This window comes from Anolis sagrei, chromosome Y (genome assembly GCF_037176765.1).
Source record: "Anolis sagrei isolate rAnoSag1 chromosome Y, rAnoSag1.mat, whole genome shotgun sequence".
NCBI lineage: Eukaryota > Metazoa > Chordata > Lepidosauria > Squamata > Dactyloidae > Anolis > Anolis sagrei.
Genome location: NC_090035.1, coordinates 21,755,328 through 21,816,275, shown reverse-complemented (window position 1 = coordinate 21,816,275; position 60,948 = coordinate 21,755,328). Strand labels below are relative to the sequence as shown.

The 60,948-nt window shown below is 47.1% G+C and overlaps 1 protein-coding gene across 1 annotated transcript; it reads right to left on the bottom strand.

Annotated features, from left to right (window-relative positions):
- Positions 1-1,450: 1,450 nt before the first annotated feature.
- Positions 1,451-21,505, bottom strand: LOC137095307 (chitobiosyldiphosphodolichol beta-mannosyltransferase-like). The gene is made up of 7 exons (XM_067461778.1): positions 21,301-21,505; positions 17,921-17,998; positions 16,290-16,393; positions 14,316-14,464; positions 13,781-13,870; positions 2,611-2,649; positions 1,451-1,999 (listed from the first exon to the last, which is right to left on the bottom strand). Exons 1-6 carry the CDS (start codon positions 21,503-21,505, stop codon positions 2,643-2,645), a joined length of 633 nt encoding a protein of 210 aa, XP_067317879.1. The 3' UTR covers positions 1,451-1,999; positions 2,611-2,642.
- Between the last annotated feature and the right edge of the window lie 39,443 nt (positions 21,506-60,948).

The window sequence follows — 60,948 nt, the reverse complement described above, 5'->3', positions numbered from 1 at the left end:
TGGAGTGTGGTGGAGGCTCCTTCTTTGGAGGCTTTTGAGCAGAGGCTGGATGGCCATCAGTCGGGGGTGCTTTGTGATTTTCCTGCTTCTTGGCAGGGGCATGATTGGATGGCCCACGAGGTCTCTTCCAACTCTATGATTCTATGCAAAGTGGAATATATTGCCTTGGTGGACTCTCCATCTTTGGATATCTTTAGATAGAGGTTGGATGGACATATTGAAGAAGTGCTGTAATTATGCATTTAATTCTAAGACATGCTCTTAAGGCGTTACCTTCAGTTGCTCTGCAAGTTCACTCGAGTCCTTGAACACCAAACCATTCACTTCATGCTTCACAAGCTCATGTAAACTACAGTGAAACAAAGAAACACGGAGCAGGCAGATATTCAGTGTCAAGAATCGGACCAGGGAAGGTGTTCTCTCCTTACTTTTGCCCATTCTCAGATAAAATGTGTGTGGTGTAAGCCAGCTATCCCCCTATCATGTAAGTCACATCTCTGCACATTGCACAGCCTGAAAGAGATCCAACACTTGCTGGAAAACTAACCATTTCACCTGCTTTCTCACTGTTTTTTATGACTCCCCAATTATATTTGCATGCCCCCTTTCTCCATGGCGTACAGTGACTAAAGGCCACACGCTGTCTCCTTTAAAGTAGAGGAGTTTAAGAAGTTATTGATCTCTTTGTTCTTACTCAGTGTGTGTTAGAATGTCAAGCTGTTGGTGTCTTTTGTGTTAGTTTGCACGAGGCTCCAGCTAACCGCAGGGGATCCCTCTTCCTTTGTTTCACCGACCAAATTTTTAACAACACTTACCACTGGAAGTGGACTGCACAGACCGGCAGGCAGCAGCCAAACATGTCCACCACCTTCATTGGCAGATCCAACCCACTGGAAGACTTATGGAGGCAAATGCCCAAGTCTGCTGAACCTGCAAGAGTGAATCACACTCAGCATTCATTCTACAAAGACATCTCCTTACAACAGGATGCCAGCTCTCTAAAAGTAACTGCTTCCAGGCTTCTCCCAGAATGAATCAAGGAGGGGTGGGACTTTCACAATGAGGCCTACCCAAGAGGAGTTTGCATTGCATAAAGCTGGTGTATGCACAGGGATTGTAGAACAAGCTCTAACAAAACATCCACTTTTATGGCCAAGAGCTCAAGCCATTGCACAGAAGGATTGGGAGTTGTACTTTTTTGTGACCATTGCCTTCAAGGAAAGGGAAAGGGGGGGGGGGGGAATGAAAGTAATACAGGGACAAAGTTTCCCTTCTACCTTAAGAGAGACCACCAGGCAGAAGTTTAAACAAAGGCAGATCTATAAGGGACTGGATTTAATGATGTGATCTACTTGTGAGAAAATGAGGTGCTACAGGCATAGGGAAGGGATGGCATTGGCCACATTGAAGTATGGAGAATTTTGAAGGAACTCCTCACCAAGCAGGACAGGGTAGTCCTCCGCTTCCAACCAGGGAGTGCAGATCTGGATATGCTTGAACTTCAGTTTTTCAATCAGCTTGTTATAATATTCCTTCAGGGGTCCTTTGCCTTTTCAGACACATAAAAATGGGACAGCGTAAGCCATAAAAGGTGACACTATATGAGTAAGGATCATTTTGTACACTCAGGGCACAGCTTAGAAAAATGACTTTTTTTCAGAATACAACTTCCAGAATCAGTGGCAAGACCTGGGAATTGTAGGGCAGGAAAAGAACTTTGAAGAGAGAGTACACATGTCAGTTTGTCACAGCAAAAGAATCACAGTCTTATGGGTCTTTGAAGATCAGCACAGTCTACATTTTTCTGGATGGCAGCTCAGTTTGTCAAATTCAAGGAATAATATATTAATGAGCAGAAAGGTTCTTAGTAACACCCTCCACGTTTACAGATAATGTAGAAGTTTAAAGGAACATAATATTAACAATTAAAACATCTCACATGTTATCACACAGACGAAAGGAAGCAGTTTTGCTCCACCATTGAGAGCATTTTCATAGTCTGTGGAATTAAGAGAGAAAAATGTGTCTTACCATAGTCACCATGCAACAATTCTTTAGGACAGTGGTCTGTAAAAACGAAAATATGGTCTGTGGCTGCACCATTACTACACTGTTGCCTCAAAACCACGCAGCAACGAGAGCAACTGGTCTTGTGAAACCCTCTTATAGTGCCAAGGCAATGGGTATGTCGGGAGGGGAGAGGCTGATGACCTAAAAAACCACATCACCTCTAAATTATTAAATCTGGTTTTCTGTGGAAGAATTCAGTGGAAACAATTACATCCAAAGTTGATTACAATTTGATTCCAAAGTGAAACTAGAATAGAAAAGTACAGAAGGGAAAGAGTGAGCATTGGTTGTTAACTATTCTTTTTTCCAATTTTATTTGGGGAAGTGATATGAGCCTCCCTAGAGCCAATGAAAACTTGAGGATTCCCACATTAGGAAGAAGAGCCTTTGGGTGCCCTACATTATCCCCCTTATGGAGAAAGAAGCTGTAAGTTCCAGGTAAAGCAATGAAGAGAAATCACAGTAGGCCCCACAGTAGATGCAGGGATGATCAAACAATTCATTTTTGAAATAATACAGAACACATTGTTGGAAACCTACCTTCTAAGGCTTCTAAGAGGATGGAAAAATCTTTATCCTCTAGAAAGAAAAACAGGAGAGAAATGACAAAGTTGAGTCTAAATGCATTTCAATTAAACACTATAGAAAGAATTCCTACAAGTGTGGTTTCAGATTCTAAAAGCTTTGAGTGCAATGATGGAAACATTCTGATTTACAAGCCAACAAATAAGCAACCCAACTGACACCCCTAGGAGGTATCCTGGAGGACTCTACAATTTGTCTTTTTAAAAATAGCTAACGCCTTAATATTAATACAGATTCAGTATTATTCCAAATCTCTAGAAGTCTTTTGGATTTTGGAAATACCTATACTTCCACATAGGTATATGATGAGATATTTTGGGAATGGAACCCAAATCTGAACACATAATTGATTCGTATTTCATATTTTCCTTCTACACATAACCTGAAATTTATTTAGTTATTTACCACTATATATATCCTACCCTTCTCAACCCCCAAGGGGACTCAGAGTGGCTTTACAAAGGCAGCAATACAATGCTGCACATATAGTACATCGGTAAATAAACAGATTCAATTAAAACCAAACCAATTAAAACAAAACATTAAACATCAATTAAAATCACATATCCAGAATATATTTCAGGCCAGTCCGAGTCATCATTATGTTGATTATAGTCCCTTATTGCACTGCTTTCATTATTGACAAAAAGTCTAATCCCAGAACCATGTTTTTAGTTTTTTCCCCAAAAGTCAGGACAGAGGGATCCAATCTAATTTCACTGGGGAGGGAGTTCCATAGATGAGGTGCCACCACTGAGAAGGTCCTTTCTCTCATCCCTACCAGTTGTGCTTGTGAGGGGTCTCCCTGGACGATCTTAGCCTCTGAGGTGGTTCATAGAAGGAGATATGTTCAGGCAGGTATGCTGGGCTGGAGCCAGCACTTTGAATTGTGCTTGGTAGCAGATTGGCAGCCAGTGTTGCTGATGTTTTGTTTTAATTGGTTTGGTTTTAATTGAATCTGTTTATTTACCGATGTACTATATGAAGGGAGCATGCCAAGATGGCTCCTTCACGGCCGATTAACCCTCTCAAAAGGGCGGGAAATCCGCTGGCCTTCCTTTCTCCTCCAACTTGCCTATCTACCAGCCAGCAGCAGGGAGAGGAGGCGCTCCCTCTAGTGGCCCCAGAGCTCCAGTTGCAGCCTCCTGCGGCCTCTGCCCAGCCCCTCACACTTGCTAGCTTGCCTGTGTTGGCACGGAGTGAGGAGGTGGCGCCCACATCCCCGGCGCATACGCACCCTTCGGCCGTTGCTGCCCATGCCTAACCTTACGCTGCCAATGTCTATAGAGCCCAGAGCGCGGGCAGAAGAGGCGTCCCTTCAGGACATCGGAGGCGCCTTTCTTGATCAGCTGGTGCTGCCGGTATTGGGCCTCTCTGGAGTGGGCGTGGCCTCAACTCCTCCACAAATGGCTGCACCCGCCCCCTCTCTTCTGGAAGAAAATCCTCCCCAACAGGCTGACTCTCCTGACTTAAGGGTACCGAGGCAGCCAAATCGCGGAGAAGGAGGACTAGCTCAATCTGCAGAGCCGCAGCCGCGCGCTCACAGAAGGTCTTGGCGCGCACGCTCCCCATCTCGCTCCTTTCGAAGCTCCAGGCGTCGGCGGTACCGCTCGGCTTCGAGGAGCAAGGGCCGCTCCTCTTCTTCCTCGTCATCGTCCTCCTCCTCCTCAGGAGACAATGCAAGGAGGAGGCGCTGTTCCAGGTAGTCCAGATCCTCCTCCCGCTGGGCTCCCCGCATGCCTGGCCTGGTTCCAGGGTCGATGCCTTTCCAGGAGTTTTGGCAGCTTTCTCCTGCAGGCTGCAGGCCAATACGTATTTGTGCCTGCGCCTATGCCTTCGCAGCCTCCTTTCCCGGGGTCGTCAACCCCAAATATACTTCAGCCTGTACAGGGGAGCTTACTTACTTACTTACTTAGGCGATCCCTCGTTGGACGAGTAAGATGGTCTTCCATCATGGGTTTCCCTGTGGGTCCGCATGTGGCTGTGGAGTCCTATTCTTGCTCTGCATCTTCTTCCGCAGTGAGGGCATTGGTTTCCAGGTGGAAGGCGGTCCTGGTCGGGGTTGGCTTGACGCGCCTTCCTCCTGGCACGTTTCTCTCTTTCACCCTCCACTCGTGCCTCCTCGAATTCTGCAGCACTGCTGGTCACAGCTGACCTCCAGCTGGAGCGCTCAAGGGCCAGGGCCTCCCAGTTCTCAGTGTCTATGCCAGAGTTTTTAAGGTTGGCTTTGAGCCCATCTTTAAATCTCTTTTCCTGTCCACCAACATTCCGTTTTCCGTTCTTGAGTTCGGAGTAGAGCAACTGCTTTGGGAGACGGTGGTCAGGCATCCGGACAACGTGGCCTGTCCAGCGGAGTTGATGTTGGAGGACCATTGCTTCAATGCTGGTGGTCTTTGCTTCCTCCAGCACGCTGACGTTTGTCCGCTTGTCTTCCCAGGAGATTTGCAGGATTTTCCGGAGGCAGCGCTGATGGAATCGTTCCAGGAGCTGCATGTGACGTCTGTAGACAGTCCACGTCTCACAGGCATATAGCAGGGTTGGGAGGACAATAGCTTTATAGACAAGCACCTTAGTATCCCTACGGATGTCCCGGTCCTCAAACACTCTCTGCTTCATATGGGAAAATGCTGCACTTGCAGAGCTCAAGCGGTGTTGTATTTCGGCGTCGATGTTGACTTTGGTGGAGAGGTGGCTGCCAAGGTAGCGGAAATGGTCGACATTTTCTAATGTTACACCATTAAGCTGTATCTCTGGCATTGGAGAGGGATTGGCTGGTGACTGCTGGAACAGCACTTTGGATTTCTCGATGTTCAGTGACAGGCCAAGCTTTGTCTATGCTTCTGCAAAGGTGTTGAGAGTGGCTTGTAGATCTTCTTCTGTATGCGCACAGACGACATTGTCATCAGCATACTGGAGTTCTATAACAGATGTTGTTGTGACCTTGGTTTTGGCTTTCAGTCTGCTGAGGTTAAATAGCTTGCCGTCTGTCCGATAGATGATTTCCACTCCGGTGGGAAGTTTCCCATCAACAAGGTGTAGTATCATGGCGATGAAGATGGAGAATAAAGTTGGGGCAATAACACATCCCTGTTTGACACCCGATTCCACCTTAAATGGGTCACTTTGGGAGCCATTGCTATCCAAGACTGTTGCCATCATGTCATCGTGGAGGAGCCGCAGGATGTTCACAAATTTGCTTGGGCACCCGATTTTTTGGAGGATGGTCCAGAGAGCGCTGCGATTCACTGTGTCGAATGCCTTTGCAAGGTCGATGAATGCCATGTACAGAGGTTGATTTTGTTCTCTGCATTTTTCTTGGAGCTGTCGTGCGGTGAAGATCATGTCCACAGTTCCTCTGGTGGGGCGGTAGCCATTCTGGGATTCTGGGAGGGTGTCTTCTGAGAGGGGCAGAAGGCGGTTTGCAAGGATTCTTGCGAGGATTTTTCCAGCAGAGGTTAGAAGGGAAATACCTCGATAGTTTCCGCAGTCTGTTCTTTCCCCTTTTTTGAAGAGGGTGATGATGGTGGCATCCTTGAAGTCTGCTGGGATTTTCTCGGTCACCCACACTTTTTCTATGAGCTGGTGGAGTTGGTGTGTCAGCGCAGGTCCTCCCTCTTTAAAGATTTCAGCAGGGATCCCATCCGATCCGCTGGCTTTGTTGTTCTTTTGTTGGCTGATGGCATTGCTGACTTCTTCCAAACTAGGCAGTGCTGCAAGCTCATCCCTGGTTTGTTGTTGCGGGATTTGTGAGAGGACCTCTTCGGCCACACTGGAGCTGCAGTTTAGGAGGCTTTGGTAGTGTTCTTTCCAACGTAGTGTAATTGACTTTTGGTCCTTCAGGAGTTTGGTTCCGTCTGATGAGCGTAGAGGCTGTATGCCATGGTTTCTTGGCCCATAGATGACCTTTGTGGCTTTGAAAAATCCTTGAGCATTATGGGTATCTGCCAGGTGTTGGATTTCTTCAGCCTTCTTTGTCCACCAGATGTTCTTGAGTTCTCTTGTCCTTCTTTGGACCTCAGCTTTTGCACTGGCGTAGATCTTTTTCTTAGCAGCACAGTTGATGTCTCTCTGCCATGTTTGGAAGGCTTTCCTTTTCTTGTCGATTAGCTGTTGGATCTCGATGTCATTTTCGTCAAACCAGTCTTGATGTTTCTTGGCTTGGTATCCAATAGTTTCTTCGCAGGCTTGGATGATGGAGGTCTTCAGTTTGTTCCAATGTTCCTCAACATTTTCGGGGTGTACTGTGGGTAGATGGTTCTTGAGTGCTGTTTGGAGATGGGCTCGCCTGGAGTGCTCTTGAAGGGCTTGGGTGTTCATTTTGCGCCTGGTCTTTCTTCCTTGGAGTCTGCGCTTGGGGGCGATCTTGATAGCCATCGTGGATCGGATTAGCCTGTGGTCGGTCCAGCAGTCGTCAGCACCTGTCATGGCTCTTGTGAGGAGTATGTCACGGCGGTCTCTGGCACGTGTGATTACATAGTCTAAGAGGTGCCAATGCTTTGACCGGGGGTGCTTCCATCAGATCATTTCCCCCTCGATGGACTGTCACCTTGTCGTGGTGAGGGGGCTTGCGTGTTCCGATGAACCTGTAGGCACAACAACTGGAGTCGTGCACTCCCAGGAGTGGCCGCGGGGGAGGTCCCAGACCAAGCACAGTCCGAAGACCCAAAGACCTCAACGGCGGAGCAGGCGGAGGATAACATGGCACATGTTACAACGGCTGCGAAGGCGGAAGAAGGCTGCAACAGACTGAGAAGCCATTGTCATTGTGTTAAACTACATCACCAGTGGAACCTCATCTGTGAAGACTGTGTGTTGTTCAGTTGTGCACTGACCTCCACACATTAAAAAAACCCACGCACAGGCGTCTTCCAAAGAAAATAAAAACCAAGCAACCAAAGTCCCATGGCGATCAGCGAGTGGCGACGGGGGCAGGACTGTGAAATCTGGAAGCCCCTAGTCACAGACTGGCACATGGGCGGTGGGTACGGACACAGTCGTTCTACCTCAAGGTCCGAGGCAGTTGAGTAGTTCGGCAGCTGTATCCGCGACTGAGCAGCCCTTTTTAGGACCCACTCTGCTCACCCCACATGGGGAGGGGGCTAGAAAAGGTGCCCTAAACATAGTCTGCCTCACTTATCCCTGACTGGACTGCCGCGTCCAGTGGGGTCACCATCCTGCGGCCAAAAAAGAAAAATGAACTTCGGTACGTGGAACGTACGGACACTGATGGACAACAGTGACAGTGAACGCCCCGAACGCAGAACTGCCATCATCGCAAGGGAGCTGGGACGCTTCAACATCGACATAGCAGCCCTTCAGGAGACCCGGAGAGCAGGAGAGGGACAGCTGAAGGAAGAAAAAGGAGGCTATACCTTCTTCTGGAAGGGACTGCCCGAAGAAGACCAAAGAATGCACGGAGTTGGCTTCGCTATAAGAAATGATCTGATGAAACATCTGTCCGAAGCACCCACTGGCATCAATGAACGACTCTTCACCCTCCGAATTGATCTTGCCAAAAACCAACGGGCAACCATCATAAGTGCCTATGCACCAACACTAGACGCTGATGAAGACATCAAGGAGAAATTCTACTATCAGCTGGACACTGTCCTATCAGGGATACCTAAGGAGGACAAAATCATTCTCCTGGGGGACTTCAATGCAAGAGTCGGGCGAGACTTCGACCTGTGGCTTGGTTTTTATTTTCTTTGGAAGACGCCTGTGCGTGGGTTTTTTTAATGTGTGGAGGTCAGTGCACAACTGAACAACACACAGTCTTCACAGATGAGGTTCCACTGGTGATGTAGTTTAACACAATGACCATGGCTTCTCAGTCTGTTGCAGCCTTCTTCCGCCTTCGCAGCCGTTGTAACATGTGCCATGTTATCCTCCGCCTGCGCCGCCGTTGAGGTCTTTGGGTCTTCGGACTGTGCTTGGTCTGGGACCTCCCCCGCGGCCACTCCTGGGAGTGCACGACTCCAGTTGTTGTGCCCACAGGTTCATCGGAACACGCAAGCCCCCTCACCACGACAAGGTGACAGTCCATCGAGGACAGTCCACCGGTTACCCCCCACCCTCCTCGGGGGCCCTTGAACATCTACCCGGTGAATCCTTCCCCTCATCAACTGGTGCCTGCTTCTACTTCCCTATCAGGTATGGGGGGAAGTTCTTTGCCTCTTCCTTCATCTCAAAGTGCTCCATTAACCCCTCCTATACCTAATGGGGTGTTACAACTCACCGACAGCCACCCCAGTAGCTTGGATGGACAAGATGTGACTGAGCATAGAGACCCTGACATTGAGGACCCTGGTTCAGTTTCTGACTCTCCTGATTCCGTTCAGGCAGTTGAAGCTGCTGCTGATGCTATGGACAGATCGCCTGACTTTAATAAATTTGCCTCCCTTGTGAGCAGGATGGTTAAAGCTTTGGATTTGCCGGCTCCTAAGCCGTCTGAGCATGTGGAGGACCCTATGTTTCCGTCAGACGAACAAAACGTAGTGTCCTCCACTGCTTTACCTCCATTACCTTATTTGCTAAAGTTGGCTAGGGTGTCTGATGCGGGGGCCCCGTCGGTGCCAGCGATACCCAGAAAGGTTGATGCTCTGTATAAAATTGATCTATCTTTTGCAAAATGGGTTTCCAACCCCCCTAGGCCAAACACGGTAGTGGCCGAGGTGGCCAAAACCAAGTATCAGAAGGGTTCATCATCTTTAACTACAACACCTGACAGGGAGGGAAGGAAGATAGACTCCCTAGGTAGAAAAGCTCATCTTTCCGCAGGGCTATTCACACGAATGGCCCATTTTGCGACCTATATGAGCGTCCACCAAAATTTCCTGTGGTCAAAGATCTGCCCCTATCTTGATTTACTACCGACTGATGAAGAACGTTTACCCAGGGCTTTGCAGGCAGATGCCATTGCCTTATCGAGACTTCAGAAAGATTTTGCCAAGCATTTGGCCGAGATGACAGGGAATCTTTGTGCCACCGCTACGTCCATCAGGAGGCAGGCGTGGCTTAGGGCTGCTAATCTTTCAGATGAAGGAAAGGCCTTGGCGGAAGACCTTCCACTACATGTGGAAGGGCTTTTCAACCCTGACACAGATGAAAAATTGAAAAGTAAACAGGAAGTTCGCCAAGCGGCGAGCAAATTCGGATATACATGGCAATCTAATTACCAACCAAGGTCAAGGTGGCAGCAGCCCTCCTCTGGCTTCCGCAGAAATTATTCTAGCTCATTTGCGGGGCCTTACAGAAACCGTAATTCGAATTTTTCCAGATTCCAAACTGGTCATAAAGCCCCATATGCACCCAAGGCCAAGTTCCAATCATTCCAAAACAAGCCTAGGTCTCAACCCGCCTCCAAAAAGCGTGTTTGACGGGGGCATGCTCCCTTCTAGTGGTTGGCCTGATGAGAGTGACCTTTCGGCATCACCTTCCCTTTCTTTGTCGGCCGAACCGCTCAGTTGTGGTTATCCCATTTCCCCCCTGTTTTATGAAAGGCTGCCTCCATTCTATGGTACTTGGGCCATTATTACCCGTGATGTGTGGGTTCTGTCCATAGTGCGAAATGGTTACAGAATTGAGTTTGATGATGTTCCTCCTACGGGTCGGGTTACGTCCACCCCTGTTTCACTTCTGTTATTGCAGGAGGTTCAAACCCTGTTAAATAAAGGGGCCATTTCCCCGGTTAACCCTTCCATGTTTCAATACTGTTTTTTCTCACGTTATTTTCTTGTTGACAAGCAAGGTGGAGGCTTTTGAGCCATTATGGATTTAAGATCCCTCAATAAACACATTTCTCCAAAGAGATTTCGAATGATTACTTTGACTACCATTATGCCCTTGCTGTTTCAGGGGGCGTGGTTTGCTACAGTGGATTTAAAAGATGCTTACTTCCACATCTCCATAGTCCCCCATCACCATAGATTCTTGACCTTCATGGTGGGGTGCACGGCTTATTGTTATAATGTCATACCTTTTGGCCTTTCAATGGCCCCCAGAGTGTTCACAAAATGCATGTCAGTGGTCGCAGCCCACCTCCGCACCAGGGGCATAACTGTTTACCCCTATATTGACGATTGGCTGATTGTTGCAGACTCGCCTGATCAGCTAAAAAGACATATTTCTATTATTTTGTCTTTACTCCAGTCCCTTGGCCTGGTCATCAATCTGGAGAAGTCATCCCTCACACCTACCCGTCGAATTCAGTTCATCGGGGCACAACTGGACTCTGTTTTCCAGAGAGCCTATCTCCCGCAGGACCGATTTACCAAGTTGTCAGAGCTGGCCAAGCAAGCTATAGCTGCCCCCAGACTTACGGTGAAGCAAATACAGGTGTTGTTGGGGTACATGGCTTCTACCACGGAAGTCACCCTTATTCCAGGTTGAGAATGCGGCCCCTTCAATTTTGGTTCCTCTCAGTATTCAACCCTCTCTGCGACAGACCTTCCACCAGGTTAATTATCCCACAGGACATCCGTCAATCCCTCTTGGGGTGGATGGACAAGCAGTGGGTGTGTGCGGGACTCCCATTTCAACCCCCGTGCCCGGTCATGTCTATAACTACAGACTCGTCCCTTTCAGGGTGGGGGGCCCACTCCCAGGGCCTTATCACCCAGGGAGTGTGGTCAGCAGACGAGGCCACAATGCACATAAACGTGCTCAAGCTCCTGGCCGTAGACAGGGCTCTAAAGTCTTTCGAAAGAGTGGTGTCAGGAAAAGTCATCCAAGTACTCACTGACAACACCACAGTGATGTACTATCTGAACAAGCAAGGGGGAACTCACTCCAGACCTCTATTAGACCTATGTGTGAGGATTTGGAATTGGTGCATTTGCAGGGGAATCCACCTCCTGGTCACCCACCTTCCGGGTGTGAACAACGGCCTAGCGGATGTACTCAGAAACCCGATGGCCCATCACGAGTGGTCTCTGAACCAGAGGGTGGCCAACGACCTCTTCAAAATTGGGCTTGCCAGAGGTGGATCTTTTTGCGTCTCACCTGAACACCAAATGCAGACTGTTTTGCGCCCATTGCCATCCAAATCCGGTGACAGGGTGCCTGGGAGATGCATTCCTGTACAATTGGGGGGGGGGGCAGACTAGTATATGCCTTCCCCCCGTTCTCTCTGCTGGTGCGAGTAATTGCGAAAATCAAGAGGGACAAAGCCCATTGTATCCTTGTAACTCCTTGGTGGCCCCAGCAACCTTGGTTCGCTCCCCTCCTACAGATGGTAGGGAACAGGTTTCTCCGTCTCCAACACGTACCGGACCTATTGTCATCCCAACGGGACCGGTTCCTGTATCCCGAAGTTCAACAGTTGGGGCTCACGGCATGGCACATTCTGCTGGAACAGTAGTTAATTTCTCAGAGTTGTCTGGACCTGTCCTCTCAATTATTGAGGCTGCACATAGGGTTTCTACCAAGAGATCTTATTTGTACAAATGGGGTAGGTACAGTAAGTTTATTGCGCAAAAAGGAGTTGCACCCGAGTTAGCACCTGTTCCTTTGGTTTTAGATTTTTTGATGTCATTGTTGGATGCTGGTCTTTTGGCCTCTTTTTTGAAATGCTATTTAGCAGCCATTTCTTGGTTCAGGAGGAAGGAGGGCCTTCCATCCTGTTTTTCGGATCCCTTAGTAAAAACTTTTCTAAGAGGTATTGCAAACACTAGACCCTGTGTTGCTCCTGTTTCTCCCTCCTGGAGCTTGGAGCTGGTGCTCTCCACTCTAATGAAACCTCCTTTTGAACCTCTAGCTACGATTAATTTGTCTTCCCTTTCTTGGAAAGTGGCCTTTTTAGTGGCGGTTACATCAGCGCGACGGGCTAGTGAACTATGTGCTCTCAGAATACACCCCCCCCCCTTATCTCAAGTTCCATAAAGATAAGGTTATTTTGCATACAGACATTGCTTTTCTTCCTAAGGTGGCCACCAAGTTCCATATGTCGCAGGAAATAGTGCTCCCTGCATTTTTTTCAAAACCCAGTCACGCCTATAGATCGTAGGTTGCATTGTCTGGACGTGCGTAGGGCTCTGGCTTTTTATATAGAAAGAACAGCTGAAATTAGGAAAACTCCCAGGCTATCCATTAAATATCGTAAAGATACAAGGGGTCTACCAGTGTCTTCACAGCGGTTTTCCTCTTGGATAGTGTCTATTATTCATTTGTGTTACCAACTGTCGGGAAAGGAATTGCCTCAACAGGTTAGGGGCCATTCGACCAGATCGGTGTTGATGTCCGCTGCCTTCATGAGGGGTGTTCCTTTGGATGTCATCTGAAAGGCTGCCATATGGACGACTCCACTTACCTTCGTGTCACACTACAAGGTGGATGTCGTTTCCAGGAGGTCTGCTGAATTTGGAAGAGCAGTCCTGTTTTCAGCGGTGGCATGATGCCCACCAAGGTTAGTTAGCTTGCTAGTCTATCCTGTGCAATTCACAGTTGACTACGACAGGAAATTATAAGTTGCTTACCTGTAACTGTAGTTTCCTGAGTAGTCACCTGCGAATTTGCACATCCCCGCCCTTCCTCCCCTCGAGTGTCATGCCCCGCCTTCTGGCTGCTTTGCAGCGGAAGAGAACTGAGTGGCCTGGCCCCGCCTAGGGCCTTATATACTCGAGAGGGGAGGGGGGAGGAGGGGCAGGCCAGGCCTTGACATAAAATGTCTCCTTTTAATTCTAGAAGGTTCCGAAGCTGTACTGCGCAGGCGCAGGAAATATCATATGTGCAAATTCGCAGGTGACTACTCAGGAAACTACAGTTACAGGTAAGCAACTTATAATTCCCATGTATTTATGAAGATGCCTTTCAGTACAACTAAAGCTCCAAACAACATATAAAGGCTTTCCAACAAAACAATGCTATGATACAGCAAAGATGTATACATTCAAATTTCATAAGCAGACCCATCTCTCTTTTAAAAAAAGTCATCCCAGTTACATTTTTGGACAGTTATACACATGACAATACTACCCCCTAATAAATATATGGGGTTGAGGGACTTATCCAGGAAGACTTACTATTTCTATATGGCTGTCTAAACCTTGGCTCAAGGGGTCTGGAATATTCCTTCTAAGTATGTACTACTTATTTGGTGAGATCCTATTTCGAACCCCTGATTTACCTAATATTACAGTTCTTCCCAAGATCCTCTTTCATTGCATTCATCACACAAATGTTGTCATCAGAGAAGTGGCCAAAGAATTCTTCATACCTAAAAGCAAGTGAGCATCCATCCATTACTAAATCCTGAAATCTATGTATCCTCGCTCAAGACATCTGCCACATACACACACAAAACAATTTCAAGCAGAAAAATGTGGCTTTAAGAAACAAAACTAAATAATGCAAAATAATGCAGAATTCTAGAATCACTGGCTTGAACATAGCATCAAGTGCAAATTGGAAATAATCCAGCAGTATATATATATTAAAACAATGAAACAAGCAGAAAAAATACTGGGCAGAGAACTGATCCCAACTTCAGCAAAACTGGAAATATATACACAGAATTCCATTGAGCCTTTCAAAAGATTTGTCTTGGTGTTTTAAAAAACGTAACACAAAATAAAAGTCTATGCAAGTTTTGCATCACTGCTCCATTAGTATACTGACCAAGTGTTTATTATGACTATTAAAAAAGAAGAAACTGTACAAACCATCTTGCAATCTGCACTATAGGGCGCCTCTTTCCATATGTCAGACTCATGATTGTATAGCCATAGTTGTGCCAATCGATGATGAACTTGCTCCCTTGGAGAAGACAAACCAACCATGTCACTGCTATGCTGGGCAGACCTGGAAGATTCTTGTTCATGAAATGAGGGCAAAAGAGAAGAGGTTTAATATGGTTTATTGTTTGTTTCCACTATGGCTGTAAACCCTTCCTGAAAATACTCACTGAAAGTCAAACCTCTTCTCTGTAGTGCACCACTACACTATGTAACACAATTTTTGCTCCTGGGTTATAAATGTCATTTTCTAATTGGTTCAATAATAAAAACACAAAAAAGTTTATTAAACTGCAAAAACTTTGTTTTTGTGGTAGGGACATCATGCAGTACATTTTGCTCTAGTTTTTCTATGAATCTCTCACAGAGTCTCAACCAATTCAACATAATTTGTGGCAGCCGCAAAAATGAAGTTTCTGGAGTAGAACAACTATTTTCAAAGTAAGGACTGCACAATTAAACAGGAAATAACACTTTCAAACCAGGAACTGAAAACTGAAATTTTGTTACATAGTACTATTTATCTTTCTGTGACCTCTTTTTCTTTTTCTTTCTTTCTCATATTAATGAGGGGATTATCAGTTTTGCTTGTGGGACTTTCATTCAATCTGGTTCTTTCCTGCTACATCACCTCTTCAGGTCACATTTGCTCCAAAATGGTGCGGCTTTCTACATTATTTCAAAAACTGGCAGTGAATAGAACTTCTTTCCACTTCAGAAAAAAGCCTGGCAAAGGAATCATCTCCATCCAAAAGCACACTGCAGCCATTCTCGGAGAACCCTGAGAACAACCATTTTCCTTTTTTTGAGCAAGAACTATCCATTTTTGTCAAGGAGAGAGATGCATTTGGGTATAAGAGGATTAGCAGCTCACAAATATTACGTAGTCCATTTCTGATGTCGGTGGAAATCCCTGATTACAGGCACACAATTGGATTTTTTGTCACTCTGACAAATACAGCAGTTACATTTGTGTTCCACTTTTCCTCCAGTGATTTCATTTGTGTGTGTGTCATATTTTGACTTATGGAGGCCCCATTAATTTCACAGGATCTTATTAGGCAAGAGGTGGTTTTGCCAGTTCTTTTCCTTAAACTATAGAAGTGCACAGACCCATTTGCTAGCCTTCACTAGATCGGACTGATTAAATTAATTAAGCCTATGGAAATGCTGACTTACCAAGCAGGCCCGTAGCCAGGATTTCGTTTCGGGGGGGGGGGGGGGGTGGGCTGGGCTGAATTTTTTTAGGGGGGGCTGGGGGGCTGAGTTTCGGGGGGGGGGGGGTGAGTCTGAGTGAGTCTAGCCTAGCAAACCTTTTGTATCATTACCCCAATACCCCCATGCATATGGGATATATTGGGTATGGTGATCAGATCATGATATGAATAAACATAACAGTTTAAATAATGCACCAGTAAGGCCTTTTTGTGAACCACCATGAGAATTTCGGGGGGGGGGGGGCTGAAGCCCCTCAAGCCCCCCCCCCCCCTTCCCGGCTACATGCCTGTTACCAAGCCACTATTCATTAGCAGTGATATAACGGTTGGGCTTAACTATTGGATTCAGACTACTATTCTCCCTTATCAACCATGTTATTATCCTCACAACAATTCTTATGGGTCCTTTCACACATCCCTATATCCCAGAACATCAAGGCAGAAAATCCCACAATATCTGCTTTGAACTGGGTTATCTGAGTCTACACTCAGATAATGTGAGATTTTCTGCCTTGATATTCTGGGATATAGGGCTGTGTGGAAGGGCCCTATGAGGTAAGTCAGGCTGAGAGGTCACTCCATGAGCCCCTTCCTTGGGATTTGAACCTCTGGCCTCTAACTTCTACTCTATAAACATTGATTTACAAACGCAAATACAGTTAAGAAAACTAGGAGATGGGTGTACCTGGAGGAGGACATGACCCGGTTTGTTTATACTCAGCATCGTATACAACAACTGGAGGCTCTGCAAAATGACTTTTGCAAGATACTGGAAAACTTTTGGCCCAACTGCAGAAAGGAAATAATCTAGTATCAAAAACTCAGACAGGTTGTCATCAAAGCTGAATAAGCATTAGGGTGAAGAAGAGCAAATATATTCTAACTTAATAACATGCAGACATTAGTGTGTTTTGGTGAAAACTGGTAGCACACTTTACTGTCTCATGCAAGAATTTCCCAATCCTGAACTTGCAGGTCAAGACTCAAAACTTTGGGTGGGATTGTGTGTGTGGGGGGGGGGGGGGAGACGGACGGACTTTGAATAAAATTTAAAATGTACTTCTAGTATTTTAACTTTCGTATCCACCCAAAAATGTTTAAGCGTTCTCTAAATTTTTGTATATGTCTTAAAAGTTATAATCATCACCATCTATATTTTAATAGGAGCCATGGTGGTGCAGTGGGTTAAACCACTAAGCTGCTGAACTTGCTGACCTGAAGGTCAGTGGTTAAAATCCGCAGACAGGGTGAGCTACTGCTGTTAGGCCCAGCTTGTGCCAATCATGCAGTTTGAAAACATGCAAATGTGAGTAGATCAATAGGTACTGCTTTGGCAGGAAGGTAATGGCACTCCATGCAGTCATACCAGCCACATGACCTAGGAGATATCTATGGACAACACCGGCTCTTTGGCTTAGAAATGGAGATGAGCACCACCCCCCAGAGTCGAAATCGATTAGACCTAATGTCAAGGGGCAACCTTTACTATATTTTAATAATCGCTCCATTCGCCTACAACTGGGACGCCAGATGCCTTATAACAGAAGGAACAGAATTATGCAGCTAAAGAGCACAACATGGCCCCATCTACACTGCCATATAAAATCCAGATTATGTTTTGAATTGGATTATATGGCAGTGTCGACTCATATAATCTATTTCAAAGTAGATAAGGTGGATTAATTGCCTTGATATCTGGATTACATGGCAGTGTAGAAGCAGTCTATGTTAGTTATTTTACAGGTTAAAATCTTTCAATTCACCTCTTTATTAAAGCCCTTACTGGGTTAAAAGGAAGTTGGATTAAAAGGAAGCCTTCCCAGAATAATTCTCAGCATTGTGCCCTCCAAATGCACTTTACACTGATTTAGGATTGTTGTACATTCCCACAAATGCCCCATCTCTCCCAACTTATCCATGCCTAGCATTATTTTAACTTTAATTATATTTGGCCCAGCCATAGATTTTAATTGTGTGTTGTATTACTGTCATTGTATATTGCTATTGTTTAGAGTTTTATTTAATTGTTTTACTGTTGTTGTTAGTGCTTGTATTGATGGATTGTGGGCTCAGCCTCATGTAAGCCGCACGAGTCCCTTGGGGAGATGGTAGCAGGGTATAAAGTTTATTATTATTATTTATTATAGTTGTCTTCTCCCAGCCTTCAAGAACCCCACAAAAGGGAAAAACAGTGGGGAAACAGCATCAAAGGATGGCAAAGGCTTTGTTTTTGTAATGCCCTTAAGATTTTTCTATACAAACCACTTTTAATTTGAAACAGTGTTAGTTGAACAAACAATGAGACATGCACTTTACCTTGCCAGACTTTCAGCTCAGTCATAGGGACAATCTCGATGTTTCCATTACGTATAATGTCACCGTGTGACTGCGTGCCTTGAAAGAAAAGCATAAACTGTTAGAATCATTAATTCAGTATTCGAATGCAGGAAGAGGCAGATGAGCTCCCTCTGTCAGCTTCAGCTCCTCATGCAGGGACATGAGAGAAGCCTCCCACAAGGATGATAAAACATCACATCATCCGGGTGTCCCCTGGGCAACGTCCTTGCAGACGGCCAATTCTCTCACACCAGAAGCGACTTGCAGTTTCTCAGGTCGCTCCTGACACGACCAATCCAATTTATTCAGTACATATGCAAATACAAACAAACATAACATCCAAATCAAGGAGACACAAATTGGGTGAGTGTAAGTGGAAGAAGACAACAGAATAAAAAGGACAAGAGACCTCTTCCAGACAATTAGAAACATTGGAGGTAAATTTCAGGCAAAAATTGGTATGATAAGAAACAAAGATGCAAGGGACCTAACAGAAGCTGAAGAGATCAAGAGAAGGTGGCGAGACTATACAGAAGATATGTACAGGAAGGATAATAATATTGAGGATAGTTTTGATGGTGTGGTGAATGAATTAGAACCAGACATCCTGAGGAGTGAGGTTGAATGGGCCTTAAGAAGCATTGCTAACAACAAGGCAGCAGGAGACGACGGGATCCCAGCTGAACTGTTTAAAATCTTAAAAGATGATGCTGTCAAGGTGATGCATGCCATTTGCCAGCAAATATGGAAAACACAAGAATGGCCATCAGACTGGAAAAAATCAACTTATATCCCCATACCAAAAAAGGGAAATGTGAAAGACTGCTCAAACTTCCGTACAGTGGCCCTTATTTCTCATGCCAGTAAGGTAATGCTCAAGATCCTGCAAGGAAGACTCCAGCAATACATGGAGCGAGAGTTGCCAGATGTTCAAGCTGGGTTTAGAAAAGGCAGAGGAACGAGAGACCAGATTGCCAATATTCGCTGGATAATGGAGAAAGGCCGGGAGTTTCAGAAAAACATCTATTTCTGCTTCATTGACTATTCTAAAGCCTTTGACTGTGTGGATCATAATAAATTGTGGCAAGTCCTTGGTGGGATGGGCATCCCAAGCCACCTTGTCTCTCTCCTGAGAAATCTGTACAAGGACCAAGTAGCAACAGTAAGAACTGACCACGGAACAACAGACTGGTTCAAGATTGGGAAAGGCGTACGGCAAGGCTGCATACTCTCACCCAACCTTTTTAACTTGTATGCAGAATACATAATGCGATGTGCGGCCTTGATGAATGCAAAGCTGGGGTAAAAATTGCTGGAAGAAACATTAACAACCTCAGATATGCAGATGACACCACTGATGGCCGAAAGCGAGGAGGAGCTGAGGAGCCTTCTAATCAAGGTGAAAGAAGAAAGTGCAAAAGCTGGGTTGCAGCAAACATTAAAAAAACCAAGATTATGGCAACAAGAATGATTGACAACTGGAAAATAGAGGGAGAAAATGTGGAGACCGTGACAGACTTTGTATTTCTAGGTGCAAAGATTACTGCAAATGCAGACTGTAGCCAGGAAATCAGAAGACGCTTACTTCTTGGGAGGAGAGCAATGTCCAGTCTCGATAAAATAGTAAATAATAGAGACATCAGACTGGCAACAAAGTGCTGACGTTGGCCTTTAAAGCCCTAAACGGTTCCGGCCCAAGCTACCTATTAGGCCTGGGTAACAACGGAAAAATTTGTTTCTAAAATCGATTCGTTTTTTGGGGGTTTTTGCGTTTTGATATTTAAAAGAATTCTGAAATTTTTCTTTTAAAAAGTTCGATATTTACGAAATTTCGTAAATGTTAAAAAAATTATGAAACATTAACGAAACAAATACGAAACAATAACGAATCGATTCGTTAATGGAGGACGCGACCGCGCAATATGCTAAAAAACCTCCAAATGGAACAGGGGGAACTTCTGAAGCTTCCCTCTCCCTCTGTTGTTGACTGTTGGTGTGATATTATAATTTTTTTTCACTAATTAAACAAAAAACAACTATAAAACTTTCCCCAGACATGCGGAAATAATAACGAAACGACCTCAAACTGATAACGAAACGAATACATAACGAATCCGAAGCATTTACGAAATGAATTTAAAAATTCGTTTCGTTTTAAAGTTGCTCCAGAATGGTTCGTTATCGCTTCATTATAAAAAAAAAATAATGAATTTTTAACGAATAACGAATTAACGAAACGAAACGGCCCAGCCCTACTACCTATCCAACCGCATCTCTGCCTATGAACCCACCAGGACTTTGAGATCTTCGGGGGAGGCCCTGCTCTCGATCCTGCCTGCTTCTCAAGCACGGCTGGCGGGGACGAGAGATAGGGCCTTTTTGGTGGTGGCTCCTTGGCTGTGGAACGCCCTTCCTACAGACATTAGACTAGCACCATCTCTAATGGTATTCCGCAAAAAAGTGAAGACCTGGCTGTTTGAGCAGGCGTTCGAATAATTAGTGCAATGATTGGTTAATGAACACTGGAATGGAACAATGAATGACGAATCTGGAACATGTTTTTGATGATGAGAAGACAGTGAATGGGTATTGTAGTAACTGTTTATTAATTGTGTAAAGTGTTAGGTTGTTAACTGTTTTTATACTGTAGCACTGAATTTTTGCTATTCGTATTTGTTGTGAACCGCTGTGAGTCGCCTTCGGGCTGAGAACAGCGGTATATAAGTAAGGTAAATAAATAAATAAACAAACAAAGATCCACCTAGTCAAAGCCATGGTATTACCTTACCGTAGTAACCTACGGATGTGAGAGCTGGACCTTAGGGAAGGCTGAGCGAAGGAAGATGTTTTTGAGCTGTGGTGTTGGAGGAAAGTTCTGAGAGTGCCATGGGCTGCGGGAAGATCCAACCAGTCCATCCTCCAGGAAATAAAGCCCGGCTGCTCACTGGAGGGAAGGATACTAGAGACAAAGTTGAAGTACTTTGGCCACATAATGAGGAGACAGCAAAGCCTAGACAAGACAATTATGCTGGGGAAAGTGGAAGGCAAATGGAAGAGGAACCGACCAAGGGCAAGATGGATGGATGGCATCCTTGAAGTGACTGGACTGACCTTGAAGGAGCTGGGGGTGGTGACATCTGACAGGGAGCTCTGGCATGGGCTGGTCCATGAGGTCACAAAGAGTCGGAGACGACTGAACGAATGAACAACAACAACATTGCATGGAGTAGGATGATAACTGGGAGTCAGACCACACTTCTCAGCCGTCTGACCTGGCGCTGAGCCAGATGTCCTCTCTCAGCATGCGCAGAGTGCTTCAATGCCGTCTCTTTCTTCCCTGGAAATGGGCCACGGCTTACCTGGGTAGCCGACCAAGGCGACGCGGCGCGCGCGGAGAGCCAGCGAGCGTGCATGGTACTGCATGCGGGGGCTGCGTCCCAGGTCCCCGAAGACCACTACTGCCACTCGGGCCTGCGTCCCACTAGGCCTCAACCGCCGTTTCCATAGCAACAGCAGGAGCGGCAGCAAGAACAGCTCAGCCGTAGCGATGACTAGTATCGCCATTTTGGAGGAAGAGGAAGCAGGAAGGCTAGAGCGGCTTTTTGGGAGAAGCCTGGCCTCCTGCGTAGGACAGAAGGAGACAGCGCCCTCTGCTGGTCAGAGCTGTCAGGACATGATTCAAAGCTTGAGAAAATAAGCATTTGACTCCTGCCCTGCCAACATACCTGAAGCAAGGTCAGCATCAACAAAGGAATCTGAAGGAGGAGAGCAGTCCTGCAAGGAAGCGTTAATCAAGAGAAATTGTTCACAGGAGGTGGAGAGGGCTATGGAAGGGTTTGGAAGGGGGGAGAGGAGAAACGTGATAAAAGGGGTTGCATGTAAAAGGGAAATTAGTAGTGTTATTATAAATCCGAGTTGTTTTACTTGGGGTTCCATATCTCGCGGGAAGGGGTGAGGATGGACCCAAGTAAGGTACAAGATGTACTAGATTGGGAAGTGCCTAGAACAAGAAAATAGCTCCAGAGTTTTTTGGGGTTTGCCAACTTTTACTGGCAGTTCATAAAGGATTTTGCACAAATTGCCGTGCCCTTAACAGACTTACTGAAAACTAAGGGAAGAGGAGAGTCTGCCAAGGTGAAAGTTCCAGGGGCTAGATTAAATTGGACTCCTCAATGCCAAGAGGCTTTTGTAAAGTTAAAACAATTGTTTACTCAACAACCAGTGCTAGCACATCCAGACCCAGAACAGCCTTTTGTGATTCAGTTCGATGCTTCGGATGTTGCCTATGGAGCTATACTGTTTCAAAAAACATCAGAAGGGATTTTAAAATCATGTGCTTAAGATGTTTTCAGATACTGAAAGGAGGTAGCCGGTGTATGAGAGAGAGGCATTTGCGGTAAAAGGGGCACTGACAACTTGGCGGCATTTCCTGGAGGGGGCAAAACACCCCTTCCAGGTGTGGACAGACCATAAGAACTTGAAGTCATTACAGACCCCTCAGAAAATGAATGCAAAGCAACTGCGATGGGCCCAGTTTTTTAGTAGGTTCAACTTTACATTAATTTTTTTCCCGGGGAAAAGTAATTGTTTGGCAGATGCGCTTTCATGTATGCCTCAGCATAACAGTCGACCACAAGAGGCCTCAGACTGCTGCTGCTGTTGCTGCTTGCCACAGGAGGCGTGGAAGCTTTCCATCCAGCTCTGCTGTTTTCCAGTCTACTTGTGAGTAGCAGAAGCCCCAGGCCCATTCTATCTGGGTGTGACTCAGCAACCTCCAAGGAGGGAGTGACTATAAAAGCTGAGTTGGACTAGGCTTGGCAAGGCCTCAGACTGCTGTTGCTGCTTGCCACAGGAGACATGGAAACTTTCCATCCAGCTCTGCTGTTTTCCAGTCTACTTGTGAGTAGCAGAAGCCCTAGGCCCATTCTATCTGGGTGTGACTCAGCAACCTCCAAGGAGGGAGTGACTATAAAAGCTGAGTTGGACTAGGCCTGGCAAGGCCTCAGACTGCTGCTGCTGTTGCTGCTTGCCACAGGAGACCTGGAAGCTTTCCATCCAGTTCTGCTGTTTTCCAGTCTACTTGTGAGTAGCAGAAGTGATTTGGTGGTTTGGATTTTCGGTTTCTGAAGGCCCGGCGGGATTTGGGCAAGGAGCGGAGCAGGAGTCATCGGCAGAGCTCTGCTTGCTGGGGTCCCCCAGCTCTTCTCTCTCTTCTGCTGTCCGCTTCGGCTGCCTTCCGCGGGGGCCTGTGCGATGCTGCCCTGACGGCGGAGTCCCTCGATGGGCGATCAGCTGTTCTAGTGGCTGGTGGGCGCTTGGGATGGTCGGTCCTTGCCAACAACAGCCTTACCCGAGGCTGTTCCCCGAGGCTCTTCCCTAGCGGTGAGGCGGGCCTTGCCGTGAGAAACATTTGGCGGCCCCCAGCAACGGAGTCTTCTACAGCTGGGGTTTGCACTGGATGGGGAGCTTCACGGGATTGTAACCATTAGCCACACTGTACAACCTGGTGCATCCACACTAGCTGGAGCCCCTTTTGGTGGAGGCCGTAATAATATGTTTTACTCATGAGCTACGTGCCTTTACATGTGCCTTTACCTGGCTTGATTGTTGTGTAATTGTGAAGCTGCTCTTTTACTGCTCTTTTACTGCTTATTGTTTGTTTGAGACCAGTTGCCAGTTGCCAACTGTCATTATAGACACCCTCGGCTTGCCAAGGGTCAGTCGCCCTTCCATCCACCCAACAAACAGGAATATATTCCAACCTCCAGTAGTACAGCTGTACTCTATCCTGGGCAACGGCTCTAGGGGGGTTATTGTGTGTTTGGTGCTACTGTTCCACCTATGTGCAGAGAAGACTGTCAACAGCTGCAGATTGACTGAAGGCATCAGTAGAGGAACTATACGGCCCCCTCCTGGAGCCCGTGGTCTCTCAAGCTACTGTGATTTGCACCTGGCACTTTTTCCTATGCCCACTACCTAATGTCAATTATACTGCCAATCTGTCGATTTCTTGCCAATAAGAATTGCACTGTGTAGGAATACCTCTGTAGTCTAATCCCCCATTGCACTGTTGTGAAAGATGACTCATTAGCATTCCAGCACTTTAATTAACGGGGAGAGTTCTGTTAGTTACTAATATCAATGGTGCTATTGTGCGGTCACTTTAATTTTGCATTTGCACTTTACATCGTGTATTATATAATCACTCCCAACAATGGTCGAATGGCCGGGGAAAATTGGAGATGGTTTTATAAGGCAGAGGAATTGAACTACAATAATGGCGGAAATGATGGTTTAACAACCGTCTGGGCTATTGACATATCATATAACAGTGCACTAGTGAACTACCAGGATGTGGAGAACGATAGGGGGGGGGGAGGGAGGGAGGGAGTTTCGGTGCTGGGGGGGGCATCGAGGTGATGATGGGGAGGGGGAGATATGGGAAAGGGAGAGTTAAAAAACCAATTCGGCCAATTCGTGAGCAAACCTTAAGAAAAATTCCAAAATGTCCTCCTGACATGGTAAACTTGGGTACCAAGGTAGACGGTCCTCCTGGATTAAAGGTGGTGCTGCTGAATGCCAGGTATGTCAATGGTAAAACATCAACCATTCAGGATTTAATCCTGGATGAAAAGGCAAACCTGGCGTGCATCATGGAGACCTGGTTGGACGAGGCTGGAGGGGTTAATCTCACCCAGCTTTGCCCACCAGGTTATGCCGTGCAACACCAACCGAGATCAGGGGGGCGGGGAGGCGGAGTTGCAATAGTCTATAAAGAGTCCATCTCCTTGGTCAGGGGCCCAGCCTTACAGTCGACCTTGTTTGAATGTGTCCACCTGAGGCTAGGAGACCGGGACAGAATAGGGCTGTTGTTGGTGTACTGACCACCCCGCTGAACCACGGCTGCCCTACCTGAGCTTGCAGAGTTGATCTCGGGCCTGGCATTGGAATCCCGGTGGCTTGTAGTGCTGGTGGACTTCAATGTCCATGCAGAGACCACTCTTTCAGGAGCAGCTCAGGACTTCATGGCTGCCATGGCAACTATGGGGCTGTCCCAATTAATATCTGGCCCTACCCACTGTGCTGGACACACACTTGACTTGGTCTTCTGTCAGGGCTGGGAAGAAGGTGGCGGTGTGGAGGAGTTATCAATCTCCCCTTTGCCATGGACTGACCACCACCTGGTCAAGTTTAGATTTTCTGCAACTTCTAACCTCCGCAGGGATGATGGACCCATTAAGATGGTCTGCCCCAGGAGGCTTATGGATCCAGAAGGACTCCTGATGGCTCTTGGGGATGTTTCTGCTGCCTTGGATGGTGATTCTGTCGATGCCCTGGTCGCTCACTGGAATAGGGAGTTGACTAGGGCAATAGACACGATTGCTTCGGAGTGCCCCCTCTTAAGTCGTCGAGCGAAACCTGCCCCTTGGTTCAATGAGGAGCTGGTGGAACTAAAGCGAACAAAGACGTGGCTAGAGAGCGTGTGGAGGAAAGAGCCCAGCGAGCCAAACCGAACACGCCTACGCCTTTACCTAAGGGCGTATGGCGCGGCAATAGAGGCCGCGCAAAATGCTTTCTATTCGGCCAAAATTGCGTCCGCAAGGAACCGTCCGGCAGAGCTGTTCCGAGTCGTCAGAGGGTTGTTGAATCCCACCTCGAGTGGGTCCCCTGACAACTTGGCAGCGCACTGTGAAGCATTTGCTCAGTACTTTGCGGACAAAGTCGCTTTAATCCGCGCGGGCTTTGACAACACATTAACTGCAGTCTCAACACATTAACATGCATCCTAGACCCCTGCCCTTCCTGGCTGGTAAAAGAAGCCAGAGGGGGTTTGGCAGAGTGGGTAAAGGTGGTGGTTAATGCCTCCCTTCGGGAAGGCAAGATTCCAGCCAGCTTAAAACAAGCTGTCATCAAACCGCTGTTGAAAAAACCATCACTAGACCCCACTCAATTCGTCAACTTTCGGACAGTTTCCAATCTCCCCTACTTGGGCAAAGTCCTGGAACGTGTGGTGGCCTCGCAACTCCAGGAATTCCTGGTGGAAACGGCATATCTAGATCCGTCACAGTCTGGCTTTAGGCCGAGACATGGTACTGAGACAGCCTTGGTCACTTTAGTGGATGATCTTCGCCGGGAATTGGACAGGGGGAGTGTGTCTCTGCTGGTTCTGCTGGACCTCTCTTCGGCCTTCGATACCATCGACCACGGTATCCTTCTGAGACCCCTCACGGGAATGGGCCTTGGGGGTACTGCATTGCAGTGGATCCAGTCGTTCCTCGAGGGTCGTTCTCAGAAGGTGTCTTTAGGGGCACCTGCTCGACTCCGAGGCCATTGTACTGTGGAGTCCCGCAGGGTTCAGTTTTGTCTCCTATGTTGTTTAACATATACATGAAGCCGTTGGGAGAGATCATCCGGAGTTTTGGGGTGCAATGTCATCTGTACGCAGATGATGTCCAACTCTATCACTCTTTTTCACCTGCTACTAAGGAGGCTGTTCAGGTCATGAACCGGTGCTTGGCCGCTATCACGGACTGGATGAGGGACAACAGATTGAAACTAAATCCAGACAAGACAGAGGTACTCCTGGTCAGTTGTAAGACCGAACAGGGTACGTGGTTACAGCCTGTGCTGGACGGGGTCACATTCCCCCTAAAAGCACAGGTACGCAGTCTGGGAGTTCTCCTGGATTCATCGCTGAGCCTGGAACCCCAGGTTTCAGCGGTGGTCAGGGGAGCATTCGCACAATTAAAACTTGTGCGCCAACTGCGTCCGTACCTTGGGAAGGCTGACTTGGCCACGGTAGTACATGCTTTGATTACATCCCGCTTAGATTACTGCAACGCTCTCTACGTGGGGTTGCCTCTGAAGACTGCCTGGAAGCTGCAGCAAGTACAATGCGCGGCAGCCAGATTACTAATGGGTGCTGGGTACAGGGAGCACACCACTCCGCTGTTACACCAGCTCCACTGGCTGCCGATTAGCTTCCCAGCACAATTCAAAGTGCTGGTGTTAACCTATAAAGCCCTAAACGACTCTGGCCCTGTTTACCTCTCCGAACGTATTCTCCCCTACGAACTATCAAGACCACTAAGATTGTCTGGAGGGGCCCTGCTCTCGGTCCCACCGCCTGCACAAGCACGTCTGGTGGGGACGAGGAACAGGGCCTTCTCAATGGTGGCCCCTCAACTTTGGAACTCCCTGCCATTAGAGATCAGAACTGTCCCCTCCCTCATGACGTTCAGGAAACTAACGAAGACCTGGTTGTGGAACGCGGCATTTGACAACTGATTTAATTCTTTGCCCACATGAAAGGAGGATGATGAATGGTATTGTGATGGTGTTGGACGATTTGGCTCTTTTAACTGTGATGATAATGTTTTAATGTGTATGGTGCTGATATTTTAATCGTGTTATGAAGTGGCATTGTGTTGCTATTGTATATTCTTTGTATGTTAACACATGTTGTGAACCAGTCCGAATCCCTCTTTGAAGGTGAGAGGGTCGGTATATAAAACCTCAAAATAAATAATAAATAAATAAATAAATAAGAGGACATTGGGACAATTTTCACAGACAAGCAATTAGGGTTAGTAGTTAAAACATGGTCCCAAGCATCACCAGGGAATCCAGCCAGGGTTCCCTCAGAGTGGGAGAAGGCTTTCAAAACTCAGTATAATTCTGATCCCTGGTTGCAGGATCATCCAACCACAGTCAAGGAGAAAGGAGGTTTGTGGTACTACAAGGAGAAGCTATATGTCCTGGGAAAATTAAGGGAGCAGGTGCTCAACCGAGCACACGATCATAAAACCGCTGGACATTTTGGGGTTGTAAAGACCCTACAGTTACTGAACAGGCAGTTTTAGTGGCCTGGAGTGAGAAGAGATATAAAGGACTATGTAGCAGAATGTGTAGTATGTGCCAAATCTAAGCAGTCCACTGGAAAGCCTATGGGACTGTTACAGACAGTGGCTGATCCATGTAAACCTTGGAGACAAATTGCCATGGATTTTGTAGTTGAACTACCTCCCAGCAAAGGGTATACGGTGATATGGACTGTGATAGATTTATTTTCTAAGCAAGCTCACTTTGTGCCATTAAAGAGGCTCCCAACTGCACAGCAGTTAGCTAACCTGCTGTTGTTGCATGCTTATAGATTACACGGAGCCCCGGAAAGAATAATTGCAGATAGAAGGGCACAATTCACAGCTAACTATTGGAAAGCATTTCTACGGCTATTGGGCACCAAACAAGCTCTTAGCTCAGTCTATCATCCCATGACAGATGGAGCTACCGAAAGAGTTCAAAAGGCTTTGCAACAGTTTCTAAGGTGCTACACTAATTATCAACAAGATGACTGGGTATCATTGCTGCCTTTTTGTGAATTTGCTTACAATAACTCAGTACACTCAGCTACGGGAGTCTCCCCTTTCAAGGTGGTGTCCGGCCAAGACGCCATGCCAGTTCCAGAATTGGGACAAGGAGAGTTAGACTTTACTACGCCAATGGATTGGATTTTTAAAGTTTCAGAGAATTGGCCAATAATACAACAAATTCTAAGTGAAGCTCAAAAGGCATATAAAAACTATGCAAATAAAAAAGGGCACCTCAAGGGAAGTTTAACATTGGGGATCTAGTGTATCTGTCAACAAAGTTTTTGAAAACTTCTCAGCCCTCGAAAAAGCTGGGCCCTGATTTTGTAGGGCCTTACCCTATTGTGCAAAAGATAAATCCGGTGACTGTAAAACTAGATCTCCCACATAACTTTAAAAGGATACATCCTGTCTTTCATTGCATCATGTCAGGACATGATTCAAAGCTTAAGAAAATAAGCATTTGACTCCTGCCCTGCCAACATACCTGAAGCAAGGTCAGCATCAACAAAGGAATCTGGAGGAGGAGAGCAGTCCTGCGAGGAAGCGTTAATCAAGAGAAATTGTTCACAGAAGGTGGAAAGGGATATGGAAGGGTTTGGAAGGTGGGGGGGGGGGGGGGGAGAGAAACACGATAAAAGGGGTTGAATGTAAAAGGAAAATTAATAGTATTATTTTTTCCTCGTCTGTGTAGAAGCAATAAAGCTGGCTACCTCCACATTCCATGTGAGTACCGTTTGTTTGCTAAACCCTACCAGCAGGATTTGACAAGAGCTAGGAAAAGGAGGAAAAGCAGTCCAAGAAGCCCATGCCGGCTCCTGATTGGTTGGAAAGGACCCTAGCTAGGATCCTCTCCCTGAATGGCTCAGGACATTTTTTTTATAGTGGCAGGAAATGCAACAAGCCATCATCATTGGAGCATTTGAAGTGTCAGTCCTTTTCATGGCCCGCCTCCAAGAGGGGCATGATCCGAAAGGAATGTGATGGTCATGAGTCCCCGATGAGCGGGACTTCTGGTTGGTGGCCGCATGGTGGACGACGTGTCCCCAATCGTTCTGCTCGGGGCAGCCAGGCTTTTGGTGAGCCTAGGGGGTAGCAGCCCCCCCTCCTTAAGGTGGACTGAGGTCTTGGAGGATAAGGACCACCGCTCTCGGCCGACGGTGACCAAGAGGTGCCCCCCTCAAGGGGACATCCAGGGACGCCCGGCAACGAGACGTGGTTGGAGACTCACTCCACGGCGGAGGACATTTTTGAACCTCCACCGGCCAGCAACACAAATATGAGAAGAAAGTTACTTTGAACCAACTCAAACCACAAAGCAAGAATTTCTGGATCACGACAGCCGATATCCAGAGAGAATCAACAACCTTCAGGATCGTGGGACAGGTCAAGTTCTTTATAATTCAAACTCAAATCCGGGAGTTTGCGGGCGGGAAGGGCGGAAGGGGGAGGAAGGAATATAACAAAACGGGGTGCTAAGCCAATGCAACAAAAGCATTAATAGAACACCGGCACGATAGAACAAACACCCCCCCCCCCCTCCTTTCCTCCATCAGCTTAACACAAGAGAAGGAAAGGGGAAACCCAGCCATCAAACAGTAACCAATAACCAATAACAACCGCAGCTGGGTAGAGCAGTCTAGGAGCTCCCTCCCGACAAAAGGGACGGCATAGCTGGGTGGAAAGGGTAACATCGGTCGCCTCGGAGGAGACGCCCACTGGGACCACAGAAACCCAAGGCATAGCGGGCTGCGGTAGGAAACAAAATAAAAATAGTGGAGAAGAAAATAAGAACGAGGAAAAGGAGGAAAAGGAGGAAAGGGGAGAGGGCAAAAGGAGATAGAAAGAAGACTGGGTGCCGTGTGTTGAAATAAAAAGAAGAGACACCCCAAGAGAAAGGAAAAGAGAGAAAGAGAGAAATAGAGAGAAATAGAGACAAACCCTGCAAAGAGAACTAGAAGGGGAAACATCTCTATCTATAATCCCTTAGAGCTGGAAAAGACCCCCCCCCCTCTAAGCCCAAACCCCAAAGTAAAACAAGGAGGAGAAGGGACATAAAAAGCACTGACCTTGGAAAAGCTCTTCAGTTGTTTACAAATAAAGAGAGCCAGGGGAGGAGACGACCTCAAAGCGCGAGCCAGGCGATGAGGGAAGCGTGGGACGGAAAGATAAAACAAAGCTGCGAAGTTTGGTGCCGCGAGAACCAGCGAGAACAAGCAAGAACAGCGGATCACGCAAGATAGGGAGGAGAGAGTGAAAAAAAGAGAAGCCACCGCCTGGCGAGAAGTGCAAATAACAGAATAACAACAAAAAGGTGAAAAGGTAAAAGGGTGGAAACAGGGCAGTCTTAAAGGGAAAGCAAGACAGCGGCAAAAGAAAGCAGATAGGAAAATAAGAAAACAGAACATTGAAAGAGACAAAAAGAAACAACACTAACAACAAGAGGAGAAAAGGAGAAAAGCAAAGGAAAATAAAGTAAAATAAAACTAAAGCGAATACAAAACAAAATAAAATAAGAATCCAAAACAGATAAGAATCCAGGGGGGACAATCACAAAATAAATAATTAAGGAAATTATAAGCCAAGGAACTGGAAACAAAGGGAAAACATAACACCATAGAAAAGCAAGAACCAAAAGGGGACAGATCAAACCTACCACAAAGACAAAAGCTAACATTTAGAGCAAAAGCAAACAGGACAAGATGTAAAGTACAAAAATGAAAACAACACCACAACTAGCCCAAGCGGCAAAGCCGCAACCAAAAAAGGAGTCAGTTACGGAAGAGTCAGTTCTTCAAAACATACTAGAAGAGATAAGAAAAATCGGCAAAACAGGATACACAACAAAAAGAATTGCAAGGAGAAATCAAAAAATTAAAAGCAGACCTCAAGGAAGACATAAATAAAATACAAGAAGATGTGGATAAAATAAAAAAGGAAAACCAAACAATAGTAAAAGCGCAGAGCAAAACTGAATCTAGGATCTCAAAACTAGAAAATTTGAATCAGAAACTACAGCAACAAGCGGAGCTATCAGAAAATAGAGTACCAGCTAAAAATAAGAAACCTACAAGAGTCCAAAAATGAAAATATCAAACAACTGATAATTGTGCTTTTAGCAGAATTGCTGGAAGTAAGCCCGGAAATCATCGGGCAGGACCTAGATAGAGCTTATAGAGTCCCATCTAGCTTTGCCAAGAAGAACAAAATTCCAAAGGATATTGTCATCAGTTTCTGCAGAAAAAGTACTAGGGATGTAATATTAAAAGAAAATGCAAGAAAACCAATTTATTATAAGGACCAAAGAATAATCATTATGAAAGAAGTTACCAAACAGATGCTAGCAAAATGTAGAAAATACATCTTTTTAACAGAAAAACTGAAAAAAATAAAAATAAAATTTAGGAGAAAATGGAAGGAATCTCTGTCACCCTAAATGATACCAGATACTAGTTGAATTCAGAAGAGAAAGCAAAACTGTTTTATGTAAATCACATTAAAGCAACAAAACACGAAAACCCAAAACAGTCCCATGGAAATAAAAAAGGAACACAGGAAAAGGATCAGAAAACCCACCCAGAAGAAGCATATGCAACAGAAGAGGAAGAAAAGGAGGACCCGGAAGAACGCAATACACAGAGGGGACCAAGGGAGAGAGAACAAAAAAGACTACGGGAGTTCTCTCCTGAGAATTACCAGCTAATGATGCCCCAAGACCTAACTCAGTGGGAGATGCAAGATAATACACATGAATAGAGACGTAAGAGTATATTCTAACAATATTAATGGACTGAATTCCCCGAGTAAGAGGAAGCGGGTTTTCAACTATCTAAAGCAAAGGAACTACGACCTTGTAGCGTTGCAAGAAACACATATTATAAACAAACACACAAAACACTTAGAAAATGAAAAACTGGGAAAATACTTCTATGCATCGGCTGACAAAAAGAAGAGAGGTGTAGCACTCTACATAAAATCTTGGCTAAACCCCACACAAAGTTTTAAAGACAGGGAGGGGAGGTATATCGGTGTGAGTATTGAAATAAAGAATCAAAAGATTTTAATCTGTACAATTTATTGCCCGAATGGCCCAAAGCTCAACTTCCTTAGGGAACTCAAGAAACAGATAGACAGCCAAAAATATGATGATCTCCTATTAATGGGAGACTTTAATGGGGTTCTAGAGCTCAAACTAGATAAATCCTCTAAAGAATCCCAAAACAAAAACAAAAATAAATCAAGTCTTCTACCAAAAAAATTTATAACGCAATTAGAAAAATTAAATTTAAAAGTCACCTGGAGACACCATAATGGAAATGCAAGAGACACTTTCTATTCGGGAAGACACGAAACTTGGTCAAGGATAGATATGGTTTGGGCCACCAGAGCCATACTATTAAGAATAAACAAAACAAAGATACTAACCAGGTTAATGTCAGACCACTGCGCCATAGAATTAGTGATAAAAGGGAATGATTTTAAATACAGATGGCACCTAAAAGATAATCTATTAAGAAGAGAAACTGACATAGAAAAGAATAGGAAACTACTGGAAGAATACCTAGACCTAAATAAAGGCAAAGAAACTACCAGAGAGACACAATGGGACGCCATGAAGGCGGTGATGAGGGGGTATTTTATCCAACAGGAGGCATGCAGTAGAAAAAATAAAAACAGGGAATTGAAAGATATAACAGACAGACTAGCGACAGAGGAAAAAACTCTAAAAAGAAACCCGAAAGACAAGAAAGCAAAACTCAGAATAGAAGTATTAAAAAAGCAAATAGAGTTATTACAAACCGAGAACCTAGAAAAGCAAATGAAATACGCAAAAGTAAATTTCTTCGAAAATGCCAATAAAATCAGCAAATGGCTATCAAGTAAATTAAAGGGGGAAAAAAAACAAAATCATCTTATCACAAAGATAAAAGTAGGGGATAAAATCTTTACGGAAGGAGAAAGGATTACAAATCAATTCACCGAGTTTTATAGCAATTTATACCAGAAGACAGAAATTCCGGAGGAACAAATCTCAAATTATTTGGGTAAGCTAAAATTAGCAAAACTCACAGAAGAAGAGAGAGCTTTATTAAATAACCCGGTAACCATGCTAGAAATAGACGCAGCAATCTCTAACTTAAAAAAGAATAAGGCCCCCGGCCCCGACGGGTTTACCGCGACTTTTTACAAAACTTTCAAAAATGAATTAGGACCTCTGCTCCAAAAAGTTATAAATAACATTTTAGAAAACAAGACATTCCCAAAATCCTGGGAAAGGGCAAACATAACTCTAATACATAAAGAGGGCACAGACCCAGAAGACCTAAAAAATTACTGTCCGATCTTGTTACTGAACAATGATTATAAAATATTCTCGTTAATAATGGCAAATAGATTAAAACACTTTTTGAAAGGTTGGGCAGCGGAGGAGCAGACGGGTTTTCTGCCACAAAGGCAAATCAAAGACAACACGAGAATGTTGATAAATACAATTGAATACTATGAAAAGCATAATGAGAAGCAAGTAGCGCTGCTTTTCATCGATGCGGAAAAAGCATTTGACAAGGTTAAATGGAGTTATCTTAAATTATTGTTACAGGAGATCGATATTGGACACAAATTCAAAAATGTAGTAGATGCAATTTACGGAACACAAACAGCTAATCTGATAATAAATGGATGTGAAACAGAAACACAAATTAAGATTACGCAAGGCACACATCAAGGATGCCCGCTCTCTCTGCTCCTTTTTATTTTAGTGATAAACACTTTAATAACAGACATAAACAAAGACCAGAAACTAAAAGGTATGCAAGTGCTCAAACATCAGTACAAGTTAAGGGTATACGCAGATGACGTAGTGTGTATTGTGGAGGATCCTCTTAAAAATATTAATAATTGGCTGCAAAAGATTGAAGGTTATGGAAGATTGTCGGGATTCAAATTAAATAAACAAAAAACAAAAATCCTAACGAAAAATATGGACAGGAAATCCAAGGAAACCCTGCAAGAAATTTCGGGGATAAAAATAGAAAATAAAATAAAATATCTAGGTATTAGGCCTGTTTGATCAAGAAAAAAATTGTTTCTAAAATCGATTTGTAATTGGGGTGTTTTTTTGTTTCGATATTTAAAATATTTACAAAACTTTCCAAAAAAAATGTTTTGTTATTTACGAAATTTCGTAAATATTTACAAAACATTTTGTAAGTGTGAATGTTGCAGTAATGGTCACCTTGATTAGCATTGAATGGCTTTCATTTCTCCCACCCTGGACATTCCATAGATAAACTCCATTTGCCTAGTTTCCAACAGACCTCTGAGGATGCCTGCCATAGATGTGGGCAAAATGTCAGGAGAGAATGCTTCTGGAACATGGTCATACACTCATACAGCCCTGAAAACTCACAGCAAAAGAGCCTGGATGGATGCAGCCTTCAATTTGTGGCAATCAGATGGTATTGTTGGTCTCATCTCAGGCGGGCCACGGAGGCAGAGCCGGCGCTGCAGGAATGCCCTCCCCGGCTCCTGCGCTCCGGCTCCTGCGCCCTCCTCTTCCTCCTCCTCCTCCCAGCTGTGTTGCAGGAAGCCGATTGGATGGCGCGCGGAGGCCGGTTGTAAGGGTGAGCGTGCGCGCGCCATCCAATCGGCTCCGGCTCCTGCGCCCTCCTCCTCCTCCTCCTCCTCCTCCCAGCTGTGCCAGGAGGAGGAGGAGGAGGGCGCAGGAGCCGGAGCCGATTGGATGGCGCGCGCGCGCTCACCCTTACAACCGGCCTCCGCGCGCCATCCAATCGGCTCCGGCTCCTGCGCCCTCCTCCTCCTCCTCCTCCTGGCACTTCCTGGCTGCAACACAGCTGGGAGGAGGAGGAGGAGGAGGAGGGCGCAGGAGCCGGAGCCGATTGGATGGCGTGCGGAGGCCGGTTGTAAGGGTGAGCGTGCGCGCGCCATCCAATCGGCTCCGGCTCCTGCGCCCTCCTCCTCCTCCTCCTCCTCCCAGCTGTGCCAGGAGGAGGAGGAGGAGGGCGCAGGAGCCGGAGCCGATTGGATGGCGCACGCGCGCTCACCCTTACAACCGGCCTCCGCGCGCCATCCAATCGGCTCCGGCTCCTGCGCCCTCCTCCTCCTCCTCCTCCTGGCACTTCCTGGCTGCAACACAGCTGGGAGGAGGAGGAGGAGGAGGGCGCAGGAGCCGGAGCCGATTGGATGGCGTGCGGAGGCCGGTTGTAAGGGTGAGCGCGCGCGGGCCGGGCGCCCAACAGGCAGGGGCGGTGCTTGGCTCACTGGGTGTGCGCTCGCGCCGCCCCTTCGCCCCGCCCGCCCCATTTACTGCTGGGGTGCTTGGGAGCGCCGGATTGGCTCCCAGGCACCAGCAGCACTCAGCAGCCTCCATCCCATTAACGACACGAGCTGAAGCTCGTAAAATATATGGGGCTGCTGTTTCGATATTTTTAAACCCTTCTGGGTTTAAAAATGTGTTTTGAAATCGCGTCGGATGTGGTAAAAATAACGAATTAATAACGAAATAACGAATTAACGAACGAAACTGCACAGGCCTACTAGGTATATATATCACTCAAAGCAATATAAACCTAATAAAATATAACTACATTCTCCTGTGGAAGTTGACTTAGACAAATGGAAACATCAAAACTTCTCCCTTTTGGGAAGGATAGCGATAATTAAAATGTCGATTCTACCTTCTTATTTCAAACACTACCAATACTCAGGAATGATCATCTTTTTAAAAAATGGAATGTGGAAATAACGAAATTCATATGGAAAAATAGGAAACCTAGAATAAATTATAAAACCCTCACAGACGATAAGAAAAGAGGTGGTCTTGGACTCCCTAACCTAAAGTTATATTATGAGGCTAGCAATCTAGTAGGGGTAAAGGAATGGGCTTCTTTAAAGAATAACAAATTACTCGCATTAGAGGGACATGATTTACGGATGGGATGGCACAGCTATTTATGGCACAATAAAATAAAAACGGGAAAAAAATTCAATAACCATGTCATTAGGGCCTCCCTTATAAAAACATGGGAGAAATATAAATTAAGATGGTACAACAAAACCCCAATGTGGATATCGCCGGTAGAAGCGAGACATAAAAAAGAGTTGGAGGAAAAAAACTGGCTGACATATCAGCAAATATTAAAATATTCTAGAGAACAACAAATTACGTTAAAATCACTGGAAGAACTTAGAATAATTAATAAAAAAATAAACTGGTTCCAATACTACCAAATCCAACAAGGATTCAAAGAGGATGGGAAAACCGGTTTTGACCAAGAACAGGGGTTATGGGACTTAGTCCTAAAGAAAGAGAAGAAATTAATTAAGATACTGTACCAACAACTCCTAAAATGGTCCACAGAGGAAGAACAGGTTAAAAACTGTCAGATTCAATGGGCTAAAGATTTAGGACACAACATACTAATGCACCAATGGGAAGAAATATGGAACACCAAAATAAAATACACAATAGCCATTGACCTAAGGGAAAATTGGTTTAAAATGTTTTACCGTTGGTATTATACCCCGGAAAAGTTAGCTAAATTCAATAAAGGGATATCCAATAGCTGTTGGAAATGTGGCAAAGAAAGAGGAACATTCATCCACGTATGGTGGGAATGTAAAAAAGTGAAAAAATACTGGAAAGAAATACACACTGCCACACAAAAAATATTAAAAATAAAATTTGTTATTCTACCAGAAATTTATTTATTGGGCATCTCTAATCCTAAATTCGATAAAAATCAAGAGAAGCTAATATTTCTTTTAAGCACCGCTGCTAGGATTCTACTTGCAAAATTTTGGAAGCTAAAAGAAATTCCAGACTTTGGGACTCTCTGTCCCAAAGATTAAACAATAATAGCAAAAAAACCAATTGGTCAGGGCTCAAAGACTACTGCGCAGAAAAAAGAATCCCTCTATCGATAGACCTGTCCAACGTATAAGGAACAACATCCAAAGAAGAGACATCGGAGAAGTAAAAAGAAAAGAAACAACGCACTCAACTTATAAGTGATCCACAAACTCTTGGGAACTCCTTTTTAAATCGATCACCATACCCCACCCTCACACTCATACCCTTTCTTTTCTGCCCCCTCCCTCACCTCTCCCGGCACTTTCCCATACCCATATCTATACTCCTCTCTTCTCTTCCTCTCTCTTATTATTATTATTATTATTATTATTATTATTATTACTTTATTTGTACCCCGCTAGCATCTCCCGAAGGATTCGATGCGGCTTACAACAGGCCGAAGCCCACACAATACAACAATACAATACATAGCAAATAAAAACAGTTAAGCAGAAAACAAATACAATAGCAATACGGCAAGACATTATTAAAAACTGAGCCGGCCGGAGTAGGGGTACAGGATTAAAAGTGCTGATGTGTCGGAGGAATATGGGATTAAATATAGGTGCGGTGTGCAGTGTGCGGTGGTCTTGGAACTGACTAAAGTGCTTCTGGGATTTGGAACTGAGGTTTCTAGTCTGAGAAGGCACATTTGAACAGCCAGGTTTTAAGGTTCTTTCTGAAGACTGCCAGTGTAGGGGCTTGTCTGAGGTCTTTCGGGAGGGTGTTCCAGAGGCGGGGGGCCACCACGGAGAAGGCCCTGTCCCGCGTCCCCACCAAACGCGCTTGTGACGTGGCCGGAATCACGAGCAGGGCCTCTCCAGATGACCGGAGTGAGCGTGTGGGTTCATAGACAACGATGCGGTCACGCAGGTAGGGTGGTCCCAAACCATTCAGGGCTTTGTAGGTAAGCACCTGCACCTTAAATTGGGCTCGGAAGATAAACGGCAGCCAGTGGAGCTCTTTAAACAGGAGGGTTGACCTCTCTCTGTAATGGGCCCCAGTTAACATTCTGGCCGCTGCCCGCTGGACCAATTGGAGTTTCCGAGCCGTTTTTAAGGGCAGCCCCACATAGAGCGCATTGCAGTAATCCAGTCTAGAGGTGACTAAGGCATGGACCACCCTGGCCAGATCAGCCTTAGCGAGGTAAGGTCGCAGCTGGCGCACAAGTCTCAGTTGTGCAAAGGCCCTCCCGGCCACCGCCGACGCCTGAGCCTCAAGCGTGAGCGATGAGTCCAGGAGAACTCCCAAGCTGCGGACCTCTTTCTCTTCCCTCCTTCCCTCTCCCCCTTTAAATGACAATACTGTATTTTTTATACTTGTTCTTAAAAGCATAATAAAAATTTACTTAAAAAAATGAGTCCCCGATGAGCTTAATGGTGAACGTAATAGGGTTACTTTAGGCATGGGCCAACTTTGGCCCTCCAGGTGTTTTGGACTTCAACTCCCACAATTCTTCTGGGAGTTGAAGTCCAAAACGCCTAGAGGGCCAAAGGTGATCCAAGGCTGGGTTAATCCAATGTACACAATGGATACTTGGGGATGATGACTGTAAAGGAGGGTAAAATTACTGCCACCTAATCTGTGGGGAAGCCCAGTAATTCTCAGCATCAATTTAGGAGCTGGTTTATAAAGGGACTATTATTTACAAAAGTATTGATAGCATAGCATTTTCTGTCCCTGGTTTGGTTTTACTTCTTATGCAGGCTATTTGACTTAGGAGGCAAGGCTTGAGGAAAACAGTAACAAGTTTATTAGAACAAGCAAGGTATAACTGTTCTGGAACAGCTGTTCCAGGAGCTCCAGATTTATTTGCTGTGTTTAAATGTTTGTGTGCAATCCCATGCTTGGGATTTTGCAGCAGGGGGTTTCCTGTTATAATTTGCATTTACAGGGTAAGCCACCTGCCAGTTATAGTTGGGTTCCCTGGTCCCGCTCCTTTTTGAGTTTTGGAGGGAACAGGAGCCTTTTTAAGTTCAGTTCTCACAGAGAAGCCTTTCGCACAGGACATAGAACGAAGTGGCTCCTGTAGAAAAGCTTCATCTTTTACAGCTTGGCCGGGGTTAAACAGCCCTATAGCTTGGCCGGGAGACATACAGCCAAAGCTTGGCTGAGGGACTTCAGCCGGCCATCACAGCGACCTGAACTCTTTCTTTTTCCCTGGAGGTCTACAAAGCTCTGTTGAGGCAAGGGTCACTCGCGGAAGCCAGACGCAGTTGGTACCAGGTGCAGGGGCTCCACGTCAACAGAGGCAAGTACAGACTGCCCAGATTAGAAGCTAGGATTTCCCCATCAGTTAGTTACAGTTAAGAAGACAGTGCCTGTTCCCAGTGAACAAGATTGCAAGAGCCAATAGACAGTTAAGAAAGCTTGAAAGTACCTGTTTGTTTTAATCAATAAAGAACTTTGTTGGATTTACTTTAAGCATTCTAAAGACTCTGTTTGGGGGAATCTAAGGGCCTTTAATCTGAGGCAGCCCCGGCGTCCCGTTGGGCACACAGAATTTATGTCCTGTCTACAGTCATGCGCACAGGCCCAGCGTGCGACAGCACAGTAAAAGACGTAGCTGGTGGCTTCTGCCACCCGAGAATAGAGAAAAAGACTTTAGAGCTACAGAACAGTGTTTAAGAAGCCCGTACAAGCCATTTCAAGTCTTCATTACCTGGATCCATCTGTCTGTGTCTCTTCATTTTTGGCCATTTTGGAAGACCAGAAGGGAGGGGCTGGCAGCCTCCTTCTTTGCTTCAGCTCTCTTCCCACCCTTTTGAAGATCTACTCACCAGTTTGCAAGTTGCTACATTCCTCCTCCAGCTTTTGCACAGCAGGTCTGCACGGAATTGCAACATTCTTCCCGCCCTTTCTAAAGTATCTACATAACCTGCTCTGCAAGGTTTGCTACAATCTCTGCACAGCAAGTCTGCAGTTTGTCACTTTGCAAGTTTTCAGCCAGAAACAAGGTTTTCCCGCCCCTTTTAAAGCTCAGCTCTGCAGAAGCCTTTGGTGCTTGGCTTCCAGATTCCTGGAAAGGGTTTTTTGCAATCGCCTTTGACTTTTTACAGCCTTTCAACAAGAGTTTGATGTGCATTTGAATTATTGCGTCTGCTATGTTTATTCTCCCTTAAAGTATTAGGTTTTGAGTGTTTGCAATTGCATTGATTTAATTGCCTGCTCTATCTGTCATACCTGCATTGCCTTAAAGTGGTAAGCTATTTGTGCGTGCCAATTACACTGTTACATTGCTTGCTCTATTTGTTGTTACAATTGCATTTTTATGCTGCCTGCTGCATCCTATTGAAATTGCTTTGATATATTGCTTGTTTTATCTGTTATATCTGCATTCTTACACTGACTGCTTTGTAATTGCATTGACATATTGCATTGCTCTATTGACTGGGTTATTACTATACTGACATTATTCGTTATTGTGATTGCATTTCTATACTGTTTGGGCAATTTGCTGTCATGGCTGACACCTCAGGTTCCCCAAAGTCTGAAGGTAAAGCTTATAGCCTTCGTTCTCAGGGTTCTAGACACCCATCGCACAAAGCCTTATATTCGCTTTTACAGCAGGAATCTCTGCTTACAGATAAGCTTGAAAGTGTATGGCTTTCTATTGTCGACCTCGACAGCCAGCGTTCTGAGGATTTGGAGAAATCCCAGGACATCAAGGCAGAGCTTAAGATTTTGATTAATAAGTGGAGAGTTTTAGTTGATGACATCATTCAGTTGTTTGGTAGAATAAACAACCAGGATGCAGATTGTAGGGCAATCCAGTTTTTGAACAGCATTAAGAATAGGGAGGTTAGCTATGCTCATTTGTTTTATGCAGCTGACTTTAATCCCTCCCCCAGAAGAGACAAAGATGGTCAAGCTTTGCCTGTTGGCAACGTGATCCCAGAGACGCTTAAGCATTCCCCAAAGGCTTTAAGTGCGCAGAGCAGTCAGGGAGGTGCTTCTGACCAAAGCAAGCACAGCCACACCAGCAGGAAGCATAGCAGCAGACATGGCTCCATGTCAGGATCATCTGTCTCCAGAAGCAGCTCCTCATCGATGGCGGCCCTTTACAACAAAGAAGCCAAGTGAATGGAACTGCAGGAAAAAATTCTCGAGGCGGAAGCTGAGGCAGCAGCTGCAGATCTAGGCCTGAACTTTGAGCGGGCTCAACTGGAGCGGGCTCAACTGGAGCAGGCTCAACTGGAGACAAAGCAGAAGCAGTCGCAAGCCGAGTTAGAGGCAAAGCTAAAGTTGTCGCATATCCAGCAGGAGGCAGCACAGAAGAGGGTCTGTGCCAACATCTTGGCAAAGGTGCTGCAAGGAGAACTATCTCAAGAAAATGTCAACCTTTTGCCAACGCCTCCAACCATGCCTCTTCTGCCAGCCCACGTTGGCTTCCAAGACGGCAACCTGGTGCATGCGGACAGCGACATCGTGCCACACAGGCTGGTCGAGCAATTCGGGGCCAGGAGCCCACAGCCACCAACTCAGGTACCAAAGCCCAGCCCAGAAACCAGGCTTTCGCCCATTCCTGAGGCCGCAGGTGTTCCTTGGAATGGACCTTCTAGATTTCAAAAGAACTTCACCTTTACCCCTGACCAAACACCCCTTCCGTTCCTTCAGACTCCTCAGTTGCAGCTTGAGTCTTTGTTCAGGAACCCGAAGAAGGATTTGAGGGACAAAGGTGTAGAGAAATTCTTTGACCAGCCAGAAGATTTCCTACTTTGGAAAAAGACTTTTCAGCAAGCCATTCAGAGTTTAAGACTCACCTCTGAGGAACATTTGACTCTTTTGATCACTTGGTTTGGTCCAGTATCAACTCAGCAGGTGAGAAGGATTTTCTTCGCTCTCATCGATCAACCAGACAGAGCATTGGACACTGCATGGACGAGGCTTAATCAGCGTTACGGGACCAGCACCCAAATTGAAGCCTCGCTGATGGGCAGGCTCAAACCTAAGTGCTCAAACCTAAGGACTTTGAACAGCTTTGGGACTTGTCAGACTTATTGATTGAGCTTCAGTCTGCCAAGGGAAACCCACAGCTTCCAGGGTTTGCCTGCCTGGACCAACACCTGTCCCAAACTGCCATCATCCAGAAGCTGCCATTCTCCTTACAAGAAGAGTGGGGCAAAGAAGTCTTCAGATTCAAACAGGCCAACCATCAGGTCTACCCACCGTTTACCCATCTTGTGGACTTTGTTACAAATGCTGCCATGCAGTTCAACGACCAAACTCTTTATGGGACTCCAAGGACGGACAGGTCCATCAAAGACCCTAAGAAACCTGCAGACAGTGGCACCAAAGGAAACATTGCCGTCAAGACCAACTCATCTCCAGCTGACCCCAAGGATGTCTTGTGCCCACTTCATGCAAAACCCCACAGTTTGGCCGACTGTAGAGAGTTTGCCAAGAAGCCTCACGCAGACAAGGTCGAGATCCTCAAAAGGTCCAGGATCTGCTTCAGGTGCTGCGGTGCAACTCTCCACCAGTCAAAGTCATTCAAAGAAAAGGTGAAGTGCGAGGTGTGCCAATCCGAAAAGCATTGCTCAGCTATGCATGACAAGGATTTCGTGCCCTCCAAGGTCAAGAGCGGGGCCACCAGTCAACGCTCCCCAGAAGATTCAGCTGGGCCTTCATCGGGCACTGAGGCACCTTCTGTGGCCTGCACCCAGTTGTGCGGCAGTCCAAAGAAAACTAGGATTTGCCACCCTATTTGTTTGGCAGAGGTCTTTCCTGCCAGCAAGCCATGGATAAAGAAGAAAATGTATGGGACCCTTGACAACCAAAGCGACGGTTCCCTGGCCACCCCTGGCTTCTTCAAAATCTTTAAGGGGCAGGCAAAGACTATTGACTATTGTATTTCTACTTGTACAGGCAAACAACGAAGACAGGGCCGCATTGCATCTGGATTTATCATTTCACCATGTGGCAAAGACATTCGTTTTGAGTTACATGACCTTATTGAGTGTGCATCCATCCCACGCAATAAGGACCAGATTGCTACCAGAGAGATGATGCAAGTGCATCCTCACCTGAAAGGACTACAGGACCTCATTCCACCCTTTGAGCCGGGCATCGACATAGTCCTGCTCATTGGATCCAACTGCCCCAGCTTGATGAGCATCCGAGCTGAAAAGAGAGGTCCTCCTGGTGCACCTTTGGCACAGAAGACTCCTTTAGGATGGACCATACAGGGACCTGTATGTGTCGACAGAATGCATCCTCCGTCTTCTCTGTGTCCAGATCAGCCCAACACCCTCAACACCCTAACGCTGTGGCAGAGTCACCCTCATGCAAAGCTGTCTCAGCCACATTTCTGTTTGCTGCCAAGGAGTTTCATCTGAGTTCTCTTCCATCTTCGACGTGTCCCGGGATGATGAGAACACAGCGCTCTCCCGAGATGATCAAGCGTCCCTGAACATCATGAACTCCAAGGTGACTCTCAGCGAGGAAGGGAACTGGATCGCCCCTTTGCCCTTCAAAACAGACCGGCCTACCCTGCCTCCCAACAGACAGATAGCAGAGAGGAGACTGCAGTCTTTAAGATGCAGCATGATCCCAAGACCAAACAGCAAATCGTTCAGGCTCAAGATTTACACCAACTGAGCATCCCACGCCAATTCACAGCCAGGAGCCCTTTGCAAGGTTCACACACCGAACTCAATGTCTTTTGTGACGCCTCGGAGAAAGCTATTGCAGCTGTGACTTACGCCAGACAAAGGGACTCTAGCTCTTGGGCTTTAGGCTTTGCTAAGGCCAAGGCTAAGATTGCTCCACTTCACACCACTGTCCTTAGGTTAGGACTCTGTGCTGCTGTGCTAGGTATTCAATTAGCTCAGACAATTAGGAGAGAGAGTAGGCATTTCTTTTCAGTCATCTTTACTTGTTTAGTTATCCGAGCCATTCACATCGAGGTGATTGAGTGTATGGATACTTCAGCCTTTTTAAATGCAGAAAAGGTTTCATGGTTATTCAATGTACCGCATGCGTCTCACATGGGGTGTGTGGGAACGTATGATTGGTTTGTGTAGAAAGATTTTAAATGCTATGTTTTTAGAGTGTAAGAATTTGACTCATGATGTTTTGGTTACTTTGATGGCGGAAGTGACAGCAATTGTAAATAGCCGCCTATTGGTGCCCATCACCACAGACTCTGATACTCCACAGCTTCTCACTCCTGCATCCATTTTGACTCAAAGACTTCTGAATGGCAGGAAATTATGTACCCTGTTCCTGAAGGGTCTTACAAGGTACTCTGGAAACAAACTCATCATTGAGAAATCTAGGCCTGGAGTGTTCTGGAACAGTTGTTCCAGGAGCTCCAGATTTATTTGCTGTGTTTAAATGTTTGTGTGCAATCCCATGCTTGGGATTTTGCAGCAGGGGGTTTCCTGTTATAATTTGCATTTACAGGGTAAGCCACCTGCCAGTTATAGTTGGGTTCCCTGGTCCCGCTCCTTTTTGAGTTTTGGAGGGAACAGGAGCCTTTTTAAGTTCAGTTCTCACAGAGAAGCCTTTCGCACAGGACATAGAACGAAGTGGCTCCTGTAGAAAAGCTTCGTCTTTTACAGCTTGGCCGGGGTTAAACAGCCCTATAGCTTGGCCGGGAAACATACAGCCACAGCTTGGCTGAGGGACTTCAGACGGCCATCACAGCAACCTGAACTCTTTCTTTTTCCCTGGAGGTCTACAAAGCTCTGTTGAGGCAAGGGTCACTCGCGGAAGCCAGACGCAGTTGGTACCGGGTGCAGGGGCTCCACGTCAACAGAGGCAAGTACAGACTGCCCAGATTAGAAGCTAGGATTTCCCCATCAGTTAGTTATAGTTAAGAAGACAGTGCCTGTTCCCAGTGAACAAGATTGCAAGAGCCAATAGACAGTTAAGAAAGCTTGAAAGTACTTGTTTGTTTTCATCAATAAAGAATTTTGTTGGATTTACTTTAAGCATTCTAAAGACTTTGTTTGGGGGAATCTAAGGACCTTTAATCTGAGGCAGCCCTGGCGTCCCGTTGGGCACACGGAATTTATGTCCTGTCTACATTCATACACACAGGTCCAGTGTGCGAAGGCACAATAACAGATTCGATTGTTTCTTCACAAGAGGCACGAATCTTGATTGGTTACATTAGTAAGGTTTCATGAGTGACTTTAGGTATAGACTATAAGAGGTTTCTATAAGCAGATGTATCTTTCCTGGACAACTGTCCTAATAAAACAAATAAGCTGAAAGGCTTATTTAACAGAATTGGCTCCCAGCCAAACCCTGATTCTTAATATTAAAGAACCAGTCTTCCCTATAGTTCTCTAACTATAGTATTCCTGATGGTTTTCCACACACCACAGGATCAACTACCTTCTCCTGTAACTCTTTGGTCACAGACTACCACTTTCAAAAAGCTGCACCATGAAGTGACAGTTGGCTCTGCCCCCCCCCCCTTGCTATGGCAACTCAGCTCAGGCTAAATCAGCCACCATCTCTAACAAAATATAATCCTACATACTTACCATTTATTATCTACTGTTTAAACAACACATAACCATAAGAATAAAATTACACATCTTCACAATGACCATCTCAATAGGTGATGCTGCCTTGAGGCTGTTGTTTCTATTTCATATTTGTATACATTTCATCAAAGAGTAGAACATCAACTTAAGAGTACCCCCGACTTATGAGCATTTTGAGTTAAGAGCCATTGCTCAGTGCTGTTTTGCTTTGACATACAAGCGGCATTTTACTTAAGAGCAAGTGCGGGAGTGCAGGGCAACCTCCAGGCCTTGTATTCTTGTCTGCTTTGGGAGAAAGTTTGCTGCCCACTTTGCTCTTGTCCACTTTGAGGGACGTTGGGCTTGTTGATTTTGTGCGGTTTTTATTCCTGGTCTGTTTGGCTTGATGAAGAGAGAGAGAGAGCAAGAGAGGGAGGGAGGCTGGAAGGAGGACAGAAGGAAGGAGAAAAGGATGCTTTTGCCTCTTTGCTTTGTGTTGGTTTGTGCTCCATGCCACAATGTTGTGCTTCTATCATTTTAAAGTTGATCTTTAATTTTTTATTGTTCTACTAGCTTGGGTATCCAGCAATACCAGAGTTATTTGAAAAAGTCATTATTTGTTTTTGGATGTTATGGATTGACCCGTTAGAAATTAGTGCAGATCTATGGCTGATGGGGTTTGCAGTAGTCTCTGGATGTAGGTGAAGGTAGTGAAAATCCCATTGTCTGTGGTCCATCCTCCCCCAAACCTCACTAGGATGTAAAGTGGGTCATGGTGGGGAAGGGTGGTGGGGTCTGTGTGCCAAGTTTGGTGCAGATTCATGGCTAATGGAGTTAGCAATAGTCTCCAGATGTGGGTGACGGTACTGCAAATCCTATCTTCCATGGTCCATCCTCCTCAGGACCCAAAGTGGCTCATTGGGGGGTCTGTGTGCCAATTTTGGTACAGATCTATTATTTGTGGGAGTTGCAGTGGTCTCTGGAAGTCATAAAAATCATTGCCCACACACAAACATTCACTTTTATTATATACATAGAGCAGGGGTCCTCAAACTAAGGCCCGGGGCTGGATACGGCCCTCCAAGGTCATTTACCCGGCCCTCACTCAGGGTCAACCTAAATCTGAAACTACTTGAAAGCACACAAGAACAACAATCCTATATCATCAGCCAAAAGCACACACACACTTCCCATTGAAATACGAATAAGTTTATATATTTGTTAAAATTGTTCTTCATTTTAATTATTGTATTGTTTTAAGTGTCTTTTGCACTACAAATAAGATATGTGCAGTTTGCATATGCTCATTAATGCTTTTTTCAAGTTATAATTTGGCCCCCCAACAGTTTGAGGGACTGTGACCTAGCCCTCTGTTTAAAAAGTCTGAGGATCCCTGACACAGATAGATCGATAGATATATAGAATAGATAGATAGGTAGATAGATATAGATAGATAGATGTGAATTTATACATTATTTGTTATTTTTCTTATTTAAAAACACATAATAAAAAATGGGAGGGGAAAGTTTTGAGCCCACCAAATGGAATAATAGCATTTCTATGGGAAAATCTACTTTGGCATAAGAGCATTTTGAGTTAAGAGCTCATCACAAAACGAGTTCAACTCGTTAAAAGGCATCACTGTACTTTTTATAATTTGGGAGTCTGATTTCTGGATGTCATATTGAAGTCAATACGGACTTTAGGAGGGTCTCCCCAGTAAGAGAGGCCCCTAGGACCACATCAAAGAGGGTCCGCTACCTTGGCGAGCTGTTAGAGAAGCCTGATTCCAGCAGTTTTATTAATATTAAAAATTGAAATGAGACTCTTGCCAAGGCGAAGAAGTGGCACCGAGGTTTAATGAGCGATTCAGCTAAAGCGGATGCGATTGCAGTGATATCTCACATGCAAGCATGCTGTTACAAAGTTTGCAAGCATCTTTATAGCCAAAACATGTACAGAGATTTCAAATTTCCCGCCCTCACTTCCCCGCCTGGCTTGATGGTGATTGGCTGGTGGCTGAACAGCTGGGAGGAGGCTTGGCGGCCCGCCCTCAGCCTGAGCCAATCACGAGGCTTCCCCACTTCAGGAGAGCCTATCAGGATGCTTTCCCCGCTTCGGGGGATTGACGAATCAGGGAAGAGGAGGCGGGATGATCAGGGACAATGGAGAGTAATAGGATTATGACATTCTTGAAATCTATGTGTCCCTGCGTCCAGGAAATCAGCCAGCTGGGGGATTGGGTTATTGTCTTGATAATGAGAAGTTGATAGATTTTAGAAGAGTTTTCCTGTCCCTGATCTGATAAGAGGCGTTTGTGATGTGTCTTGGGTGAGGAAAAAACGGAGCTGGGCAGAAGACCCCCTGTGGGCAGTCTGGCCCATATTGTTTCTATTAATCAAAACTTGACCGGCGGAGATGCCTATCAATCAGCCTAACTCTGAAAATCAATAGGAACTTCCTTTGCAAGAGTTTGCGTAATGTTTGTTTTTGTGAGGGCAACAGCCCCCTCGGGCAGCTGATTACTTCCTAGTCATCGCTCTAAGGTTGGGTAAGGGGCCAAGAGTCAGGCAACGCAAAGGGCATAGGATATTTTCATAAAAAGATATGAAATCATAAACATAAACGCTCAAATCATAAACATTTCATAGCAACGAACCCATCCTTGTCCCACATCCCAAGTACATTTTAATAAAAGATTTAATTTCATGAAGAAACTTGATGTCCAGTGTTTTAAGAGGTCTTTGAAGAAAGTTCATTAGGGGGATAGTATGTACTGAAGTCCAAGATATGCAGGCAGAGAGTCCATGATCTTTGGGAAGGCTGGCAGATGAAACCCCAGCTATGCTGCAATCGATTCATGCTTTGATCCTTGGAAAACTAGAATCTCTTCCCAAGGTCCGGGTCCCCTTGGCCAGGCTCTTCCCCGAAGTCCCATGGGGGAACCGCATCAAGTCCCCGGGTCCAGAGCAGAACAAATAATCTATAAACTGAACAAAATTAAAACCCCAGAGTCCTTAGAGAGGGCTAAAGAAATTTCCTTTAGCCTGCAAGAAGAGAGGAGGCGCTACAGAGCGGTTCTATTGGAACAAGAGCCTAGTTCCTCATTCAAAGGTGCAGAGGAAAAGGTTCAAGGCTCCCGATGTGTAAGCCTTAGATCCAGTCAGCCTAAGCTTCCATCTAAGGCAGCTAGCCTTAGATCCAAATATTCATCTAGGCATAGCAGTGCCTCCCAATCTGCACATCTTTCTTAGCACATCTTTCTTAGCACATCTTACAAAGCAGCATACTTCAATAGAGAATGTCCGTTTGGAAATTAGAAAAGAGGTTTTGGAAGCAGAGGCGTCTGCTGAGATGGCTAAGCAAGGCCTCGCCTTCGAAGAGAAGGAGCTCCTCTTTCAACAGGCTAAGGCCCAGCAGGAACTGCTTTTGGCAGACAAGAGCCCAACAGGAAGCTGAGTTAGCACAGGCTAGGGCCCAACAGGAAGCTGAGTTAGTACAGGCTAAGGCCCAGAGAGAAATAGTCCCTTCACTGAAGATGAAAGCTTCAGAGGCGCTGCCTGCCAGCAAGCTGCTGAACCCAGCATCTCCTACCATCGTGATGAGACATGTTCAACCGAAGAACATTGACTTTGTCACACCACAGTAGACTCCTCAGATGTATCCCTACACACCGGATTCACAATTGGGCTCCCTCCTGCGAAATCCCAGAAGAGATATCAGAGACAAAGGCGTCCAGGAATTCACCGACCAACCAGACGACTACCTTCTGTGGAAAATTACCTTCAAGAGGGCCATCCGAGATTTCAAATTAGAAGCTGATGAAGAATTGTCTCTTCTTATGGACCCAACTTAGCCGAGCAAGTAAAGAGGCTCTATGCTGCTCACATGTCAGACCCTCAAAAAGCATTGTCTACAGCGTGGTCTCACTTGGATCAGCGCTACGGTTCGAGCACTGAGATAGAAGCGTCCCTCATGGAACGACTCAACAGGTTCCCATCACTGAAGATGAAAGACTGCAAACAGCTTTGGGACTTCAGTGATCTTTTATTAGAGTTAGCTTCAGCCAAAGGAAACCCAGAGCTGCCAGGATTGGCATGTCTGGACCAGCACACGTCTCTGCAAACTTCCCTTTCCCCTTCAAGAAGCTTGGGGGAAAGAGGTGTTCAAGTACAAGGAGGCGAATGCAAATGTATATCCGCCCTTCAACTTTTTGGTGGATTTCGTCACCAGAGCAGCCCATGAGAGGAATGACCCTCAAACAGGTCTTCCCACTTTGTACCAAGGCCTAAAGCCTGAAAAGACCTCCAAAGAAGACAATGTGCAGGGCAAAGAACTTAAAAGGAACTTGAGTGTCAAGATGACAGACACTACTCCTCCAGCTTCAGTTCAACCAGTCGGCAACAGCAGCATCACCTGTCCCATTCATCAGAGGCCACACAGCCTAGCTGAATGCAGAGAGTTCGCGAAAAAGCCCTATAAAGAGCGGCTTCAAATAGTTCAAAAGGCCAAGGTGTGCTTCAGATGTTGCGGCTCCACTATTCACTTCTCTAAAGACGGCAAGGAGAAGGTGAAATGTCAACGTTGCAACAGTCTCAAGCATTGCTCTGCAATGCACAATTTTGATTCCCCTCAATTCAAAGCAAAGTCAAAGTCCCCTGTCAAAGAAGAAACCAAAGAAGTGATGGACCAAAAGCCTACAGAACCTCAGGTAGCACTCAAGACTCCGGCCGTTGCCTGCACCAAGCTTTGCCAAAATAACATCAAGCCCAGGATTTGTCACCCAATCTGCCTGGCGGAGGTGTATCCAGACAAGCAGCCGCGGAATTGGAAAAAATGTCTACGTTGCCCTGGATGCCCAAAGTGATGCATCGCTTGGATGGACGGTGTTAGGCCCAATCTACCTGAACAAGATGTTCCAGCCTGTCACTAAAAGATCTTCACTAATGCAAGGATGTGCCAGCCACATCTCAGTTTGTTGACAGGGAGTAAAGCCCAATTACTCTTCCATCTTCGAAGTCACAGAGAGAGATGAGCAAACAGCCTTCTCTAAAGACGAACAAAGGTTCCTTGAGATGATGAACAACCAAATCACTCAAGACCCCCAAGGTAATTGGATAGCACCTTTACCTTTCAAGCCAAAAAGACCATCTATACCCAACAACAGAGGTGTTGCCCTTCACCGTCTCCTTTCCTTAAGAAGAAGGATGCTGAAGGATCCAAAGGTGAAGGCCCAGATCACCCAGTTTGTAGAAAACCTCTTCAGCAACAACTATGCCAAACCAGCCAGTGCGTGTGCGGAGGGGGAAGAGCAGTGGTTCCTGCCGTACCACAAAGTGACACATCCACAGAAACCTGATAAAGTCCGCATTGTTTTTGATGATAGTGCTGAATACCAAGGCAAAGCTTGGGTCCACGTGTTTGGTAACACTCAGTCTCCGGCAGTTGTTAATTATTGTTTAAAAAAGACTGCAGACAAATTTGGCCATTTGTTTAGCCCAGCGGTTCTCAACCTGGGGGTCGTGACCCCCAAGGGGGTTGCTGGGCCATTTTTTGGGGGTCGTGAAGCTACCTCGGTTGGCCCCGACACCCCAAAATGGCTGCCGGCTCCTGTGTGAGCCAAACAGCCGCAGCCATGGAGGCACCCTTCGCCGCTCGCCTCCTGCGACCTCCGGCTTCGGGGGATGCGAGAGGTGACTGGGAGGCCCCTTCCATGGCTGCAGCCATGGAGGGGGCCTTCGCCGGTCGCCCCCTGCACCCTCCGGCTTCGGGGGACGCGAGAGGCGACTGGGAGGCCCCTTCCATGGCTGCAGCCATGGAGGGGGCCTTCAACGGTCGCCTCCTGCGCCCTCCGGCTTCGGGGGACGCGAGAGGCGACTGGGAGGCCCCGTCCATGGCTGCAGCCATGGAGGGGGCCTTCGCCGGTCGCCTCCTGCGCCCTCCGGATACGGGGGATGCGAGTGGCGACTGGGAAGCCCATCATGGCTGCAGCCATGGAGGGGGCCTTCGCCGGTTGCCTCCTGCGCCCTCCTGCTTCGGGGGGACACGAGAGGCGACTGGGAGGCCCCTTCCATGGCTGCAGCCATGGAGGGGGGCTTTGCCGGTCGCCTCCTGCGCCCTCCGGTTTTGGTGGGCGCGAGAGGCGACTGGGTGGCCCCTTCCATGGCTGCAGCCATGGAGGGGGCCTTCGCTGGTCGCCTCCTGCACCCTCCTGTTTCGGGGGATGCGAGAGGTGACTGGGAGGCCCCATCCATTGCTGCAGCCATGGAGGGGGCCTTCGCCGGTCACCTCCTGTGCCCTCCGGCTCCGGGGGACGCAGGAGGCGACTGGGAGGCCCCTTCCATGGCTGCAGCCATGGAGGGGGCCTTCGACGGTTGCCTCCTGTGTTCTCCGGCTTCGGAGGATATGAGAGGCAACTGGGAGGACCCATCCGTGGCTGTAGCCATAGAGGGGGCCTTCGCCGCTTGCCTCCTGTGACCTCCGGCTTCGCGGGACGCGAGAGGCAACTAGGAGGCCCCCTCCGTGGCTGCAACCACGGAGGGGGCCTTCCCCGCTCGCCTCCTGTGCCCTCCAGCTTCGGGGGATGCAAAAGGCAACTGGGAGGCCCCCTCCATGGCTGCAGCCATGGAGGGGGCTTCGCCGCTCGTCTCCTGCGCCCTCCAGCTTCGGAGGACACAAGAGGCGACTGGGAGGACCCATCCGTGGCTGCAGCCATGGAGGGGGCCTTCAACGGTCGCCTCCTGCGCCCTCCGGCTTCGGGGGATGCGAGAGGCGACTGGGAGGCCCCATCCATGGCTGCAGCCATGGAGGGGGCCTTCGCCGGTCGCCTCCTGCGCCCTCCGGCTTCGGGGGATGCGAGTGGTGACTGGGAAGCCCCCGTCCATGGCTGCAGACATGGAGGGGGCCTTCGCCGGTTGCCTCCTGCGCCCTCCTGCTTCGGGGGGACACGAGAGGTGACTGGGAGGCCCCTTCCATGGCTGCAGCCATGGAGGGGGCCTTCGCCGGTCGCCTCCTGCGCTCTCCGGCTTCGGAGGACACAAGAGGCGACTGGGAGGACCCATCCGTGGCTGCAGCCATGGAGGGGGCCTTCGCTGCTTGCCTCCTGCGCCCTCCAGCTTCGGGGGACACGAGAGGCAACTGGGAAGCCCGCTCCATGGCTGCAGCCATGGAGGGGGCCTTCCCCGCTCGCCTTCTGTGCCCTCTGGCTTCGGGGGACGTGAGAGGCAACTGGGAAGCCCCCTCCATGGCTGCAACCATGGAGGGGGCCTTCCCCGCTCGCCTCCTGCACCCTCCGGCTTCGGGGGATGCGAGAGGCGACTGGGAGGCCCCTTCCATGGCTGCAGCCATGGAGGGGGCCTTCAACGGTCGCCTCCTGCCCCTCCGGCTTCGGGGGATGCGAGAGGCGACTGGGAGGCCCCTTCCATGGCTGCAGCCATGGAGGGGGCCTTTGCCGGTCGCCTCCTGCGCCCTCCAGTTTTGGGGGGTGTGAGAGGCGACTGGGTGGCCCCATCCATGACTGCAGCCATGGAGGGGGCCTTCAACGGTCGCCTCCTGCGCCCTCCGGCTTCGGGGGACGCGAGAGGCGACTGGGAGGCCCCGTCCATGGCTGCAGCCATGGAGGGGGCCTTCGCCGGTCGCCTCCTGCGCCCTCCGGATACGGGGGATGCGAGTGGCGACTGGGAAGCCCATCATGGCTGCAGCCATGGAGGGGGCCTTCGCCGGTTGCCTCCTGCGCCCTCCTGCTTCGGGGGGACACGAGAGGCGACTGGGAGGCCCCTTCCATGGCTGCAGCCATGGAGGGGGGCTTTGCCGGTCGCCTCCTGCGCCCTCCGGTTTTGGTGGGCGCGAGAGGCGACTGGGTGGCCCCTTCCATGGCTGCAGCCATGGAGGGGGCCTTCGCTGGTCGCCTCCTGCACCCTCCTGTTTCGGGGGATGCGAGAGGTGACTGGGAGGCCCCATCCATTGCTGCAGCCATGGAGGGGGCCTTCGCCGGTCACCTCCTGTGCCCTCCGGCTCCGGGGGACGCAGGAGGCGACTGGGAGGCCCCTTCCATGGCTGCAGCCATGGAGGGGGCCTTCGACGGTTGCCTCCTGTGTTCTCCGGCTTCGGAGGATATGAGAGGCAACTGGGAGGACCCATCCGTGGCTGTAGCCATAGAGGGGGCCTTCGCCGCTTGCCTCCTGTGACCTCCGGCTTCGCGGGACGCGAGAGGCAACTAGGAGGCCCCCTCCGTGGCTGCAACCACGGAGGGGGCCTTCCCCGCTCGCCTCCTGTGCCCTCCAGCTTCGGGGGATGCAAAAGGCAACTGGGAGGCCCCCTCCATGGCTGCAGCCATGGAGGGGGCTTCGCCGCTCGTCTCCTGCGCCCTCCAGCTTCGGAGGACACAAGAGGCGACTGGGAGGACCCATCCGTGGCTGCAGCCATGGAGGGGGCCTTCAACGGTCGCCTCCTGCGCCCTCCGGCTTCGGGGGATGCGAGAGGCGACTGGGAGGCCCCATCCATGGCTGCAGCCATGGAGGGGGCCTTCGCCGGTCGCCTCCTGCGCCCTCCGGCTTCGGGGGATGCGAGTGGTGACTGGGAAGCCCCCGTCCATGGCTGCAGACATGGAGGGGGCCTTCGCCGGTTGCCTCCTGCGCCCTCCTGCTTCGGGGGGACACGAGAGGTGACTGGGAGGCCCCTTCCATGGCTGCAGCCATGGAGGGGGCCTTCGCCGGTCGCCTCCTGCGCTCTCCGGCTTCGGAGGACACAAGAGGCGACTGGGAGGACCCATCCGTGGCTGCAGCCATGGAGGGGGCCTTCGCTGCTTGCCTCCTGCGCCCTCCAGCTTCGGGGGACACGAGAGGCAACTGGGAAGCCCGCTCCATGGCTGCAGCCATGGAGGGGGCCTTCCCCGCTCGCCTTCTGTGCCCTCTGGCTTCGGGGGACGTGAGAGGCAACTGGGAAGCCCCCTCCATGGCTGCAACCATGGAGGGGGCCTTCCCCGCTCGCCTCCTGCACCCTCCGGCTTCGGGGGATGCGAGAGGCGACTGGGAGGCCCCTTCCATGGCTGCAGCCATGGAGGGGGCCTTCAACGGTCGCCTCCTGCCCCTCCGGCTTCGGGGGATGCGAGAGGCGACTGGGAGGCCCCTTCCATGGCTGCAGCCATGGAGGGGGCCTTTGCCGGTCGCCTCCTGCGCCCTCCAGTTTTGGGGGGTGTGAGAGGCGACTGGGTGGCCCCATCCATGACTGCAGCCATGGAGGGGGCCTTCGCCGGTCGCCTCCTGCGCCCTCCTGTTTCGGTGGATGCGAGAGGTGACTGGGAGGCCCCATCCATTGCTGTAGCCATGGAGGGGGCCTTCGCCGGTCACCTCCTGTGCCCTCCGGCTCCGGGGGACGCAGGAGGCGACTGGGAGGCCCTTTCCATGGCTGCAGCCATGGAGGGGGCCTTCGCCGGTTGCCTCCTGTGCTCTCCGGCTTCGGAGGACATGAGAGGCAACTGGGAGGACCCTTCCGTGGCTGCAGCCACGGAGGGGGCCTTCCCCGCTCGCCTCCTGTGCCCTCCAGCTTCGGGGGATGCGAAAGGCAACTGGGAGGCCCCTTCCATGGCTGCAGCCATGGAGGGGGCTTCGCCGCTCGTCTCCTGTGCCCTCTGGCCTCTGAAGGGGCGAGGGGCTCCCAGCCCTCTTTCCCCTGTCCAGGCAGCAAAGAAGGCTTTTCAGAAACTGAAGGTAGGACAAATCTAATATTTTGTTAATACCTCCCCCAAACCCCTCTAATATTTTCTGTGGGTCATGGAAGTTCTATATGCCAAGTTTTGTTCAATTCTATTGTTGGTGGAGTTCTGAATGCTCTTTGGTGCCTGGTGAACTATAATTCACAGAAGTGAAATTCCCAAAAAGTCAGAGCTGAATCGGTTGGCGGTAATTCCAATCGCTTCATCCATTGTCCATACTCCCCGAAATATACTGTTTTAATCATTAATCACTATGCTTTAATTATGTTTAATTTGTAACAATGGAAATATATCCTGCATATCAGCTGTTTACATTACAATTCATAACAGTTCAGTTATGACGTAGCAACAAAAATATGGTTGGGTGTCACCACAACATCAGGAACTATATTTAGAGGTCACGGCATTAGAAAGGTTGAGAACCACTGGTTTAGCCAATCAGCATTAGTGATTGTCAACCAGAACTTTTACGTTGATGATCTTCTTGTATCCTTTGATTCTGCACAGCAAGCTTCAAAAACAGTCAAGGAAATTCAAGAAATGTTGAGTAAGGCCAACATCCGCCTTCACAAAATAAATTCAAATAGCCCAGAGATACTTCAGGCTTTCCCACCAGAAGACTTGGTGGAAAAAGATGCATCAAAGTTGTTTCAAGATTTGAACACTCAACCCAGTCTAGGTTTGTTATGGAACGTAGCTACAGACTGTTTTACTTTAAGAGCCCCCAAATTGGGCAAAGTCACCTCCAAAAGATTTATGTTGTCTGCCATCAATGGAATTTACGATCCTTTGGGTATAGTGTCTCCAGTAGTCATCCCAGCCAAATTTCTTTTCAAACAGGCAATTCAGCACAAGCTCCCTTGGGACCAAGAGCTTCCTCAGGATCTTATGTCACAATGGAAACATTGGACTTGCCAAGCCCAAGGCATAGAAAATATACAACTGACAAGACAGTACATAGCAAACAGTTCCTCACCTTCAGAGATCATGGAACTACACATATTCTGCAATGCATCCACCAAGGCTATCGCTGTGGTCGCATACGCCAGACAGAGAGGCATCAGTACCTGCTCTTCTGGATTTGTGATGTCAAAGGCTAAAGTAGCACCCATGGACTCTACAGTGCCCAGATTAGAACTCTGCGCCGCTGTCCTAGCCACTCAGTTGAGCCAAACCATCAAAGAAGAAACTGGACATTTGTTTCAAAAAACATTCTTTCACACAGACAGCATGGTTGTGTTAGGTTATCTACAAAACATTACCAACAGATATAAAGTTTATGTTTCAAACAGGATTAGCACCATCCTGAAGAGTTCCAATGTCAATTAGTGGCATTACATATCCACTTCAGAAAATCCAGCAGATGTAGCATCTCAAGGAACAACAGCCTCAAAATTGTCTAAATCGTCTTGGATCACTGGTCCCAAATATCTTCAAAACCCTTCCTTTCCGGAAAGCATCTCAGTGCCCAAAGACACTGAGTTGTCAGAAATTCAGTCTTGTAAAACTACCATCGATGGCCAAGACTCATCAAGGCAAGGTTTAAATCCATCCAAATTTGAAAGATTCAGCAAATGGACTAGACTTCAGGCAGCCATTGCCAGGCTCATACATTACATCACTACTAAAAACAGTGGTGCAATTCAGCCCCAAGATCTTTCTAAAGCCTCAACGGTCATCCTGAGATCCACTCAAAGACATTGTCTCTCAGAAGAAATAGCCTGTCTAGAAAGTAAAAAGGTTGTTTAAAGGACTTGAACCCCTTCTTGGACAATGAGGGTCTCTTTAGGGTTGGAGGTAGACTAAAGAGAGCAAAGATTAGATCCTGTGTTAAAAGTCCTGTCATTTTGCCACACCATAGCCACGTGGCTCTGCTGTTAACACGGCATTTCCATGCAAAGGTTAAACACCAAGGAAGAACATTTACTGAGTCTGCCCTAAGAAACAATGGGTTTTGGATTGTTAATGCTCGTAAACTTGTTGGTAAAGTGATTTACAATTGTGTTAAATGTAGATATCTTAGGCGTGATTGTCAAAGTCAACTTATGGCGGATTTACCACCAGATAGAACAGCTACAGACCCCCCATTCTCTCACATCGGTATTGATGTATTTGGACCCTGGGAGGTCACTGTAAGGAAAACTAGGGGTGGCAGCGCCAATTCCAAAAGATGGGCAGTACTTTTACATGCCTTGTAATTAGAGCAGTACACATAGAGGTAATTGAAGGCATGGATTCATCTTTCTTCCTCAATGCCCTTAAAAGGTTCATAGCTTTCAGAGGCCCTGTTAAGACCATCAGGTCTGACCGTGGTATCAACTTCAAAGGAGCTACTAAAGAACTCAATTGTCTGGCTCTATTTGAAAAGGATGAAATCATCCGCGATTTCACAAACCAAGAGCAAATAGTTTGGATGTTTAATGTCCCTCACACGTCCCACATGGGCGGTGCTTGGGAAAGGAATAGGTATCTGCAGAAGGATACTCAGCTCCATCCTAAGAGAGTACAAGCATCTTACACACGAAATGCTTGTCACTTTCATGGCTGAAATCTCAGCCATCAACAATAACAGACCACTGGCCCCGCTTACGAACGACCCAGACAATCCTCAGCTGTTAACTCCAGCTTTGATTTTGAATCAAAAGGTTCCGGGTTGGAATGATATCATGTTGCCTGTTGTGGAGTGGTCTTATAGAGTCCAATGGAAACATGTCCAATCCCTGGCAAACCAATTTTGGAAGCGTTGGAAGTCAGAATACTTGAGTTTATTACAGAAAAGAAAGATTTGGCAACATGAGAGTGCCAACATAAAGGTTGGGGATTTAGTGTTACTTAAACAAAAAGTCACTCCCAGACACCAATGGACTAAGGGTATTGTGTTTAAGTTATATCCTAGCTCTGACAATAGAGTGCGCAAGGCCCAAGTTAAAGTTGTTCCTAATGAAAAGGTTCTTGTTTGACAGGCCTATTAGCGATATGGTTGTGTTATTTTTGCAAGACATACAGTCTTAAAGTTATAATAGTTAAAAGTGTTTAACTTCATTTTGTTTAGATTTCCGAAAGTCCGGAAATCTAGGCCGGGAGTGTGACAGCATGTGTGGCGTCACATATATGTAGAACTGTTAGTTGCAGGATTTAAACTGTCATTTTATTCCTGTCTACCTTGTATATGGATAGTTAAATTTCATTGGTTATTATAGCTGTCAATTTATTGTTGTTGTGCACCAATTGGCTTGTTTCCCCAGTTCATTTGTTTAGGCTCCGCCCCTTCCAAGGGAGAAAGGAAAGGTATCTCTCTCACCTTTTTTTACCTCAGAAAAAGACTCATTGGATGGACGTGTGCAAAGCTTGGCCCAAAGCTCCTGGTAAAGGCATTTTTTACCACCAACTCTTAGGTTTTTTCCCCTGAGTCTTATACTTTCTATTCAAACCCCCTGAACGACATTCTGAAGATCTCAGGCACCTTCATTCCGGTTTTTTGGCACCATAGGAAGGTCTTGTACTTCAACATAGGCCACTGAACTGGGGTTGTGGTTTGCTCCAGCATTCACAGCCATTGAGAGAGAGGGAACAGGAAAAGCTTCTCAGCTTATAACTCCTAGGACCCTGGACTTTAACGTTTGTAAAGCATTTTTCCCTGTTGAAACATCAAGTTTGTGCCTTAGAAAAGTTTGTGCAAGTTTGTGCCTACTGTCAATAAACACCATTTCGAGTTACCTGTTGTGTTCTGGTCCTTGGAACCTAAGGACCTAAAGGAGGGCAAGAAGCAATCCCCTGGGGAAAGATGTCACGACCATGCCTCTTTCTCTAAGACCTATAGCCCCCAGGCGTGACAGCACATTAGTACAGAAAAATAAAACATTAAAATGGAGCAGATCCGCCGTTTTGTGGATACGGAGATCTGAAAGGAAAAACTCCGTATCCGCGGTTTTGAGAGGTGCAGATCCGGCATCCCTGGAATGCCAGGAAGGCATTCCGGGCAGGCTCGGAGTCCCCCGCGGCCTGGAAAAGGTTGAATTCATGCATTTAGTTAGTTCAGGCAAGAAGTGACACAAAGTATCAAGCTAGAAAGTTAAAAAGTTGCAATTTCAAGTATTTTTATTAGGGGAATAGTTACAATGTTAGGGCTTGGGGGAAAGTGATAGAAAGGCATAGAGGCTGAGTGCAGTCCCTGTTGAGCTGTCTGTTGGGGCACATTTCATCAGTTTGTCCCAATTGTGGCTTCCAGGAACTGTGGAACTCTCTGCTGCGGGTCAGACCAGCTTGAAAGCGGGGGCCTCCTCTGCCCTTGATGACAATATTGACCATGGGGAAAGTAGAAACCCAGGCAAAGGGACAGGAGCAATCTCTTGAAAAAGCCCTACCAATGCTGCGTGGTTCTCTGGACTCAGTAGGAGTGGGTGATGAGGTGGGAATTCATTGACAGCTCAAGAGAACACGTCATTCTCTACACCCAACATCCTTCTGGCTACCCATAGTGTTGGCATAGGGTTGCAGGAGAGAGATAGGGGCCCTTCTAAACAAGGAAGAAACCAGGATAAAAGACTAAGTGACATTTAAGGAAAATGCACACTGATGTGGAGTAATGGCTGAAAAACACGTTAAAAATGTGCACTTACAACCCAATTTTGGCCGAAAGCTGTGCATATTTGCACGACTGTATATCTCTGCACTCAAGGAAAACACACAACTTCATTGTGCACATTTTAAAATCGCATTTTAAAATACCAAAACAACTTATTAAGACTGTAAACAAATTGACCCACGGACACACAGGTGTCTAAACGGAAGCACAAATGGAAAGGAATTGCAATGACAACTCTCTGCAACTATTCCTTTGCTCTCACATTTAAGAAATTAAACAGAGCTTGAATTTACAGTAGGGCAAGGAGAGATAATAAGAAATCTGCTTGTTTGTACATTCAGACAGCCGAATCAGCGTATATAAGGTCCAGCGCATCTCCAAACATCAATTTTTTTAAAAAATGTTAGCTTCCATTGGATGTCCCATGTCCAGCTTGCCAATTTCTAACATCTACAAAGGAGGGTGTCAGGATGGCAGGGGAGCGTTTACTGGGACTGACAGGTCTGTGTTTGGACTTGCTGTCAGGTACCGCAATTTTTTTCCAATTAGTTCACACAAGCACTCTCCATCCATCTGGGGGCTATGGTTGGTGCAGTTGGTTAAACTCTTTGCTGCTGAACCTCTGAACTGAAGGTTGGAAGTTCGAATCTGCGGGATGGGGTGAGCTCCCACTGTTAGCCCTAGCTCTTGCCAACTTAGCCGTTAAAAATATGCAAATGTGACTAGATCAATAGGTACTGCTTTGGCAGGAAAAGGCAAAAAGTCGCTCCATGCAGTCATGTCAGCCACACAACCACAGTTGTCTACAGACAACACAGTCACCTCTGCTTGGAAAAAAAGAAGAACGCTTCACCCAGAGCTTGAGATGAGCACTGCTTACAGAGCCAGAAATGTAAGGAGAAGCCTTTGCCTTTGTGTTTTCACTGTAACAAGGCACTGAAAGTTTGCATGTGTCTGTTTATATGTTGTAATTCACTCTGAGTCCCCT

Coding starts and splice junctions, on each gene's coding strand:
- LOC137095307 (XM_067461778.1), bottom strand. CDS start 21,505: ATGGCGATACTAGTCATCGCTACGGCTGAGCTGTTCTTGCTGCCGCTC. Junction 16,394..17,920: donor TGAGCTGAAAGTCTGGCAAG/GTAAAGTGCATG, acceptor TCCTTTCTGCAG/TTGGGCCAAAAGTTTTCCAG. Junction 13,871..14,315: donor ATAGTGCAGATTGCAAGATG/GTTTGTACAGTT, acceptor ACTTGCTTTTAG/GTATGAAGAATTCTTTGGCC.